Genomic DNA, 72,089 nt, shown 5'->3' with positions numbered 1-72,089 from the left:
AAGGGGGACTACATCGTGTACATGGCGACGTCTACAATGTGTGTTGAAGGGGGACAACATTATGTACATGACGTCGTCTACAATGTGTGTTGAAGGGGGACTACATCGTGTACATGGCGTCGTCTACAATGTGTGTTGAAGGGGGACTACATCGTGTACACGGCGTCGTCTACAATGTGTGTTGAAGGGGGACTACATCGTATACACGGCGTCGTCTACAATCTGTGTTGAAGGGGGACTACATCGTGTACATGGCGACGTCTACAATGTGTGTTGAAGGACGACTACATCGTGTACATGGCGTCGTCTACAATGTGTGTTGAAGGGGGACTACATCGTGTACATGACGTCGTCTACAATGTGTGTTGAAGGACGACTACATCGTGTACATGGCGACGTCTACAATGTGTGTTGAAGGACGACTACATCGTGTACATGGCGTCGTCTACAATGTGTGTTGAAGGACGAGTACATCGTGCACATGGCGTCGTCTACAATCTGTGTTGAAGGGGGACTACATCATGTACATGTCGTCTACAATGTGTGTTGAAGGGGGACTACATCCTGCACATGGCGTCGTCTACAATGTATGTTTAAGGGGGACTACATCGTGTACATGGCGTCGTCTACAATGTGTGTTTAAGGGGGACTACATCGTTCACATGGCGTCGTCTACAATGTGTGTTGAAGGGGGACTACATCGTGTACATGGCGTCGTCTACAATGTGTGTTTAAGGGGGACTACATCGTGCACATGGCGTCGTCTACAATGTGTGTTGAAGGACGACTACATCGTGTACATGGCGTCGTCTACAATGTGTGTTGAAGGGGGACTACATCGTGTACATGGCGACGTCTACAATGTGTGTTGAAGAACGACTACATCGTGCACATGGCGTCGTCTACAATGTGTGTTGAAGGGGGACTACATCGTGTACATGGCGTCGTCTACAATGTGTGTTGAAGGGGGACTACATCGTGTACATGGCGTCGTCTACAATGTGTGTTGAAGGGGGACTACATCGTGTACATGGCGACGTCTACAATGTGTGTTGAAGAACGACTACATCGTGTACATGGCGTCGTCTACAATGTGTGTTGAAGGGGGACTACATCGTGTACACGGCGTCGTCTACAATGTGTGTTGAAGGGGGACTACATCGTGTACATGGCGACGTCTACAATGTGTGTTGAAGGACGACTACATCGTGTACATGGCGTCGTCTACAATGTGTGTTGAAGGGGGACTACATCGTGTACATGACGTCGTCTACAATGTGTGTTGAAGGACGACTACATCGTGTACATGGCGACGTCTACAATGTGTGTTGAAGGACGACTACATCGTGTACATGGCGTCGTCTACAATGTGTGTTGAAGGACGAGTACATCGTGTACATGGCGTCGTCTACAATCTGTGTTGAAGGGGGACTACATCATGTACATGTCGTCTACAATGTGTGTTGAAGGGGGACTACATCGTGCACATGGCGTCGTCTACAATGTATGTTTAAGGGGGACTACATCGTGTACATGGCGTCGTCTACAATGTGTGTTTAAGGGGGACTACATCGTGCACAAGGCGTCGTCTACAATGTGTGTTGAAGGGGGACTAGATCGTGTACATGGCGTCGTCTACAATGTGTGTTTAAGGGGGACTACATCGTGCACATGGCGTCGTCTACAATGTGTGTTGAAGGACGACTACATCGTGTACATGGCGTCGTCTACAATGTGTGTTGAAGGGGGACTACATCGTGTACATGGCGACGTCTACAATGTGTGTTGAAGAACGACTACATCGTGCACATGGCGTCGTCTACAATGTGTGTTGAAGGGGGACTACATCGTGTACATGGCGTCGTCTACAATGTGTGTTGAAGGGGGACTACATCGTGTACATGGCGTCGTCTACAATGTGTGTTGAAGAACGACTACATCGTGTACATGGCGTCGTCTACAATGTGTGTTGAAGGGGGACTACATCGTGTACACGGCGTCGTCTACAATGTGTGTTGAAGGGGGACTACATCGTATACACGGCGTCGTCTACAATCTGTGTTGAAGGGGGACTACATCGTGTACATGGCGACGTCTACAATGTGTGTTGAAGGACGACTACATCGTGTACATGGCGTCGTCTACAATGTGTGTTGAAGGGGGACTACATCGTGTACATGACGTCGTCTACAATGTGTGTTGAAGGACGACTACATCGTGTACATGGCGACGTCTACAATGTGTGTTGAAGGACGACTACATCGTGTACATGGCGTCGTCTACAATGTGTGTTGAAGGACGAGTACATCGTGCACATGGCGTCGTCTACAATCTGTGTTGAAGGGGGACTACATCATGTACATGTCGTCTACAATGTGTGTTGAAGGGGGACTACATCGTGCACATGGCGTCGTCTACAATGTATGTTTAAGGGGGACTACATCGTGTACATGGCGTCGTCTACAATGTGTGTTTAAGGGGGACTACATCGTGCACATGGCGTCGTCTACAATATGTGTTGAAGGGGGACTACATCGTGTACATGGCGTCGTCTACAATGTGTGTTTAAGGGGGACTACATCGTGCACATGGCGTCGTCTACAATGTGTGTTGAAGGACGACTACATCGTGTACATGGCGTCGTCTACAATGTGTGTTGAAGGGGGACTACATCGTGTACATGGCGACGTCTACAATGTGTGTTGAAGAAGGACTACATCGTGTACATGGCGTCGTCTACAATGTGTGTTGAAGGGGGACTACATCGTGTACATGGCGACGTCTACAATGTGTGTTGAAGAACAACTACATCGTGTACATGGCGTCGTCTACAATGTGTGTTGAAGGGGGACTAGATCGTGTACATGGCGACGTCTACAATGTGTGTTGAAGAACGACTACATCGTGCACATGGCGTCGTCTACAATGTGTGTTGAAGGGGGACTACATCGTGTACATGGCGTCGTCTACAATGTGTGTTGAAGGGGGACTACATCGTGTACATGGCGTCGTCTACAATCTGTGTTGAAGGGGGACTACATCGTGTACATGGCGTCGTCTACAATGTGTGTTGAAGAACGACTACATCGTGCACATGGCGTCGTCTACAATGTGTGTTGAAGGGGGACTACATCGTGTACATGACGTCGTCTACAATGTGTGTTGAAGGGGGACTACATCGTGTACATGGCGTCGTCTACAATGTGTGTTGAAGAACGACTACATCGTGCACATGGCGTCGTCTACAATGTGTGTTGAAGGGGGACTACATCGTGTACATGACGTCGTCTACAATGTGTGTTGAAGGGGGACTACATCGTGTACATGGCGTCGACTACAATGTGTGTTTAAGGGGGACTACGTCGTGTACATGGCGTCGTCTACAATGTGTGTTGAAGGGGGACTACATCGTGTACATGACGTCGTCTACAATGTGTGTTGAAGAACGACTACATCGTGCACATGGCGTCGTCTACAATGTGTGTTGAAGGGGGACTACATCGTGTACATGGCGTCGTCTACAATGTGTGTTGAAGGACGACTACATCGTGCACATGGCGTCGTCTACAATGTGTGTTAAAGGGGGACTACATCGTGTACATGGCGTCGTCTACAATGTGTGTTTAAGGGGGACTACATCGTTTACATAGCGTCGTCTACAATGTGTGTTGAAGGGGGACTACATCGTGTACATGGCGTCGTCTACAATGTGTGTTGAAGGGGGACTACATCGTGTACATGACGTCGTCTACAATGTGTGTTGAAGGGGGACTACATCGTGTACATGGCGTCGTCTACAATGTGTGTTGAAGGGGGACTACATCGTGTACATGGCGTCGTCTACAATGTGTGTTGAAGGGGACTACATCGTGTACATGGCGACGACTACAATGTGTGTTGAAGGGGGACTACATCGTGTACATGGCGTCGTCTACAATGTGTGTTGAAGGGGGACTACATCGTGTACATGGCGACGTCTACAATTTGTGTTTAAGGGGGACTACATCGTGTACATGGCGTCGTCTACAATGTGTGTTGAAGGGGGACTACATCGTGTACACGGCGTCGTCTACAATGTGTGTTTAAGGGGGACTACATCGTGTACATGACGTCGTCTACAATGTGTGTTTAAGGGGGACTACATCGTGTACATGGCGTCGTCTACAATGTGTGTTGAAGGGGGACTACATCGTGTACATGGCGTCGTCTACAATGTGTGTTGAAGGGAGACTACGTCGTGTACATGGCGTCGTCTACAATGTGTGTTGAAGGGGGACTACATCGTGTACATGGCGTCGTCTACAATGTGTGTTGAAGGGGGATTACATCGTGTACATGGCGTCGTCTACAATCTGTGTTAAAGGGGGACTACATCGTGCACATGGCGTCGTCTACAATGTGTGTTTAAGGGGGACTACATTGTGTACATGGCGTCGTCTACAATGTGTGTTGAAGGGGGACTACATCGTGTACATGGCGACGTCTACAATGTGTGTTGAAGGGGGACTACATCGTGTACATGGCGACGTCTACAATGTGTGTTGAAGGGGGACTACATCGTGTACATGGTGTCGTCTACAATGTGTGTTTAAGGGGGACTACGTCGTGTACATGGCGTCGTCTACAATGTGTGTTTAAGGACGACTACATCGTGTACATTGCGTCGTCTACAATGTGTGTTGAAGGGGGACTACATCATGTACATGGTGTCGTCTACAATCTGTGTTAAAGGGGGATTACATCGTGTACATGACGTCGTCTACAATGTGTGTTGAAGGGGGACTACATCGTGTACATGCCGTCGTCTACAATGTGTGTTTAAGGGGGACTACATCGTGTACATGTCGTACGTCGTCTACAATGTGTGTTGAAGGACGACTACATCGTGTACATGGCGTCGTTTACAATGTGTGTTGAAGGGGGACTAGATCGTGTACATGGCGTCGTCTACAATGTGTGTTTAAGGGGGACTACATCGTGTACATGGCGTCGTCTACAATGTGTGTTGAAGGGGGACTACATCATGTACATGGTGTCGTCTACAATCTGTGTCGAAGGGGGACTACATCGTGTACATGGCGTCGTCTACAATGTGTGTTTAAGGGGGACTACATCGTGTACATGGTGTCGTCTACAATCTGTGTTGAAGGACGACTACATCGTGTACATGACGTCGTCTACAATGTGTGTTGAAGGGGGATTACATCGCGTACAATGCGACGTCTACAATGTGTGTTCAAGGGGGACTACATCGTGTACATGGCGTCGTCTACAATGTGTGTTGAAGGACGACTACATCGTGTACATGGCGTCGTCTACAATGTGTGTTGAAGGGGGACTACATCGTGTACATGGCGTCGCCTACAATGTGTGTTGAAGGGGGACTACATCATGTACATGGTGTCGTCTACAATGTGTGTTGAAGGGGGACTACATCGTGTACATGACGTCGTCTACAATGTGTGAAGAAGGACGACTACATCGTGTACATGGCGTCGTCTACAATGTGTGTTTAAGGGGGACTACATCGTGTACATGACGTCGTCTACAATGTGTGTTGAAGGGGGGACTACATCGTGTACATGGCGTCGTCTACAATGTGTGTTTAAGGGGGACTACATCGTGTACATGACGTCGTCTACAATGTGTGTTGAAGGGGGACTACATCGTGTACATGGCGTCGTCTACAATGTGTGTTGAAGGGGGACTACATCGTGTACATGGCGTCGTCTACAATGTGTGTTGAAGGGGGACTACATCGTGTACATGGCGTCGTCTACAATGTGTGATGAAGGGGGACTACATTGTGTACATGACGTCGTCTACAATGTGTGTTGAAGGGGGACTACATCGTGTACATGACGTCGTCTACAATGTGTGAAGAAGGACGACTACATCGTGTACATGGCGTCGTCTACAATGTGTGTTTAAGGGGGACTACATCGTGTACATGACGTCGTCTACAATGTGTGTTGAAGGGGGGACTACATCGTGTACATGGCGTCGTCTACAATGTGTGTTTAAGGGGGACTACATCGTGTACATGACGTCGTCTACAATGTGTGTTGAAGGGGGATTACATCGTGTACATGGCGTCGTCTACAATCTGTGTTAAAGGGGGACTACATCGTGCACATGGCGTCGTCTACAATGTGTGTTTAAGGGGGACTACATTGTGTACATGGCGTCGTCTACAATGTGTGTTGAAGGGGGACTACATCGTGTACATGGCGACGTCTACAATGTGTGTTGAAGGGGGACTACATCGTGTACATGGCGACGTCTACAATGTGTGTTGAAGGGGGACTACATCGTGTACATGGTGTCGTCTACAATGTGTGTTTAAGGGGGACTACGTCGTGTACATGGCGTCGTCTACAATGTGTGTTTAAGGACGACTACATCGTGTACATTGCGTCGTCTACAATGTGTGTTGAAGGGGGACTACATCATGTACATGGTGTCGTCTACAATCTGTGTTAAAGGGGGATTACATCGTGTACATGACGTCGTCTACAATGTGTGTTGAAGGGGGACTACATCGTGTACATGCCGTCGTCTACAATGTGTGTTTAAGGGGGACTACATCGTGTACATGTCGTACGTCGTCTACAATGTGTGTTGAAGGACGACTACATCGTGTACATGGCGTCGTTTACAATGTGTGTTGAAGGGGGACTAGATCGTGTACATGGCGTCGTCTACAATGTGTGTTTAAGGGGGACTACATCGTGTACATGGCGTCGTCTACAATGTGTGTTGAAGGGGGACTACATCATGTACATGGTGTCGTCTACAATCTGTGTCGAAGGGGGACTACATCGTGTACATGGCGTCGTCTACAATGTGTGTTTAAGGGGGACTACATCGTGTACATGGTGTCGTCTACAATCTGTGTTGAAGGACGACTACATCGTGTACATGACGTCGTCTACAATGTGTGTTGAAGGGGGATTACATCGCGTACAATGCGACGTCTACAATGTGTGTTCAAGGGGGACTACATCGTGTACATGGCGTCGTCTACAATGTGTGTTGAAGGACGACTACATCGTGTACATGGCGTCGTCTACAATGTGTGTTGAAGGGGGACTACATCGTGTACATGGCGTCGCCTACAATGTGTGTTGAAGGGGGACTACATCATGTACATGGTGTCGTCTACAATGTGTGTTGAAGGGGGACTACATCGTGTACATGACGTCGTCTACAATGTGTGAAGAAGGACGACTACATCGTGTACATGGCGTCGTCTACAATGTGTGTTTAAGGGGGACTACATCGTGTACATGACGTCGTCTACAATGTGTGTTGAAGGGGGGACTACATCGTGTACATGGCGTCGTCTACAATGTGTGTTTAAGGGGGACTACATCGTGTACATGACGTCGTCTACAATGTGTGTTGAAGGGGGACTACATCGTGTACATGGCGTCGTCTACAATGTGTGTTGAAGGGGGACTACATCGTGTACATGGCGTCGTCTACAATGTGTGTTGAAGGGGGACTACATCGTGTACATGGCGTCGTCTACAATGTGTGATGAAGGGGGACTACATTGTGTACATGGCGTCGTCTACAATGTGTGTTGAAGGGGGACTACATCGTGTACATGACGTCGTCTACAATGTGTGAAGAAGGACGACTACATCGTGTACATGGCGTCGTCTACAATGTGTGTTTAAGGGGGACTACATCGTGTACATGACGTCGTCTACAATGTGTGTTGAAGGGGGGACTACATCGTGTACATGGCGTCGTCTACAATGTGTGTTTAAGGGGGACTACATCGTGTACATGACGTCGTCTACAATGTGTGTTGAAGGGGGACTACATCGTGTACATGGCGTCGTCTACAATGTGTGTTGAAGGGGGACTACATCGTGTACATGGCGTCGTCTACAATGTGTGTTGAAGGGGGACTACATCGTGTACATGGCGTCGTCTACAATGTGTGATGAAGGGGGACTACATTGTGTACATGGCGTCGTCTACAATGTGTGTTGAAGGGGGACTACATTGTGTACATGGCGTCGTCTACAATGTGTGTTGAAGGGGGACTACATCGTGTACATGGCGTCGTCTACAATGTGTGTTGAAGGGGGACTACATCGTGTACATGGCGACATCTACAATGTGTGTTGAAGGGGGACTACATCGTGTACATGGTGACGTCTACAATCTGTGTTGAAGGGGGATTACATCGTGTACATGTCGTCTACAATGTGTGTTGAAGGGGGACTACATCGTGTACATGGCGTCGTCTACAATGTGTGTTGAAGGGGGATTACATCGTGTACATGTCGTCTACAATGTGTGTTGAAGGGGGACTACATCGTGTACATGGCGTCGTCTACAATGTGTGTTTAAGGGGGATTACATCGTGTACATGTCGTCTACAATGTGTGTTAAAGGGGGACAACATCGTGTACTTGGCGTCGTCTGCAATGTGTGTTAAAGGGGGACTACATCGTGTACATGGCGTCGTCTGTAATGTGTGTTGAAGAACGACTACATCGTGCACATGGCGCCGTCTACAATGTGTGTTAAAGGGGGACTACATCGTGTACATGGCGTCGTCTACAATGTGTGTTGAAGGGGGACTACATCGTGTACATGGCGTCGTCTACAATGTGTGTTGAAGGGGGACTACATCGTGTACATGGCGTCGTCTACAATCTGTGTTAAAGATGGACTACATCGTGCACATGGCGTCGTCTACAATGTGTGTTGAAGGGGGACTACATCGTGTACATGGCGTCGTCTACAATGTGTGTTGAAGGGGGACTACATCGTGTACATGGCGTCGTCTACAATCTGTGTTAAAGGGGGACTACATCGTGCACATGGCGTCGTCTACAATGTGTGTTGAACGGGGACTACATCGTGTACATGGCGTCGTCTACAATGTGTGTTTAAGGGGGACTACATCGTGTACATGGCGACGTCTACAATGTGTGTTGAAGGGGGACTACATCGTGTACATGGCGTCGTCTAAAATGTGTGTTGAAGGGGGACTACATCGTGTACATGGCGTCGTCTACAATGTGTGTTTAAGGGGGACTACGTCGTGTACATGGCGTCGTCTACAATGTGTGTTTAAGGACGACTACATCGTGTACATGGCGTCGTCTACAATGTGTGTTGAAGGGGGACTACATCATGTACATGGTGTCGTCTACAATCTGTGTTGAAGGGGGATTACATCGTGTACATAGCGTCGTCTACAATGTGTGTTGAAGGGGGACTACATCGTGTACATGACGTCGTCTACAATGTGTGTTTAAGGGGGACTACATCGTGTACATGTCGTACGTCGTCTACAATGTGTGTTGAAGGACGACTACATCGTGTACATGGCGTCGTCTACAATGTGTGTTGAAGGGGGACTACATCGTGTACATGGCGTCGTCTACAATGTGTGTTTAAGGGGGACTACATCGTGTACATGGCGTCGTCTACAATGTGTGATGAAGGACGACTACATCGTGTACATGGTGTCGTCTACAATGTGTGTTGAAGGGGGACTACATCGTGTACATGGCGTCGTCTACAATGTGTGATGAAGGACGACTACATCGTGTACATGGCGTCGTCTACAATGTGTGTTTAAGGGGGACTACATCGTGTACATGACGTCGTCTACAATGTGTGTTGAAGGGGGGACTACATCGTGTACATGGCGTCGTCTACAATGTGTGTTTAAGGGGGACTACATCGTGTACATGACGTCGTCTACAATGTGTGTTGAAGGGGGACTAGATCGTGTACATGACGTCGTCTACAATGTGTGTTTAAGGGGGACTACATCGTGTACATGTCGTACGTCGTCTACAATGTGTGTTGAAGGACGACTACATCGTGTACATGGCGTCGTCTACAATGTGTGTTGAAGGGGGACTAGATCGTGTACATGGCGTCGTCTACAATGTGTGTTTAAGGGGGACTACATCGTGTACATGGCGTCGTCTACAATGTGTGTTGAAGGGGGACTACATCATGTACATGGTGTCGTCTACAATCTGTGTTGAAGGGGGACTACATCGTGTACATGGCGTCGTCTACAATGTGTGTTTAAGGGGGACTACATCGTGTACATGGTGTCGTCTACAATCTGTGTTGAAGGGGGACTACATCGTGTACATGACGTCGTCTACAATGTGTGTTGAAGGGGGACTACATCGCGTACAATGCGACGTCTACAATGTGTGTTTAAGGGGGACTACATCGTGTACATGGCGTCGTCTACAATGTGTGTTGAAGGACGACTTCATCGTGTACATGGCGTCGTCTACAATGTGTGTTGAAAGGGGACTAGATCGTGTACATGGCGTCGTCTACAATGTGTGTTGAAGGGGGACTACATCAAGTACATGGTGTCGTCTACAATCTGTGTTGAAGGGGGACTACATCGTGTACATGACGTCGTCTACAATGTGTGTTGAAGGGGGACTACATCGCGTACAATGCGACGTCTACAATGTGTGTTTAAGGGGGACTACATCGTCTACATGGCGTCGTCTACAATGTGTGTTGAAGGGGGACTACATCGTGTACATGGCGTCGTCTACAATGTGTGATGAAGGACGACTACATCGTGTACATGGTGTCGTCTACAATGTGTGTTTAAGGGGGACTACGTCGTGTACATGGCGTCGTCTACAATGTGTGTTTAAGGACGACTACATCGTGTACATGGCGTCGTCTACAATGTGTGTTGAAGGGGGACTACATCATGTACATGGTGTCGTCTACAATGTGTGTTGAAGGGGGATTACATCGTGTACATAGCGTCGTCTACAATGTGTGTTGAAGGGGGACTACATCGTGTACATGACGTCGTCTACAATGTGTGTTGAAGGGGGACTAGATCGTGTACATGGCGTCGTCTACAATGTGTGTTTAAGGGGGACTACATCGTGTACATGGCGTCGTCTACAATGTGTGTTGAAGGGGGACTACATCATGTACATGGTGTCGTCTACAATCTGTGTTGAAGGGGGACTACATCGTGTACATGGCGTCGTCTACAATGTGTGTTTAAGGGGGACTACATCGTGTACATGGTGTCGTCTACAATCTGTGTTGAAGGGGGACTACATCGTGTACATGACGTCGTCTACAATGTGTGTTGAAGGGGGACTACATCGTGTACAATGCGACGTCTACAATGTGTGTTTAAGGGGGACTACATCGTGTACATGGCGTCGTCTACAATGTGTGTTGAAGGACGACTACATCGTGTACATGGCGTCGTCTACAATGTGTGTTGAAGGGGGACTAGATCGTGTACATGGCGTCGTCTACAATGTGTGTTGAAGGGGGACTACATCATGTACATGGTGTCGTCTACAATCTGTGTTGAAGGGGGACTACATCATGTACATGACGTCGTCTACAATGTGTGTTGAAGGGGGACTACATCGCGTACAATGCGACGTCTACAATGTGTGTTTAAGGGGGACTACATCGTCTACATGGCGTCGTCTACAATGTGTGTTGAAGGGGGACTACATCGTGTACATGGCGTCGTCTACAATGTGTGATGAAGGACGACTACATCGTGTACATGGTGTCGTCTACAATGTGTGTTGAAGGGGGACTACATCGTGTACATGGCGTCGTCTACAATGTGTGATGAAGGACGACTACATCGTGTACATGGCGTCGTCTACAATGTGTGTTTAAGGGGGACTAGATCGTGTACATGACGTCGTCTACAATGTGTGTTTAAGGGGGACTACATCGTGTACATGGCGTCGTCTACAATGTGTGTTGAAGGGGGACTACATCATGTACATGGTGTCGTCTACAATCTGTGTTGAAGGGGGACTACATCGTGTACATGGCGTCGTCTACAATGTGTGTTTAAGGGGGACTACATCGTGTACATGGTGTCGTCTACAATCTGTGTTGAAGGGGGACTACATCGTGTACATGACGTCGTCTACAATGTGTGTTGAAGGGGGACTACATCGTGTACAATGCGACGTCTACAATGTGTGTTTAAGGGGGACTACATCGTGTACATGGCGTCGTCTACAATGTGTGTTGAAGGACGACTACATCGTGTACATGGCGTCGTCTACAATGTGTGTTGAAGGGGGACTAGATCGTGTACATGGCGTCGTCTACAATGTGTGTTGAAGGGGGACTACATCATGTACATGGTGTCGTCTACAATCTGTGTTGAAGGGGGACTACATCATGTACATGGCGTCGTCTACAATGTGTGTTGAAGGGGGACTACATCGTGTACATGGCGTCGTCTACAATGTGTGATGAAGGACGACTACATCGTGTACATGGTGTCGTCTACAATGTGTGTTGAAGGGGGACTACATCGTGTACATGGCGTCGTCTACAATGTGTGATGAAGGACGACTACATCGTGTACATGGCGTCGTCTACAATGTGTGTTGAAGGGGGACTACATCGTGTACATGACGTCGTCTACAATGTGTGTTGAAGGGGGGACTACATCGTGTACATGGCGTCGTCTACAATGTGTGTTTAAGGGGGACTACATCGTGTACATGACGTCGTCTACAATGTGTGTTGAAGGGGGACTAGATCGTGTACATGACGTCGTCTACAATGTGTGTTTAAGGGGGACTACATCGTGTACATGTCGTACGTCGTCTACAATGTGTGTTGAAGGACGACTACATCGTGTACATGGCGTCGTCTACAATGTGTGTTGAAGGGGGACTAGATCGTGTACATGGCGTCGTCTACAATGTGTGTTGAAGGACGACTACATCGTGTACATGGCGTCGTCTACAATGTGTGTTGAAGGGGGACTACATCGTGTACAATGCGACGTCTACAATGTGTGTTGAAGGGGGACTACATCGTGTACATGGCGTCGTCTACAATGTGTGTTGAAGGACGACTACATCGTGTACATGGTGTCGTCTACAATGTGTGTTGAAGGGGGACTAGATCGTGTACATGGCGTCGTCTACAATGTGTGTTGAAGGGGGACTACATCATGTACATGGTGTCGTCTACAATCTGTGTTGAAGGGGGACTACATCGTGTACATGACGTCGTCTACAATGTATGTTGAAGGGGGACTACATCGCGTACAATGCGACGTCTACAATGTGTGTTTAAGGGGGACTACATCGTCTACATGGCGTCGTCTACAATGTGTGTTGAAGGGGGACTACATCGTGTACATGCCGTCGTCTACAATGTGTGATGAAGGACGACTACATCGTGTACATGGTGTCGTCTACAATGTGTGTTGAAGGGGGACTACATCGTGTACATGGCGTCGTCTACAATGTGTGATGAAGGACGACTACATCGTGTACATGGCGTCGTCTACAATGTGTGTTTAAGGGGGACTACATCGTGTACATGACGTCGTCTACAATGTGTGTTGAAGGGGGGACTACATCGTGTACATGGCGTCGTCTACAATGTGTGTTTAAGGGGGACTACATCGTGTACATGACGTCGTCTACAATGTGTGTTGAAGGGGGACTAGATCGTGTACATGACGTCGTCTACAATGTGTGTTTAAGGGGGACTACATCGTGTACATGTCGTACGTCGTCTACAATGTGTGTTGAAGGACGACTACATCGTGTACATGGCGTCGTCTACAATGTGTGTTGAAGGGGGACTAGATCGTGTACATGGCGTCGTCTACAATGTGTGTTTAAGGGGGACTACATCGTGTACATGGCGTCGTCTACAATGTGTGTTGAAGGGGGACTACATCATGTACATGGTGTCGTCTACAATCTGTGTTGAAGGGGGACTACATCGTGTACATGGCGTCGTCTACAATGTGTGTTTAAGGGGGACTACATCGTGTACATGGTGTCGTCTACAATCTGTGTTGAAGGGGGACTACATCGTGTACATGACGTCGTCTACAATGTGTGTTGAAGGGGGACTACATCGCGTACAATGCGACGTCTACAATGTGTGTTTAAGGGGGACTACATCGTGTACATGGCGTCGTCTACAATATGTGTTGAAGGACGACTACATCGTGTACATGGCGTCGTCTACAATGTGTGTTGAAGGGGGACTAGATCGTGTACATGGCGTCGTCTACAATGTGTGTTGAAGGGGGACTACATCATGTACATGGTGTCGTCTACAATCTGTGTTGAAGGGGGACTACATCGTGTACATGACGTCGTCTACAATGTGTGTTGAAGGGGGACTACATCGCGTACAATGCGACGTCTACAATGTGTGTTTAAGGGGGACTACATCATGTACATGGTGTCGTCTACAATCTGTGTTTAAGGGGGACTACATCGTCTACATGGCGTCGTCTACAATGTGTGTTGAAGGGGGACTACATCGTGTACATGGCGTCGTCTACAATGTGTGTTTAAGGGGGACTACATCGTGTACATGGCGTCGTCTACAATGTGTGTTGAAGGGGGACTACATCATGTACATGGTGTCGTCTACAATCTGTGTTGAAGGGGGACTACATCGTGTACATGGCGTCGTCTACAATGTGTGTTTAAGGGGGACTACATCGTGTACATGGTGTCGTCTACAATCTGTGTTGAAGGGGGACTACATCGTGTACATGACGTCGTCTACAATGTGTGTTGAAGGGGGACTACATCGCGTACAATGCGACGTCTACAATGTGTGTTTAAGGGGGACTACATCGTCTACATGGCGTCGTCTACAATGTGTGTTGAAGGGGGACTACATCGTGTACATGGCGTCGTCTACAATGTGTGATGAAGGATGACTACATCGTGTACATGGTGTCGTCTACAATGTGTGTTTAAGGGGGACTACATCGTCTATATGACGTCGTCTACAATGTGTGTTGAAGGGGGGACTACATCGTGTACATGGCGTCGTCTACAATGTGTGTTTAAGGGGGACTACATCGTGTACATGACGTCGTCTACAATGTGTGTTGAAGGGGGACTACATCGTGTACATGGCGTCGTCTACAATGTGTGTTGAAGGGGGACTACATCGTGTACATGGCGTCGTCTACAATGTGTGTTGAAGGGGGACTACATCGTGTACATGGTGTCGTCTACAATGTGTGTTTAAGGGGGACTACATCGTGTACATGGCGTCGTCTACAATGTGTGATGAAGGGGGACTACGTCGTGTACATGGCGTCGTCTACAATCTGTGGTGAAGGGGGACTACATCGTGTACATGGCGTCGTCTACAATGTGTGTTGAAGAACGACTACATCGTGTACATAGCGTCGTCTACAATGTGTGTTGAAGGGGGACTACATCGTGTACATGGCGTCGTCTACAATGTGTGATGAAGGGGGACTACATCGTGTACATGGCGTCGTCTACAATGTGTGATGAAGGGGGACTACATCGTGTACATGACGTCGTCTACAATGTGTGTTGAAGGGGGACTACATCGTGTACATGGCGTCGTCTACAATGTGTGTTGAAGGGGGACTACATCGTGTACATGGCGTCGTCTACAATGTGTGTTGAAGGGGGACTACATCGTGTACATGGCGTCGTCTACAATGTGTGTTGAAGGGGGACTTTATTAATTTACATGGCGTCGTCTACATTGTGTGTTGAAGGACGACTACATCGTGTACATGGTGTCGTCTACAATGTGTGTTGAAGGACGACTACATCGTGTACATGGTGTCGTCTACAATGTGTGTTGAAGGGGGACTTCATCATGTACATGGCGTCGTCTACATTGTGTGTTGAAGGGGGACTACATCGTGTACAATGCGACGTCTACAATGTGTGTTTAAGGGGGACTACATCGTGTACATGACGTCGTCTACAATGTGTGTTGAAGGGGGACTACATCGTGTACATGGCGTCGTCTACAATGTGTGATGAAGGACGACTACATCGTGTACATGGCGTCGTCTACAATGTGTGTTTAAGGGGGACTACATCGTGTACATGACGTCGTCTACAATGTGTGTTGAAGGGGGGACTACATCGTGTACATGGCGTCGTCTACAATGTGTGTTTAAGGGGGACTACATTGTGTACATGACGTCGTCTACAATGTGTGTTGAAGGGGGACTAGATCGTGTACATGGCGTCGTCTACAATGTGTGTTTAAGGGGGACTACATCGTGTACATGGCGTCGTCTACAATGTGTGTTGAAGGGGGACTACATCGTGTACATGGCGTCGTCTACAATGTGTGTTTAAGGGGGACTACATCGTGTACATGGCGTCGTCTACAATGTGTGTTGAAGGGGGACTACGTCGTGTACATGGCGTGGTCTACAATCTGTGTTGAAGGGGGACTACATCGTGTACATGGTGTCGTCTACAATGTGTGATGAAGGGGGACTACATCGTGTACATGACGTCGTCTACAATGTGTGTTGAAGGGGGACAACATCGTGTACATGGCGTTGTCTACAATGTGTGATGAAGGGGGACTACATCGTGTACATGACGTCGTCTACAATGTGTGTTTAAGGGGGACTACATCGTGTACATGACGTCGTCTACAATGTGTGTTGAAGGGGGACTACATCGTGTACATGGCGTCGTCTACAATGTGTGTTGAAGGGGGACTACATCGTGTACATGGCGTCGTCTACAATGTGTGTTTAAGGGGGACTACATCGTGTACATGGCGTCGTCTACAATGTGTGTTGAAGGGGGACTTCATCATGTACATGGCGTCGTCTACATTGTGTGTTGAAGGACCAATTCATCGTGTACATGGTGTCGTCTACAATGTGTGTTGAAGGACGACTCCATCGTGTACATGGTGTCGTCTACAATGTGTGTTGAAGGGGGACTTCATCATGTACATGGCGTCGTCTACATTGTGTGTTGAAGGGGGACTACATCGTGTACATGACGTCGTCTACAATCTGTGTTGAAGGGGGACTACATCGTGTACATGGCGTCGTCTACAATCTGTGTTTAAGGGGGACTACATCGTGTACATGGTGTCGTCTACAGTGTGTGTTGAAGGGGGACTACATCATGTACATGGCGTCGTCTACAAGGTGTGTTGAAGGGGGACTACATCATGTACATGGCGTCGTCTACAATGTATGAGGAAGGACGACTACATCGTGTACATGGCGTCGTCTACAAGGTGTGTTGAAGGGGGACTACATCGTGTACATGGCGTCGTCTACAAGGTGTGTTGAAGGGGGACTACATCGTGTACATGGCGTCGTCTACAAGTTGTGTTGAAGGGGGACTACATCATGTACATGGCGTCGTCTACAATGTATGAGGAAGGACGACTACATCGTGTACATGGCGCGTCTACAATGTGTGATGAGGGGTGTCATTAAAATGGGCATTCCAGTTGAGAATTGCTGCACAATTAAAGTGATGCTACGGCTGCTTTAGATCACCTTCTTCTGCATTAAGTAACGATAAGAATGTATGGATGAACAACCTCTTTATTACAATTCATCCATAAATTCTTATCCTTACTTAGTACTCCAACTTCTAATGCCTATCAAAGAAGTTCTTCCACATGGGTTAAAGCTCACTGTATTGTGTAATTATAACACGTTGCTGCATCCTGAATACATGGTAGACATGCTCCGAAGGCTGAGTGAAACTGCTGTATTTACACACATGTGTTGGCAACAGCACATTGACAAAATAAATAAGCCTCCAATATCTATACAATAAAGGTGTATAAAACACATTGACCAAACTAACTGCTCAACAGACATTCTTAGCAACACTCAATTAGTGCGTGAATGTTGTTGTACGCTAGATACAGCAATGTTCCATCTGTGTCACAGTGGCCTGTACATAATCGCATCTGGGCCAGAACAGCATGTGGCTGACAGCATGAGCAACGAATCACGCCGTCGGGTTACGACGACAGTCAGCCAGATGACCACCTGATCTTCATTTTGCTCTAAAGGCAATCATGGGATGAAGCGGAACCTGCTCTGCCCCGATTCCCGATGAGTTTGAATAAACTGTGATTACCTAACAACACATTCTACATGAAACGATCCTCCTGGATACACGAACTCATCACTTTTTCTGCCTTCATAGACAGCTGGGTATACCTAGTGTCCGGTGACTTCCCTTCAGCGGCATAGCAGCCATGGAACCATGTCCTGTGTTATTAATATACAGTGAAGACAATAAGTTGGGCATCATCAATATGTTGGAGAATTTTTATTTTTGCAGTGAATGCTGAGCTTCTTTAAATGTGTACGGTACATAAAAATATTTCAGAATCCTCACTTTATTGTTCAGTATATTTTGTCCAATCTACTCAAATCAGATTTGTCTTCAAATGCAAAGAATAGTACACGCACACATATAATCGTTAGGTTTCTGGGCAGGCTAAAGTCAACAGATAAAAATGATATATATCTGTTGCGGGGTCATATGCGGGGTCACATGCGCGATCAAGTAGGGACTACTTTCACTCTTTACAAACAAACATGGCGTCTCCCTTGCCATTCGGCGATCGAGTCAGAATTAACCATCCGGAATCTGGAGAAACTGCTGGGATAATTGCTTTCATTATCAAAAGAACAGTCTAATATACTGAAAATCAGTGTCTAACTGTGACGTAGCTAAAGCATTTTACCATTCGTGACCAACTCGTGTTAATCTTGTGTAGTAGCGGTAGTTGTCGGGGTGGTAAACACAACAAACGGCTGCAGGGTGTGAGCTGATGGCTGTTTATTCTCTTAGAAGAGACTGGTGAATAAATACGGCCTGCAACAATGTATAAATAATAATACATACTGCATACAAGACATAGAACATTGACATTGATATAATATACATAATGGCCTTACATCTAATGGACATTCAATTATATGCACTTAAAATAGCGAGAAACCTATGTTATTATGTAGGAAGTAACCTGCACAATGATATATATATTATATATGCTTATGACCCTATAATCAGTTTAAACTAAACATGAACCATGTCTACTGTCATTACACTAGACAAGTACAATACTACATTATAATTACAAAGATATTCGTCGTCAGCATATATATAGATACATACATTTATACATTCATGAATAACACATAAACAATACATACCAGACTGGTGAAACCTGTGCCGTGTCACCAAGGCTTCCAAGATAGTACCAGTTACATCTGCATTGACAAAGTATAAACTAATGCAGATACTATTTACACTATAATTATACACAACACATAAGTAAAATAGGTATTTAAAATAAGGATTGATCAAAGTACTTAAATAATGCACTTTCACACATACGCATACATACTTATACACAATTAACACAATTACCTTAATGTGATATGAGGTATAGAATTACTACAGTTTATTTAGGGTTTAGTTTTATTTAGTTATTGTTCAAGTTAAGATGATAATACCCTAGGATAAATTAGCTATTTATCAATTAAAGAAACTGCTTTATAATACTTTATCATATAAAATAATCATAACCAAAATACACTAAACTGTGGATTCAATACACAACCTGATTAGCAATAAACCAAGCAGAACTTATTTCTAACTTTAAGAATTAGAAATATACAATTACATATAAGGTATCACACAAGAAATATACTATGACTAACCTTCAAATCCATGAAATAATCACATCCATTAGCATGATTAGATCCATGAATACAAGATCCATTCAAAATATATACAAAATGACTATGAAGTACATATGTCAAGTGTAATCTGGCAACTGCCTCAGATCACAAGCAAACAAAGGTATACCTGTGGTCAGCTGTGAGTGACCACAGAGAACAATAGAGTACTCTATGCGCGGGGTGGGACACTAAGTGCTGTGGGTGAAAAGCATGCAGTGGTATGGTTAGTCAAGGCTGGATAAATAATAGACTGAATGAAACAGATAAGCTATGGTATTAATGTTTAAGTTGAAATACAATTATATGGCAGAAGTAAGACAGGTAAATAAACTATGTACTTAATTCAAATATGAAACAGAATGTGTATAAAACTATAGCTAAAATAGAATTAAAACCTAACTTGTATGTACAAAATATTACTCTGCCACATACTTCCTCCTCCACACAAATGACGTCCTCGTCATTTGCCGGGTTTATCCAGTAGGGATACAATCATTTGTGACATGGCTCCACCAAGTTGCTCGAAGACTCCAACCTCTGCCAGTTGCTCTAGGAGTTTGGCCTTTCGTCTCCAATCCTCTGCAGTAGCCTGGTTCATCACATAGTCCCCTGAGCGCTGCCATTCCGGTGGTCTTCTCTGTCAGGTAGAGGTTCTTGGTGGTGGTTTTGATTTTGGTCGGACATCAGGTGTCAAAGAGGTGGGAGCTCCTCTAGGTAAGTCTGGTTCCTGATCCTGTTCTGCAGTTCTAACATCTCCAGCATCAACTTCTGTACCGAGGGGATCTCTGTCCTGCAGTGTATGGCCGTCACCATCAGAAGATGCACTGTCTACCCCTCCAGTCGTCGGGTCCTCACCTTCAGACTGTGAGATAGCGCCATCTTCCATAGACTCTTCACTGATGATTGTGATGTCATCAGCCACTATGGGTACTCCAGCTGTCAAGCTCTCTGTACTAACCGACTTGATTTCCTCCTGGTCCGACACTTCTGTTGTCTCCTTGGCTGGCAATGTTTGTCCTTTCCTGCGACGTGGTCTCGGAGTTGGAATTGGTCTGCTTGGCTTGTCTGGCTCATCTGTCCTTGGCAAAGATCCTATGGGAAGGAGGTGATTCCTGTGCAGAGTACGTGTTCTGCCTTCTCCGTTTTCCTTCTGCACAACAAACACTGGAATGCCCATGTTTGGCTGAGAAGTAACGATGTAAGGGTCCTCCTCCCATTTGTCCGAAAGCTTATGCTTGCCTTCAAAGGCTAAAATCTTGACAAGGACTCTCTCTCCGGGTTGCACAATAGCACCTCTGATCTTCAAGTCATAGCCTGCTTTCTGTAGACCTTGGGCTGTTCTTGATGCTTTAGAAGCAATCTTGTAAGCCTGTTCTAGTCGCTGTCTAAGGGCTTCAGCATAAGATGTTAGAGTGTGCTTGTCCCTGTTCGTTTCGATTCCAAATGCAAGATCAATAGGTAGGCGAGGCTCTCTTCCATACATCAAGTAAAAAGGAGTGTAGCCAGTCGACTCGTGCCTGGTAGCATTGTAGGCATGAACTAAGGGTCTCACGTGTGATTTCCAATCCTTCTTCTGACTTGCCTGCAGAGTACATCAAACATCTGTTGCAATTCCTGATCCAGTCTTCTGTGTCAGTTTGCATCCCTGGCCAATAGAACCTGTCACATAGGAGTGATAGTGTTCGGTCACGTCCTGGATGTCCAATCTCGTTGTGCAAGCCTTGTAATGCATCAGAGATAAATCGTGATGGCAACACCAGCTGATACTTTGTCTCTCCTTCAGACTTGATCTGGTGATATAGAATCCCACGCTGGAGAGTGAGGTTGTCGAACCATCGATGTAATGATGTGTCAGCTGGGGTATGCGGATAGTCTTGTCTCCTGGGTTTCCTCTTGGCTCGTACTGCCTGGATCCATGGGAACAGTGTTGCGTCAGCAGCCTGTGTCATACGCCAATCCCGGTCTGTCATTCCTTGCAGATCCTTCCCTTCTTGGTGCAATTCCTCATCAACTGCAGCTGTAGAAAGGCACAAAGACTCTACGTAAGGCTTAATGTCTAGAACTCCACAAATGGCTTTCACAGATTCCATGGAAAGTTGTTCTGTGGGGGCGTTGCTACTAAGTTCCGGAAGCCTTGACAAGGTGTCCGCGTCTGTATTCTTCAATCCTGGCCGGTACTGAACATCAAAGTCATATGCTGCAAGGGCTGCGAACCACCTGTGACCTGTGGCATCCAACTTTGCACTGGTGAGCACGTATGTCAAGGGGTTGTTGTCTGTGAGAACTGTAAACTTTGCTCCATACAGGTAGTCATGGAATTTCTCACAAACCGCCCACTTGAGTGCAAGGAATTCCAAACGATGAGCTGAATAGTTTGCTTCTGACTTTGTGAGTGCTCTACTGGCATAGCTGATGACTCTCTTCACACCATCCTGTTCCTGATATAATACTGCACCAAGTCCTTGACCGCTGGCATCGGTGTGGAGCTCAAATGGTGTTCCATAGTTTGGATATCCAAGGATGGGTGGTGAAGCTAGCAGTGTCTTCAGTTTCTCAAAGGCGTGTTCCTGTTCAGCTCCCCAAGTCCAAGGCTGTTCCATTACCTTCTTCTTGGACTTTCCAGATTTACCATGGGGCATCAGTGATGACAGAGGCTTAGCAATCTTGGCAAAGTCCTTAACAAACTTGCGGTAATATCCGGCGAAATCGAGGAACTTTCTGACATCACTTGGGTTGGTTGGTTGAGACCAGTTCAATATCTTGTCCACTTTATCAGGATCAGTTGTAATTCCTTCTTCAGTCACCACATGGCCAAGGAACTTGATTTTCTTTTTGAAGAAGGAACACTTCTCTGGAGATAATTTAAGACCTGTATCTCTGATCCTCTGGAATACTTGACTGAGCCTGATGAGATATTCGTTGACTGACTGGGAGTAGACGATGATGTCGTCCAAGTAGATGACACATATCTTCAAGTGAAGACCTTTAAAACATTCATTCATAAGCCGTTGGTATGTCGCTGGGTTGTTACATAATCCGAAGGGCATACGGTTGTATTCGTAAAATCCAAAGGGTCCAAAGGTGAAGGCTGTTCTTTCCTTATGTGTTTCCTCTATCTCTACTTGGTGATAACCACTCTTCATGTCCAAGGTGCTGTAAAGTCTTGTTCCTGAGAGGGCTTCGAACATCTCTTCTATCCTCGGAATTGCGTAGTTGTCTCGGATCGTCTTCTGGTTCAGTTGACGAAAATCTACACATAGCCTTAATTTTCCTGACTTCTTGCGCACAAGCACAACATTGGATGACCATGGAGAGTGAGAACGTCTTATGACACCAGCAAGGAGTAGATGATGCAAGTGATCTTTAACTTCCTGATACATGGCTGGTGGGACTCGACGATGTCGCTGTTTAAATGGCGTGTCATCTACTAAGTCGATCCTATGTTGCACTGAAGAAGTGTGACCAACATCTGTGTCTCCTGTTGAAAAGATGTCGATGTAGTCAGAAATAACTTGTTTCCCTTGTTGAAGTTCCTTGTCTGTTACACTGGCTTCCTTAAAGTCCATAAGATTCATGATATCTGTGTCCTTACTTGGAGTAAAAGGATGAATCTCCGGTACATCTTCTGTGCTAACAACTTGTAGTTCGCATAAGAGAGCACGACTTGGAATGGAAACAGAACGAGTTTGGAGGTTTGATACATGTATGTCCACAAACATCTTCTGTCCTCTTCCATCATATGACACTAAAGTTGGTTCAATGTCAAGGTCGTCTGGGATGACTGATCCTCTTGTAGGCTGAATAATGGCGCAAGTGGATCTGTAAGGTAGGGGCTGTATCACATGTCCACGAATAACAATTTCAGAATTAGCTGGAATTATCTTGCGACCTGGCTCTGAACTTCTAATTCGTCCTATGGAGTAGTTGTTCTTGACAAGTTATCTCTCCTGAAGGGACATAGAACGAAGAGCCAAATACCAAGGAGTATGGAGGTCGGCTTTCTGAAGGAATCTTTCCCCGAACACCTCCTTGCACTGGAGCATGTAGACAGAGAGAACGTAGGTACCTAGAGTAATTGGAACTGCCTGGTTGTAACAACTGTCAGGAACTACAAGAAGTAAACATCGGACTTTGGATAGAGCACTTCCTGTTCCCTGAATGTCCACAACAATGTTCCCACTATACTGTAAAAACTCTCCATCTGCACACTCGATGTTAAGGAGTGTTTAAGTGGCTCAATAGGAATCTCACTGTAATTCTGTTGGTAGTAAGACTTGGAAATAGAAGAAATGGTCGCTCCTGTGTCAAGTAGAGCCCTGGAATTAACACCATTGACCATAATATTAGTCTCAGTAGGCTTACCAACTAACTCTGCAACCAACTGCTGTTGAGTGCTGACATGCTGTGTGTCTAAGCCAATGGTCCGCCTCTCCCCATAGGCCGATTGAAGTTTAAAGGACCATTGTCTATCCTGGCTCTACATCCTCTCCTAATGTGTCCAGGTTGTCCGCATCGGTAACAAACCGGAATATCAGAAAAGGTCTGTGGTCCTTGGAATCTATGTTGGCCACCACGTCCAAACTGCGGATTTTCTCTAGGCTGTTGTGGACGTATCCACTGTCGAGGTGGTATCTGCCATGATTGACCTTGACCTTGGTTATACCTTGCTGCTCCTGTGTTTGCCTGTGAAGAGTCTGATTCCTTGGCGTCCTTATTCTGTTTCTTGAGAGCAGCAATCTCTGTTGACATGGACTTCAGGATTCCCCGGATTTCTTTAAGCTCTGAATCCTGAGTGAATGTGGCCTTCCTTGTGGCATCAGGCTTCTTCTTAGACACTGGGTTCCTCTCCTTTAAGTCGGCTTCCACCTGCCTGAGGTAACGAAGAAAGTCTTCAAATGATCCACCTTGATCAAACTTGTGACTTGTGAGGTCCCTCAGTTGTGATCTAAGTCCAGTCCACAAGGTAGTCCTTAGTAAATCTTCGCTGTGTAGAACTGTGACATAATGTTGTGTTCCGTGTGAACATCACCAAACACGCTAGAAAGCTTGGAGATGATTGTCTTCAATGGGGCATCCTTGTCTACATGCATAGCCACTCTAGCAGCTCTACCACGTAACGAGCGCCGAACAGCTTCAGCAACGATCTTTGAAGAGTAACGAGTAGACATACAAGTATACTCGTGTCTCCATTGATCGAAATCGGCATCCCCCTTCCTGTCACCAGAAAAGTATGGAAGCTGTGGAGTGTGGGCCAGGGTGACAGTAGTAGGTACGAAAGAACCTTCTGAACCTGCTTGTGCTTGACCATGTTGACCATGTTCCTGCTTTACCTGACCGACTTTGGATATCCACTTCAACAAGTCTTCTGGTGTGTCAGCTTTAGGGTGAAGTTTTAGTTTTTGAAAAGAAGAAATTAGTTTCTGCACCTCTTCCTCAGAAAGTCCTCCTTCTGCCATAGTGACGTGTAGGCGAAATGCAAAGTGAAAAACAAAACAAAAACAAAAGGCTGAAAGAGACTTAAATAAACCAACCAAAACAATTGGGATGTGTGATCTTGGTGTGCAATGTAATCACACAGAAAAGAAAATACACAGTTAGCTAAATGAATGTGCTTAACTACACACACGTAAAATCAAAGTACAATGATGTCACGCAGTGTAGGAATTCTACGTTAATATACCCATTACATGTGTATTATAAGAAATAATTGGCAAGGTCAATGGAATTGCTATGTAATCTAAGTATGTTGATAAGTAGTGCACAGGTACCCCACAAGCTACTTACTAAAGTTTGTCTTCAGTACATGCTTATGATGACTTACCACATCACGTAATACTATCAAAGTATTAGAATGCAATGTGCATCAGTGCAGAGTGTACTATTGCGCGCGCAGATATTGGGTCAAGTATAAACAACTGATTCTACATGATTAAGCAAAGACAATGAACCTTAGTTGCACGATGTAGAACACTGAATGTAACCGAGTACAAAACTAAGTGAACACCAATTGCAAACCAACACCAAAGACAACACTAGAAAAGCAAGCAACAATTCCCTGAATGTAGCAATCTAACCAGACAACAACTGCTAATGAACTACATGTAGTGAGCTAACCTCAAAATGAACCTATCACTCTATTTACGAATTAAAGTAATAGCTATATGATTTATGTTAGTTAAGTAGTTGATTTTACTAACTACCTAGGCACAAACACACACAGACCAATCATACAGTGCTTAGGTGAGGTGAGGTGAAATTGGGTTTAACGTCGCGTCCAAGATTATTGCACTTATATAGCGACGTGCATGCACGTGTATGTGTGTGTGTGGCTGCTTGTACTAGTCCGGACTGTTGCCGATTTATAGTGCTAGTTCACTGAGATACCATGCCGCAGTTTAACATGAATACCCCACTCAGACACAGTATACTGACTCCGAGCCGACCAGTCCTTGTTTTAGCCCCTTAATGCCGAGCGCCAGACAGGGTAACAACAAGTACAATCTTTTAACGTCTTTTTGTATGACGCGGCCCGGGATCGAACCCTGGACCTTCCGCTCTCCGGGCGGACGCTCTACCACAAGACCACGGAGGCGGTCTACAGTGCTTAGATACTAAACAAAAATACATGAAGCATAAGACTCGCATGAATAATAGGTACGGTCGGAGCGCTCCTGAGAATGGCCATAGTATAATACATGTATATTGCAAACAACATATGTATAAACACACAGATTATAGGACAGATTTTAATCATACACATCCAACACAAATATTGCATGAATCATACATATAATTCATTGCATGGCAAAACATGTAAGTGAGAAGTCATTCCGGAAGAAAACATGTCAAATATGTCACATGACAAGTACAGCATAGCATTGCCATCACTATGGTATACAAAAGAATACAGAAATACGACATGCTATTCACAAGATACAAGTGAAGCAATATCCAGAAGTTGCCTTCTGTGATTACACAATTTCACACACTCGCAGTTGTCAGTTCAACTCGGCTGTGTGTAAAAAAATGTTTATGATGATAAATTTTCAATTACTTTCTCTGCTGGATCCAGGTTAATATACACACTAAGTGTCACAATTATCACAAGCGTGGAGTGTCATGATCATGATCAATTCAGAAATGCTCAACGTTGAGTAAGAGTATATATGATTACAACAGTAATAATGTTCAATGTCTCATCAATACTCAAGTCAAATGTAATCACATATCTACCGGTCTTGTGCCAACACACATCGCAGATCACATGATGTCATAATGGCGGATCGATCCTCAAGTGTGACGTCACATAACGACGTGGTTGGTCTCATGTGTACGTCAGTTTCCTCATGGTTCCATCAAATCCTCACTGGGGGCTCCAATGTAGTAGCGGTAGTTGTCGGGGTGGTAAACACAACAAACGGCTACAGGGTGTGAGCTGATGGCTGTTTATTCTCTTAGAAGAGACTGGTGAATAAATACGGCCTGCAACAATGTATAAATAATAATACATACTGCATACAAGACATAGAACATTGACATTGATAAAATATACATAATGGCCTTACATCTAATGGACATTCAATGCACTTAAAATAGCGAGAAATCTATGTTATTATGTAGGAAGTAACCTGCACAATGATATATATTATATATATGCTTATGACCCTATAATCAGTTTAAACTAAACATGAACCATGTCTACTGTCATAACACTAGACAAGTACAATACTACATGATAATTACAAAGATATTCGTCGTCAGCATATATATAGATACATACATTTATACATTCATGAATAACACATAAACAATACATACCAGACTGGTGAAACCTGTGCCGTGTCACCAAGGCTTCCAAGATTGTACCAGTTACATCTGCATTGACAAAGTATAAACTAATGCAGATACTATTTACACTATAATTATACACAACACATAAGTAAAATAGGTATTTAAAATAAGGATTGATCAAAGTACTTAAATAATGCACTTTCACACATACGCATACATACTTATACACAATTAACACAATTACCTTAATGTGATATGAGGTATAGAATTACTACAGTTTATTTAGGGTTTAGTTTTATTTAGTTATTGTTCAAGTTAAGATGATAATACCCTAGGATAAATTAGCTATTTATCAATTAAAGAAACTGCTTTATAATACTTTATCATATAAAATAATCATAACCAAAATACACTAAACTGTGGATTCAATACACAACCTGATTAGCAATAAACCAAGCAGAACTTATTTCTAACTTTAAGAATTAGAAATATACAATTACATATAAGGTATCACACAAGAAATATACTATGACTAACCTTCAAATCCATGAAATAATCACATCCATTAGCATAATTAGATCCATGAATACAAGATCCATTCAAAATATATACAAAATGACTATGAAGTACATATGTCAAGTGTAATCTGGCAACTGCCTCAGATCACAAGCAAACAAAGGTATACCTGTGGTCAGCTGTGAGTGACCACAGAGAACAATAGAGTACTCTATGCGCGGGGTGGGATACTAAGTGCTGTGGGTGAAAAGCATGCAGTGGTATGGTTAGTCAAGGCTGGATAAATAATAGACTGAATGAAACAGATAAGCTATGGTATTAATGTTTAAGTTGAAATACAATTATATGGCAGAAGTAAGACAGGTAAATAAACTATGTACTTAATTCAAATATGAAACAGAATGTGTATAGCACTATAGCTAAAATAGAATTAAAACCTAACTTGTATGTACAAAATATTACTCTGCCACACTGGGACAAGCCGAATATCGACTGGTGCCCCTCTCTGGCCATTTTTGCGACTGGGTTCCGTCTTAGCGCAAACGGGCATACCTAAAACAATTGTCAATTCGTTGCGTAATGGTTCACATATTTTTCCCCTTATGTTTTATATATTTCAGATGCAATTTAAAGCATATCGGGACGTGCGGAATTATACAGTATGATTGAACACATTTAACTGTGTCTTGGGTATATTTTTAGGTGCAAACATATGTAAAATCAAAAATTATTTCTGAGGGATTATTTGACAAAGAACTCGAACTCACACGCGCATTCTGATTGGTTTAGCACATTACATTCATCGATAAGGGGACGAGTCTTCTTGCAGATTACGGAATGGGGCGAGTGGTGACGAATGGCATTTTACAAGTTTGGGCAACTTTGGAGACATAAATTGTGAAACAATTTTGCAAGGGCACTAGCAGGGGATCTTGAGGGATCAGTAGCCATATCTGTGCTCGTATACGTCTGTGGCTTGGAACCTTTTCCAAAAATTAAAAGAGTTGGATTTGGCCGAAATATGTTTGAATTGTTACCTTGTTTCATTTTGTCGCAATGTGTACATCTGACTACACTTCGTAACGTTATGACATTACAGACCGTCAACAACGTCTGACCGTGGCCGTGATGTCTCATAGACTAGGGTGAGAGTAGCTTCCCTTATATATACTAAAGAGTGTAGAGTGTTAGCCTCAAACCCTGATACACTCTAATTTCAAAGGTTAAGTTTAAATACAGCACACACCAAGACCTGTTTACAATGCCTGTAATACGTAAAGAAGCGTGTCCTCGACACTTTAACATTGTTATTAAAGGCAGATTATTATCATAACGAAGCTGAGGTCGTGTTAAATCGGATGCTGAGGCAGTTGAGGTTCAAGATGGGCATGTTACACAGCATGCACTTCGTTCAAGTACCTCTTCACTCTGAGTTATCTGTGTAAGCGATAAGATTGCTTTCACTGTGTGTATCACTTTATTTTTTCGAAATGCCCTCACCTTCACATGAATGGGATGTTGAAATATGAACGATCCATGATTGTCGAAGCGAAATATGTTCAGATATATCTCGACTCATACAGATCTGTTTTTTAATTGTCTATTGAAGTCAGAATCATGACCATTCCGAAACTGAACACAATGGTCGAGTGCAGAGAAGATTACACAATGAAACAACCGGGTGTACTATCTCACCGTGACGTAACTTATCCCTCACAACAGTTCATCGTTATAAATAGAACGAAAAGTAGGTATCGGATAATCGTGATCACATGACGTGCCGCACCCTTACCTCGAGACTCATTCCTTCATCGTTCTGCGGAGTGAGGATAGCTGTTACATATACAACTACATCGGCCCGTGCGTCAGCCTTACAGGTGAGCGTTACTAATACTCGATAAGTTGTTACTAGCTGTATCTACTGTATTTTGAGGGGCAGTGGGAGATCAATGTTTTTTTGTTTTCAAAAACCTGTGTATGGTTTCCCACATGTGAAGAATGCATGCGTGAAGCCCTTTATCAACGTCCCCAGATACATACTAATATTCATATATGCCTGATTTTTAAATTGCATATCCGTATAGAAAACACACTGACATCAAGAGTGTGATTGGTTATCGTAGACTGGGGACCTGTCTACCAAAATATAGTACCCTGGCTTGTTTATCAATTCGACACACCCAGTTGAGCTGGTAATTGCGTTGTGTATGCAACTGTTGTAGTTCGATATCGAGGCCAAAAATAAACTAAATAAATAAAATATAAATAATTGAATGCTAGCCTTTATCTACTAGCGCACCTACAATGTGTGACTGTTTCTTTAAGAACTAACATGTTATTGTTCAAGAACATACATACAATTATTTTCAATTTTATTTAGGGGCGGTAGGGTAGCCTAGTGGTTAATGCGTTCGCTCGTCACGCCGAAGACCCGGGTTCGATTCCCGACGTGTACAATGTGTGAAGCCCATTTCTGGTGTTCCCCGACGTGATATTGCTGGAATATTGCTAAAAGCGGCGTAAAACCATACTCACTCACTCACTCACTCACTTTTATTAATTTTTGCCTTAGGTATGAGCAATACAGTGTTTTACCACTACACGGATGAGGATGGGAAAAACGCTATAGAGCAGAGTTTGTGTATCAAGAGAAGTGGCTCTACACCCAAGAGTGGCGATGCCCGCTTCGGCGAAGGTAAGTTAGTAAGCAATGATTTGAAGGAGTGTTTTCTATCAATAAATCATGTTCTTGAAGAAAGGGGACACATTTCACCAGTGTTGAGACTGACAGTTATGTTACAAGTTATCGTAAATTCACAGACACCTCCATAGATATGCGATTACAATCACAGTTTCTCTCTACTTGACTCAAGCAAAAGGTGAAATATGTTTACTAAAGGTCAGCTCATTAACTACACGAGACCCTTGAAGATCCGGGTTAGAATTAGTCTTCAGCATGCCATGCTTGTCGTTAGAGGCGACTAACGGGATCGGGTGGTCAGGCTCGCCGTCTTGGTTGATGCATGTCATCGTATCCCAATTGCGTGAATCGGTGCTCAATCATGATGTCAATCACTAGATTATCAGGTCCAGACTAGTATGATTTGGAGACCGTCGTAATACAGCTGGAATATTGGTGAATGTGGTGTAAGACAACAAATAAACAAAGCTTTATACCAACGCTGTATATATTGCATTGTAGGAGTGTATGGGACGACCATGGACCCAGACTTCTTCTCGAAATACGAGGTGGCCAAGAACAACTACGACACCCGTCCCGGATACTGGGAGAACCTGATGGATATCGGGAGGGTAGATTATGCCATCAAGGTCCTCCTCCCAACATCGAGTTTGAGGCTTGTGAAACACGAAACACGTGACATACTCATCCATAAAGGGGACATCGATCTTCGCAAGTACAGATTTACGGTTATTAAAGTAGAGGACGAGGACAGCGAGGACAGCGACTGACTCCCGTAATAACGCTTCCATTCGCCGTCGAAGAATGTCATAAATCTGTTGGCTGAATCTTTAACATTTGATCAGTAGGTTTCAATTTGTAAGAAAGGGATCTCTTTTGTTGTTTTCAAATATAAGGCTGTATAGTAAATAAAGTGACTAAACCAATTCTGTATTAGAATTTGTATTTAGTGTTTAAAATATATTTTGTTTTACTTAAAGAATCTATTTATCACAAACACAACGAAAAGCAAACAGAACGTGTTATCAATGTCTTCATAATCATGTAGGATTTTAAAACCGCTGTCTCATCTGAGTAAAAATGATAGAATGAGTGAAAGGTTTGAAGTGAGTGAGTGAATGCCGTTTTCCGCCGCACTCTAACAATATTCATGTTACCACATGACGACACGTACATAGCCTGGGACAGACACACTAATGGTTGACAGCATGACCACGCCATCGGGGCACGATGACCCTAAATAAACAAGGTCACCATTCTTCTTCAGTCGACTGTCACAAGGGACCCTGCTACAGGCTTCAGGGGTGGATGTCCATCCTACTACTATTATACAACTATAAAAATATTCATTTGCAGTTTTAGCATCATGAACCGTCACGTCTCAATGAGATAATAAAAATAGTGTCTGGTCGATCGTTGGTATATATTGAGTCACTGCATATCCGAGATCCACGTATACACGACGATGCTGACGGAATTCTAAATTGAATGTTTGCAAGTGTTACGTGTCGACTTCCAAATTGAAACATTATGTTAACCCAGAAATCTGTACGTAAAATAACTTAGTGTGAAACCAAAAAACAACCAATAAATGGTACACAATTAACAGAATTACTGCACAACAATTACAATGGCAGTAGAACACAATAGAGTGGTAGTACAATATTCAATGGCAATACATACTATCATGGCAGTGGTCAGTATCAAATACAAAAATACAGTGGTGATAGCAAAAGTCAGTGATAATAGTATAGTTACGAAGCAGCGATGTGCTCAAGCATTTGAGATGGTCCCGACAGGGAATACGGGGTGATCTTCACACGAAAGCTGGTCTTGGTTTATTTAGGAGATAAACCTACTGTGTTTCTACCATGACGGCAACAAGGCTTGAAAACGGCGCTCTCTTGCAACGCGTAATAACACAGGTGCACAGGTCCGCGATCTTAGAACATTCCAAAAAGTGGTTACAGGTAGTTATATATGTAACAAATATTACTAAAGTTCAAGATTAAAAAACACCAAAGTCGTGAGTAGTTCATAATAAGTGTCCAAAACATATAGTTTTTCAAACGAAGGTGACAAATAACACTCCTAATTTAATCCAAAGAGAGATGTTTTAATTTCTATCAAACTGTTGCACACTGTTGAACACTGTGGACTGGCTGTCGTTTCTCGGAAATTTGTGAGAGAGGTAATTTCTTGGAAATCAAACATGCCATGATTTCTATTGTAGGGGTGACCGGTAATACAAAAAGGTTTTAAAATGCTAAATGAATATATTTCTACAGCAAACTTTATGAATTAACATTCTAATATACACTTTACATGTCTAAGAGTTATGAGTTAGATAGCAATTACCCCCAGTAAACAACAATAACATCAAAGTAAATGCCTCTCCACCCCGAACTTGGATGTGGCAGAACTTGACCTAAATCACGGTTACTCACACCTCACAGCTGTCAATGGCTGACAATCATGTGTTTACATTAACTAGATCTAGTTAAAAGAAGCAAGATGACAACCCCGATCTATGATGTGGTTCAACATTTACCTGTAGATTTACTGGGATTGATCGAGCCTGCGGGTACATCCATATGATTACCAATGGAACCGAGTATGACTGAACAGCCGATGTTTAGGCTGCAGACGAGCCGGATATTTTGAAACGAGGAATCTGCATGGTGTGACCTGTCAATTTTAAGATTTCACGGATCCAAATAGTGACAGAACTTAGACATTTCTGGTCCAGAAATAGTAGGTCGTGTATAATTTTCATAATTGTGCGTGTTCTGAAATGAATTTCATCAAGTTTGATAAGCTGTCACTTCAGTTTGGACATTGTTTTTGTGGACTTTCGAAAGGGAGTGTTCTCTGATGCACTTTCAAATCCCCTTCTGCCAAATTCTAACGGTGGTGGTTGAAGGAGATGGTAATGGATATCGATCAGAAAAAGGTTTGTCAACACCATGTTGTCATAAATAAAATGTCTTCAAACACACTTTGTTATGTTATATTTCACTTTCATTGTCGGTTGTTTCAATATGAAAAAACCTGTTCGTGGGTTTCAGAAAAGGTTCCCAAAAAATTGAACAATTCTTATTTTCTCAACAAAATTTATGAGTTATCACTCTTTCACTTATTTTGAATGTGTGAATCTTTGAATTATACCTCCCCACCCTGAATTGAGAACCGTCCTAACGTGTCCCGGTTGTCACTGTATCTGCACTGCACTCTCAGTTATGGCTGCCAAAGAAATTGTTAACAGTAACAGTGCTGTTAAAGAATTACAGGAAACCAGAAGAAAACCCAGTACTGATGCAGTGTGATGCTGTTCAACATTAACACGTTGACTAACTGTCCCTGCTGATGTGATGTTGTTTTTTCAAACAATTTTTATAATGTTATATTTTACTTTCATCGTCGGTTGTTTCAATGAGGAAATAGCTTAAATATTTCCAATTCTGGTCACCATAGAACACTTCTCTAACAGTTTCATAAACATTTCATTTGTATGCAAAAGATATGCCTTTGTTAAATATTTTAATGTCATCATCGAAGCAGTCAGGGTTGCGGGCTAGAACGCCCCAAACATCCGATATCAAACTACCGTATTTCCTCTATTTGACACTATACGCCGTCTATTAATTTCGCGAGAGCCCTTGACTCGGCGTGTATTAGAGACCTGGCTGGTATTATAGACCCAGCGTGTATTAGAGGAAATATAGATATGTTTTACAGTTCATATGGGGGTGATCGATCGGCAGCCATTTTCTGTGAATCGATATGGAGGCTATCTGTGTATTCATACGCACGTTTTTTTGTGAAAAGGCTTAATATATTTGAAAGGGGTTTCCGTAGCAAAAAGGAAACCTCTTTTTTACCAATCAGCATCAAGCTTTCATCAATGTCATGGTAGAATCCCAGTCCGACAGGTAGTACTACAGATACATAACGGACTAGTCATTACTACAAAGAAAGTGAGTCAGTTGGTACTATAGACAAATAATGGACTAGAAAGATCTACAGAGATAGTGAGTCAGTTGGAACTATAGACATATAATGGACTAGACAGTACTACATAGGCAGTGAGTCAGATAGTTCCGCATACAAATTATGGACTAGACAGCACTACATAGACAGTGAGTCAGGTAGTACTGCAGACATACAATGGACAAGACAGTAATACATAGACAGTGAGCCAGATAGTACTGCAGACAAATACTGGACTAGACAGCACTACATAGACAGTGAGTGAGATAGTTCCGCATACAAATTATGGACTAGACAGTACTACATAGACAGTGAGTTAGGAAGTACTACATGTGCAGACTAGACATTGCTGCTAGACATATATACTTGGTATATACTAAATACTTATACTAACTTGCAATTTTTAAATGTTTATCAACATATATCCAGTTTTCATGCTTCGATAAAATTCCTCTGTTTCTAAAAACAATAACATTGGTTTCCTCAAGGTTTACTTCTAAACCCCACTTAATACAAAATGACTGCAATACATTAGGCTGTTCAGACACTACTAATGTTTGATGCTTGTTTGTTAACAAGATTAACCGATCACAAGGTATACAACCAGACAAGACTAGATGTGACCACACTTGTGCACTAAAACTAGACTAGCAACAAAGGTAGAATAATGGTACCAGTAACACGGCAGAATTCCGCTCACGTTGTATTCAACTAAGATTTCGCGGAAGACAGTGTCATTGTACAGATGCTGTGTGGAGGCATGGAGAGATCTGGGATCTCCTGTACATACCATGAGAGGGATGGGAGAGCCGGTAGGCCGGAGATCGGGGACAAAGGCAGCATGATGGAGAAAGGCTGTCTGGGTGATCATAGTCTACCTTCAGATGCCGGTCGGAGACCATGATGCGAAATATTATCAGAGCTCTCATATCATGTAATATGATATTCTTTACCATTTGTTACTGCACCCTGTGTCAGCTCCGATACAAACAAGCTGGCGTAAGTTTAAGAGCAACTCTCATAATCACAGCTGTTCATTTCGTCAGCCAGTATGGGCTTTTCAAATGTTTCATCGAATACCTTCCGTATGACATTGGATTCTCCTGCCAACGAAAACTAGGAACGCTAGCTAAACAAATATGGCTTGTGATATACGCACTCATTTGGTTTATTCCGATTTTTGATTTTTTTATGAGAAAAGGGTGATCATCCGCCTTGATGTCAAAATATAACAAACTCAACCTCACCAAACTGAAATGCGGTTTGAAGTTCAAATCCAACTCATTGCCTCTAGAATACACATATACTGTAAAACTAACACGAGGATTGTGTTTTTCGGCATGGTTGCAAGAATATGTTGGATTATTGGATAGACGAGGTGTTAAAGTGAGATTGCTGATTCAAGATTGACTTCCTCCATGTTTGTTTGTTTGTTGTTTAATGCCGCACTCAGCAATATTCCAGTTATATGATGGCGGTCTATAAATCATCGAGTCTGGACCAGACACTACAGTGATTGACACCATGATTATCAACCCAGGCAATTGGGATACGTTGACATGCTTCAACCATGTCATCGATCCTGACCACCCGATCACGATGCGACAAGCACAGTCGCCTTTTTCGACAAGTGTCGGTTGCTGAAGACCTATTCTACCCCGGATATTCACGGGTAGACTACCCCCATGGATTGAACTGCCAATTGTATTCACCATCTGTTCCTGTTACAGTTGTGTTCTTTTCGTTTAACTCTCCGTCTTTTGTTACTTTGATACCCCTTTGGGTATTTGGTGTGAGTGTTCGTCTTCAGGGGCTGTTTTGGCTGTAAGAGGCGTCTTCCTGATGTTGGGTGACCAGGCTCCGTGACATGGACGTCATTGTGAAATAATTACGAGGACGCTCGGCTAGCCCATCGCACCATATCATGACGACCATTCAATCCTTGATAGTGGGTCATGTATAATGAATATTTACAACTCAAATAATAGTATAACAATAGTATATAGTAGCTTTTTTCAATTACATCGTGGATACTAGCAGAGTGTTGCATGTAATATCTGTGAACTTTCATACACAGTTGCAGGTGAATTAGGAGATAAACCTACTGTGTTTTGAAATTTGATGTAGCCCCACTGTAGAATAGATACCTCTTAATTATAATTTGGAATCGAGCGCTTTAGGTTTATCTCCATTCTACCATGACGGCAACAAGGCTCTGAAAACGGCGCTCTTTTGCAACGCGTAATAACATAGGTGCACAGGTACGCAGTCTTAGAACATTCCGAAAAGTAGTCAGAGGTAGTTATATATGTAACAATTATTACTTAAGTTCACGATTTAAAAACACCATAGTCATGAGTAGTTCATAAGAAGTGTTAAAAACACATAGTTTTTCAAAAGAAGTTGACAAATAACACTCCTTACTTAATCCAAAGAGAGATGTTTTAATTTCTATCAAACTGTTGCACACTGTTGTACACTGTCGACTGGCTGTCGTTTCTCGGAAATTTGTGAGAGAGATCATTTCTTGGAAATCAAACATGCCATCATTTCTATTGTAGGGGTGACAGGTAATAGAAAAAAGGTTTTAAAATGCTAAACGAATATATTTCTACAGCAAACTTTATGAATTAACATTCTAATAAAAATTTAGCATGTCTAAGAGTTATTAGTTAGATAGCAATTACCCCAGTAAACAATACTAACATCAAAGTAAATGCCTCTCCACCCCGAACTTGAATCTGGCAGAACTGTCAATTTCAAGATTTCACGGATCCAGAAATTAGACATTTGTGTCCCAGAAATTATAGGTCGTGTATGAATTTCATAATTGATCGTGTTCTGAAATGAATTTCATCAAGTTTGATAAGCTGTCACTTCAGTTGGGACATTGTTTTCATGGACTTTCTTATGCACTTTCAAATCCCCTCCTGCGAAATTCTAACGGTGGTGGTTGACGGAGATTGCAACGGATGTCGATCAGAAAAAGGTTTGTAAACATGTTGTCATGAATAAAATGTCTTCAACCACATTTTATTATGTTATATTTCACTTTCATTGTCGGTTGTTTCAATAATGAAATAACCTGTTCGTGGGTTTCAGAAAAAGTTTTAAAAAAATGAACAATTATTATTTTCTCAACAAACTTTATTGAACGTGTCCCGGTTGTCACTAGATCTGCACTGCACTCTCAGTTATTGCTGCCAAAGAAATTGTTTACAGTAACAGTGCTGTTAAAGAATTGCAGGAAACCAGAAGACAACCCAGTACTGTGCGTGTGATTCTGTTGACTAACTATCCCTGCTGGTGTGATGTTCCTACCACCCTGGAGAATGGCTGAATACCGCCTTTTTGAGCCGAAGAAATATCACAATTTCTGTGCCCTGTCAATTCCATTATTTCGCGGCATTCCACCCCAGCATGAGAAAGTAGTGTGACAGTTGTGGCAGTGACACACTGGTTAGTGTATATTTTGCTCATCTTTACCTCTTCTGAAATTGATTTCATCATTTGAGACAAACCGTTTTGGCCAAGTGCCTGTGCGGTGTACCAGTGAATGTCAGGAGACGTGTTTGTGTGTTTTCGTGGTCTTTGGAAGAGAGCAGTGTTTTCTGGATGCAATTTGGAACATACTGTTTGAATGAAGCAACGGGACAGGAAGGGGTACCAGTGGCATATATGCGTGGTTTTGGTTCGTTCGAATCACGAAGATCGCCACGGTGGTTTTTTTGTCAACTCATTGTGTGTGCTAGTGATAAACTCGCACCCTACGTCGTCGACCTCGACACGGAAAGAATTGCGAGTGAGCTCACGTTGATTTTCAACCCCCTGCCTGCAAAATCCTACTGTCAGATCAAACCAAACCATCTTTTGAAGGCCAACTGGATTGTCTACTAATTGATTTGATCTGATTTTCACCAAATCCCCCTCTGAAATAGGCTCATAGTGAGTAGATACATCCAACCCAAGTTTCTTAATTTTTCGAAGCATCCCCATAAAGACAATGTTCGCACTGACAAACTTTTGATCCTGCAGCATGTTCAATGAACGCTCATACGGTGGTTGAGGGAGATGGCTATGAATCGCAGATCTAATGCCGACAAAGGAAGACTTCGAATAATACTGTCCATTGGAATTTCGGACCTCAGCGTAGAAAACTTTCAATGTGTTGTTTAATTCTTGAGGTGAAAGGGTCTCAAAACTTGGCGATTTGTCTCTGGAAATAGAAATTCATATTCTGTTACCGGAGGACTTGTAAAGTAGGTAAGTAACTCCAATGGTTACATTATCAATTTATTTGTATTTCTGAAATTGTAAATATCAAGAAATATTGTGCATATTCAATTCAATGTCAACTCGTCACATTTCCATATTTTCTTTGTTTTTTCATAAGTAGGACATCTAAATATAATTATTTAATATAATTATTCCTTACGTTTGAATATCTTAATCGCCCAACTAGTGTATTTATTGGTGCTTTGTGCCTAAGAGTTCATTACTATGGACTCGATCTCATCAGCCTCGAGAGTGACGAAGTGGCGAGAGTCACTAGTAGCGGCAGACGTCATTCCCTCGCTAGTCAGTGTAGGCTCTGTCACTTCTGTCGGAGCACTGCCGGGCCCTAATTGACAGTAAATACATATTTCTCAAACCTCTCCATCGGGGACCATATAGAGCAACACTCAAACATCCAGATCCAGTGGACCAGCATCACCGTTTCGGCCTTCTAGCTTAAGAACCTCCTCATCATGAAACAAACTATTAAAATGGCATCAACATTCAAACTACGCATCAACAGACATCATGGTTACTTCATCCCTGTCACCATCCTTTAACTACAATGGCATTTGGAATACACATTGTCATCAGGCATCCCTACAGATTACAACCCAGCTTCTGTTGGGAAGTGACACTGTTGATGTCGAAGACGTCATCTATTGCTACATGTGCCATTCGTTATCCTCTTTGTTGATTTGGTTACACCCTGTAAGATGTGTGTTGCTGGACCGCTGCTCAAGTGCTTATCACTTAGGTGTGTACCCAAATGTCAACAAGAGGCATTTACTTCTTGTTTGTTACCCTTGCTTCTGAATTCCGCTTCCAGATATGTACAGCCTTTATTTAAGATTTCTTCTATCTGAGCGGGAACACACATTGTGACGGGATGATACATATTGCTTGATATGTGTAAAGTTATGTGATCAGCATTATTCTCACGTAATAAATTCAAATATTTGACATAAAAATGCCAAAAGGTACCAGTGAATCCACAAGTAAATGTGGTACAAGGCAGATTTTACAATGTTTTAATTTTTCAAAATATCGGCGCCTTAGCTGGCAACTTTAGTAACAAGTTAATTTTGATTTCTAGTCAGTCTTTGCAAAAAAAACAGCTCCTAATTGTATGTAAATAAGAAAATCAGCCTCCATCTGCTTGAACAAAAATAACTCAGCCTCAATAAAAAATCTCGCCCGCAATATGGCCATCAACATCAGTACAGAGTATTTCACGGGCAAAGCCATAATCTTTGACAGAGAGACATCACAATGAGAGACAAATTGTATGTAACCCTTATCTATTAAAATCATTTCACATCTTCCATTTCAAAAGGCCACTATGCAAGTCACAGTTTTGCATACTTGAACAAGATTATTGACACCGCTTGTCCCACTGTGATATGACTGAAACTGCTGTTTACTATGAAGTGAAGTGACCATTAAGCATTATTTATCCTTACTTGCAAAAAATAAATACAACATAAACATATATAAAAAAATAGTTTTTTGCAATAACCTAAACTGACATTGCCTACCACAATTCTTTGTTCATAAAAACAGAACAGGGCCAATGTCAAGGAAGATACTTGTATTTTCAAAAGACATGAATTAACAACATCATTACAAGTTATGCCATGAGAATCAAGGTGGCTAAAAATGTACCCTATTGCAGTTTGAGATGCATCAGTTTTGAGAATGAAAGGTTTGTAATAGAGGCTTAGTAACTGCAGTGATGCACCTGTAATCTACGGCAAAGCGATTAGCACTATCCCGTTTTTTAACCATGCCATTGGGAGAGTGTCATTCCGAAGAACTGACTAATTTATGGTGCTTCATAAACACATGCTCGTGATATATTCATATTCGCACCATCTACTCTAATCTGTTGTTACCTTCATTTCCTTTATGTAGCGGGACGCAGTAGTGTTTTGTAACATAATAACAAGTCACCGTGTATTTGCTTTGAAGATTGCAATATCTCCCTGTCGATTTGTTACAAACAGTGATGCTACCAGGTGTTCGCACAAAGGTGAGCATCAGTCCCAAACACATGCAATAGTGACAGGAAAAAATTGTTCAGCTGAAAACAACACACAAGAATATTTCGTACACAGATGTATCAGTTAAAATAAGTAATTGCTTTGACATTTTTGACATTGATGCATCAAATTTGAAATGTCCTCCAGATGTCTACCCTAAACGTTTTTGAAAGCTTTACTTAAGCCTTGAATGTTGTAAACCTTGTTAAACAACTTTTGAGCAAGGCTCGTAAACCCATTCTTTTATGCAACGAGACTTTCATATTAACATCTATTCACCTAGTAACGAGTGAGACCTAAGAAAGTAGTTGTAATGTGCGCTGACCCATTAAGTGGGTCATAAATACCTGCATCTTTTGCACACCTCCATGGCGTGGAGTCTTTCGACTCAAAGGCCGTCTTTGTTGTTGCCCTAGATCTGTCACAAAGACAATTTGATGAGTTAGGAGAAATTGCATGTTTTCTGAGCAACAATGCTGGTTAGATCAAGGTAACATTGTAGAGACCATGTCTAACTGAATAGCTATGAATCGCGTTGCAGCTGAGCAGAGAGTATGTTGATTGCCACGAAGGAGCATGTCAAAACGTCATCAGTCTCTCTGCAGACATACACCCTTGTGCGTTTATGCAGAGTGTTTCTTGATTGCCGTACCCAGGATATGTGCACTGACGGGTTACTGTATCAAACTAAATTAGGTCGTAAATGCATCAAAGATTCAAAGTTGTGTTCATTGAACGTGTATTGATAACAACTACGTTGGCGTGAAATGTTGCACATCATGATTATATATGGCCACACTTTACTTGCTGTAAGACTTTGCATAGAATTTGTCAATATAAAGTAAAGAAATCATATTGGTCAACCTGATGCTGTCTGTTTGGTGTCTGTTTGATGTCTTATTTAAATTATACAAATATGCCAAAACCACGTAACATGTGCAGACAACTTCTGAAAAAATCAATTGACATACATAAAGGAAATTAAGCAAAGTACAGAACATGAACATATATATTCTGTTATATTTTCAGGTCAACGAAAATCAGTATTTCGTAGAATCCTACTCATGATTCATCATGGATCAAGAAACCTCAACAACTCAGAAGTATGTCATCTATGATCAGACACACTCTCAGAGGTTATTATCATTATGAAAATAATCCGTATCAAAATCATATTATGAAAAATATCAGTATCAAAATCATATTATTTAAGAAGAAAGAAATTCAAATATGTAAATAATGAAATATAATTGTGTGTGTGTGAAAGATTTAGTAGTGTTACTTCGGTCAAGGATATGTATGTATGTTATGTCAATTTTCCGTATATTATTGCTGTATATATGTTGTATATATGCTTATAACGAACAACTTTTACAACGAACTAAAATTAGTGGTCACTTTGAGTTCGTTATACCCTAAGTTTACTAAATGTATGTATGCTTGTATGTATGTATGTATGTATGCTTGTATGTATGTATGTATGTATGTATGTATGTATGTATGTATGTATGTATGTATGTATGTATGCTTGTATGTATGTATGTATGTATGTGTGTGCGCGCATGCGTGTGTGTGTGTGTGTGTGTCTGTATGTATTATGTACTTATGTATGTGTGTGCATGCGTGCGTGCGTGAGTAAGTGTGTGCGTGTGATTGTGTGTGTGTGTGTCCGTCCCCACGTACGTACGTACGCACGTATGAATGTATGCACAGTCGAATCATAGTGACAATTCAAATGACAGAACTATGAAAAGCTATTTATCACAGACAGCAGAGACAGCGCGTTATAACCTCTATTTAGACGTATATGGTATATACGTTATTGGGACCGCATGCCCAATTTGTGATCTTTACGAATTGTAAATAGTATTTTGTTCTTATGATGTCAACTTCACTATGTCATATGTTAGGACAAGTCAACATATTGTAAAGCAGAAATGTTGTCAGCAGGTGTTTCTTGACTACAGCCATACCTCATTAACCGTTCTGTGACATGTGAGTACTGAACGTGTGTTCATTGTGGCTTCTGTGGAAAGTGTAGAATTGTGTGTTAGTTTGGAACAAGCCACACCATAACATTTAAGAATTAGTCTCAGGTGATATACAAAGTGGAAAATGACAAAATTCCTAAGAAATAAGCTGCTACCTTTCCAGCCTTTAAGAGAGGAAACGTGGATTTAATGAGATTTTTACTGAACCAAACCAATGCATTTAGTGAGATTGATACTGGATCGAACTAAAACATTTAGTAAGAATGTTACTAGTCTCCATTAATGCATTTAGTGGGATTGATACTGGCCGAAACTATATATATATAAATCCCACTAAATGCATTAATATATATAAGCCTCTCTTGCTAGTCAGTCATTCGACACTGGTTCGCGGTTGGGAGTAGATGTAACAATGCCACTAAATGTATTAGTTTAATCAAGTTTAATCTTACTTAATGCCTTACTTCGGCCCAGTATATATTCTACTCCCAACCACGAACTAGTGTCGAATTACTCACTAGCGAGAGAGGCTGGTCGACATTTAAATATTGCGTAATAGATACAGCCGGTGATTCAACAAGAGGCTTTTGTACATCGTATACGACGATAGGTCGTGGGATCTGCCTGCAATTGTTCACCGTGGGCTACATTCCACCAGCCAAACCTGACTGTACTTAACACTTCTATCTACCATTGTTGTCGACACACACTTCCTTGTTGATGCAATACAATTGCAGTGATTTTTCTATTTCATCATGTCATAGTTTTTATAAAATTCATGGCGTCGGCTACAATTTGTATTAAAGGGAGACTACATTGTGTACATGTCGTCGTCTACAAGGTGTGTTGAAGGGGGACTGCATCGTGTACATGGCATCGTCTACAAGGTGTGTTGAAGGGGGACTACACCATGCACATGTCGTTGTCTACAATGTGTGTTTAAGGGGGACTACGTCGTGCACATGTCGTCGTCTACAATGTGTGTTGAAGGACGACAACATCGTGTACATGGCGTCGTCTACAAGGTGTGATAAAAGGGGGACTACATCATGTACATGTCGTCGTCTACAATGTGTGTTGAAGGGGGACTACATCGAGCACATGGCGGGTATTCCAGTTGAGAATTGCTGCACAATTAAAGTGATGCTACGGCTGCTGTAGATCACCTTCTTCTGCATTAAGTAACGATAAGAATTTATGGATGAACAACTTCTTTATTACAAATCATCCATAAATTCTTATCCTTACTTAGTACTCCAACTTCTAATGCCTATCAAAGAAGTTCTTCCACATGGGTTAAATTATGTTTGCCTGCTAGCTGACATAGTGCTCAGTTTATTGTGTAATTATAACACGTTGCTTGACATCCTGCATCCTGAACACATGGTAGACATGCTCCAAAGGCTGAGTGAAATTGCTGTATTTACACACATGTGTTGGCAACAGCACAGTGACAAAATAAATAAGCCTCCACTATCCATACAATAAAGGTGTATAAAACACATTGACCAAACTGACTGCTCAACAGACATTCTTAGCAACACTCAATCAGTGAGTGAATGTTGTTGTACGCTAGAGACAGCAATGTTCCATGTGTGTCACGATGGCCTGTACATAATCGCATCTGGGCCAGAACAGCATGTGGCTGTTAGCATGAGCAACGAATCACGCCGTCGGGTTACGACGACAGTCAGCCAGATGACCACCCGATCATCATTTTGCTCTAAGGGCAATTATGGGATGAAGCAGAACCTGCTCTTCCCCGATTCCCGATGGGTTTGAAATAAACTGTGATTACCTTACAACACATTCTACATGAAACGATCCTCCGGGATACACGAACTCATCACTTATTCTGCCTTCATAGACAGCTGGGTGTACCTAGTGTCCGGTGACTTCCCTTCAGCGGCATAGCAGCCATGGAACCATGTCCTGTGTAATGTATACACAGTGAAGACATAAAATTGGGCATCATCAATATTTTGGAGATTTTTTTTATTTTTGCAGTGAAGACTGGGTTTCTTTAAATGTGTACGGTACAAAAAAACTTTTTAAGGATCCTCACTTTATTGTTCATTATAATTTGTCCTATCACTCAAACCAGGTTTCTCTTGAAATACAAGGAAAAGTATATGCTGGCGTCATATGAGGATAGAGATGCAAATATCGAAAGGTCAAGTAGGGACTACTTTCACTGTTTGCAAACAAACATGTCGTCACCCTTTTCATTCGGCGATCGAGTCAGAATTAACCATTGGGAATCTGGAGAAATTACTTGGATAATTGCTTTCATTATCAAAAGAACGGTCTAATATATTGAAAATCAGTGTCTAACTGTGTTGTAGCTAAGGCATTTTACAAGTTTGTCAACTTTGGCGACATTAATTGCGAAACTAGTTTGCGAGGGCACTAGCAGGGAGTCTAGCGGGATCAGTAGCCATATCTGTGCTCGTAGACCTCTGTGGCTTGGTGCCTTTTCCACCAATGAAATGAGTTGGATTTGGCCGAAATATGTTTGAATTACATAAAGAAGCGTGTCCTCGACACTTTATCATAGTTATTAAAAAGAAGGAGTGTATCAACTCCTATAGAGTGTAAGCCTCAAACCCCGATACACTCTTATTTCAAAGTTTAAGTTTAAATGCAGCACACACCAAGAGCTGTTTACAATACCTGTAATACGTAAAGAACATTGTTATTAAAGGCAGATTATTATCATAACGAAGCTGAGGTCGTGTTAATGGGATGCTGAGGCAGTTGAGGTTCAAGATGGGCAAATAGTTACCAAGCATGCACTTTGTTTTAAACCCCTACAGTCCGAGTTGTCTGTGTAAGCGATGAGGTTTGTTTTCACTGTGTGTGTCACTATATATTTTAGAAATGCCCCCAGCTTTACATGAATGGGATTTTGAAATATCAACGATCCATGTTTGTCCAAGCGAAATATGTTCAGAAATCTCTCGACTTGTACAGATCTGTTTTTTAATTGTCTATTGAAGTTAGAAACACAACCCATGCGAAACTGAACACACAGGTCGAGTGGAGATCATATTACACTATGAAACAACCGGGTGCATCATGTCACCGTGACATCACTTATCCCTCGCAGCTCACAGTTCATCATTCTCGGAGAATGCTTGCTTCGTGGACTTGTAAATAGAACGAAAAGTAGGTATCGGATAACCTTGATCACATGACGTGACGCACCCCTTTCCTCACGATTCATTTCTTCATCGTTCTGCGAAGTTAGGAGGGCTGTTGCGTATACAGCTAAAATGTACCAAAACCTGTGCGTCAGTCTTTCAGGTAAGCGTTACTTATACTCGATAAGTAGTTACAAGTTGTATTTTGAGGGGCAGCGGGAGATCAATGTTGTGATTGGTTATCGTAGACTGGGTACCTGTCTACCAACATATGGTAGCCTGGCTTGTTTCTCAATTCGACACGCCTAGTTGAGCTGGCAATTGCGTTGTGTACACTGGACAAAATATCATCCATTCCAAAAAATCCAAAACTTGGAAATACCACCATTCCAATTGGAAATATGACCATTCCAATATTTGGCAAGGTCATATTTCCAAGCTTGGATTTGTTGGATTTGTTTGGAAATGTTTGGATACAACATATCATAATAATATCTGTTAAACGTTGTACAACTTTTGACCTTATGTGAGATTAGTAATGACATGAAAGTAAATAATTAAGAGTATTTTGGCACTATGTACCACGAAAAGACTAAATCATGAGCAAATTTAACTGAAATAATTTCTGTCATTTAAAGTGGCTACTCTTTATATTTAATTTCTTATCTTCCTTGTCTATAATCATATGACATTGACTATGAACTTTGAACAAATAAACAAATATTTTGTTTTCCATACCGACTTACAGTTGTCGTAGAACAAAGACCGTTTCGAGAATATAGAGGGCCTCATTATTATAATTTGAACTAATATACATATGTACATAATAGTACTAGGTATAAATGAATTTTGATAAGTGTTTGTACAAGAATATGAACTTCGAATTATCTCGGAATTATGCGCAACACATAGGGCTGGAAATTTTATCATTGTTCTGGAACTATCTGACGGTAATTCAAAACAGGGAACAAGATTTCGTCAAATGAATCATTGAGCCAGGAATGCAACGATTTAAATGCTGACAAAATGAATAAACATATCTGGAACAGAGTAGACTGTTCATGCGGACAATTATATGCTACGTCTATTGCCAATGAAGTTTATCACCCCATGTTATAGCATTTGTTTCATATAAAAGATAGAAACCAAATAAATGGGACAGTTAGTTGTTATGAATTAGCTTTACCTCTGTGACATTTACGCAACTAAAGGTGAATATGTTTATCAAATAATCAATTACAGTAATTAACCTAGTGTCCTTATTTATACACAATTTAATTACGTATTGGGGTACAATATATAATACACATATACACAGAATGATTTCTTATTTTGTCAATTTAATCATAACCGAAATCATACAAATCAAAATGTGAAAGTAGTGACTAACTTTATGATCAAGGGTATAAATACTCAATTGTATTTATTAATCCTAATAGTATAACAATCAACCCTGTGTATATACTGAGCATATTTAGATACATCCGGATCTACGACCGCAGCCATATAATCAATCAAGGAAAGTATATTAGATTGAATTACAAATGTGCTATCACTGAATCAAAATTTTCCGTTATCCACGTAAGCATAAACCTGGGGGGGGGCGGTCGGGTAGCCTAGTGGTTAAAGCGTTCGCTCGTCACGCCGAAGACCCGGGTTCGATTCCCGACATGGGTACAATGTGTGAAGCCTATTTCTGGTGTCCCCCGCCGTGATATTGCTGGAATATTGCTAAAAGCGGCGTAAAACCATACTCACTCACTCATAAACCTGGGAGAAATAAAGTTCTGTTCTGTTCTGAAGACGCCGTCATGATTAGTTGGCGCCAGTCTAGACTGTCTAATCAACGTGAATATACAAACCGTGATGTTACTTGACCAGTTGATGACTCCTGTCAACTCAAAGTGCCCCTGGTCCTCCACCCACCATGTGTAATACTTTAGCGTACTTGATTGTTTAATTTGCAGTTATATCACTGTTAGGCTGAGTGATGAGAGAAAACGTTTTGTTGTTTTTGTTAACGATCGTTTCCATTTTCAACGTGGTAACCTTATAAGTGACTAACTTTTTTATTATGATGAAAAAACATATGAAAATAATCAGAGGGACTGACGATCGCATTTTTCGCATAAATGTCATGCTCGCATTAATTTCATGATTTACTGAAGATAGATTTGAACATTTCTGAGCAACGATCATGTTTGGGTAAGGGAAGTAATCTTGTCTCCGCTTGCATTTGGATTAAGTTCCGAGATCGCAGCTTGACTGTTCGGTACGGCCGAAAGGCGGCATCCATGTTGTTCACGCTCCGCTGATCACGGGGCCTCATTTGTCTGTATTCTGCTTATGAGCCGGGATGCGCATGAAACACGGGTGTCAAAACGAATATATTTACCAATTATACGTACGGTCAATTAGCCAGTCCAAGAGACAATAGCCTGGTTCTACCACCTTTAGGTGTAATTACGTCGCATGCCCCTGGTTCACGGTTAGTCTGATCTCCCGTAAAAAAACCACGATGTTTATTTACCTGGAGCCTCCGACAGCGCCGACTTCCGATGTACATGTAATAATTATTGACACGGTGATGTAATTAAAATTTGTCACTATTCACAACTCCTATTTATATTTTTCTATTGTTCAGCTGTATTTTCGACCAGTTTCATATGTATAAATATCTTCTCTTGTATTTATAAACCAAACCTAAAAACATTATATAAGAACAATTGTGTTTTTAAACCGCAAGGTTTCTATTAAAACAACCATGCAAGTAAGATTTCAGTCGTAATATTACTTTAGTCACTCCACAGATTACACATCTTATACGCTGCAAACGCAGCGAATGTAATGCTACTACGTCACAGCTGCCTCGGTAATTAAGGGCTGGACTGTTTTTGTGAAGGCAGTTAGAGCAGACGAATTTCCCCCCTCGCTGTATAATGACGGTCGCTAACCATATATGTGTATTTTTCGTGTTTTTGGCTTGATTTGATTGTCCTTTGGTGAAAGCAAATGTTCAATTGTGAAAGCAAACCCTTTTCCCCTGAACGTTAAAAGACAGCTGACTTTGTTTTTGTCTGAAATATCAACGTTGGAGTCGTTTATATATTCGGAAATCCATATTATGGTTAATAATATAATATGGACAATGGTAAAATTCATTATCACAGTTTAAGTGCTATTCACAAATGTATGTAAATCTACTTCGTGATGAATGAAGCATGGCAATAAATGTATGCATCTGATTCTTCATTTGTTCTGTATTCTTTGACGAGAATGAGTTTCGTTAATGATGATCACTCGCACAGATTTTTTGATAAGAGGATAGGACTTTAACTGGAGAATAGTTATGCAAAATATATATATAAGTATAGGCGGTTTGTGCACATGTAGTGAAACTGATACCTCATTGATTTGCTAATCGGGACTTGGAAATCATAGTCTGTCATTAAATTGATTTTAAAATATATGGTTTTGACTGTAGTACGTCCTGACATCATAATATTATGTTGTAAACAACTTTTCTTATCTTATGTTAAGTAAAACAATTATTGATAACTGTTCCAATTGTTCAATGAACAGAATTATTCACAGCTCTGGCGTGAGACAACAATAAATTAGATGTTACCAAAGATTGTCCATTTTATGATCTTAGGCACATGTCGGCGCACTTACATGTGAGCCGTCTAGACGACTGTCTGTTTTGTAATTAAATGGCAGCTGCCATCCAGCCGAATACTTAATCTTGAGACCTATTAGTTGTCTCAGCACTACACAATCAGCAATCTAAAAAACAACAAAAAATCCTTATCCTAACCGACTCCCTCAGTGGACTACAAGCCCTCAAAAATAAAAACACTAAAAACCACCCCAAACTAATAAATCAAATACTCAATAGCTCAAACAACTTAACTAGGGCAGGTAAACAAATAGAGTTCATTTGGACCCCCGCCCACGTAGGAATCTTTGGAAATGAAAAGGCAGATAAAGCAGCAAAATTATCCCTTAAACTCCCAGAAATAAGCTTTAACTTACCCAGCTCAAAATCAGAAATCAAAAGTCTCACTAAACAAAAAATCAACAAAAAATGGCCAAATATATACCAAAACTTAAATAGCCAAATCAGGAAAGTACTCAAAAAAAGCCTAAATAAACCAAAAATACTACCCCCATCCAAAAAAATCGACAGAATAATTACTAAACTACAAACAATCCACACCAAACTAAATAATCACCGTAAAATAGCTAATCTACACACAACAGGAAACTGCCCACATTGCAAACAATGAGAAACACCAGAACACGTACTCATTCACTGCACACACTACCAAACACACCGAACAACACTACAGACCACCCTAAATCTTAAAACCGGACTTACACTAGAATCAATCCTAAATCCACAAAATAAATTAGAAAAATTCAAAGCCTTACGTTTATACCTAATTAAAACAGGACTAATTAGTCGCATTTAAACCCAAAATAAAATAATAAAACCAAAACTACCTTATCTAACAACCACCCAACAGCTCCCTTAGTTCGTCACCCACCCACTCTTGGCATTCTTTCCAAATCTCAAAATTTCAAAATTACTATATAAGCAACCCCTAAAGCCCCCCCCCCCCCCCTCCTGGGTTGCACAAACTCACTTGTCCCCTTTTTGGAAACACATTAAATGGCCTAGCCGGGCCCGTGTGCGACATACGCTTGCAGTCGGAAAGCGCACGTTAAATCTCCAATATAAGTAAGTAAGTAAGTAAGTGTCTTTTTGAGTCAAGTGCGGGTCTCTCTCTCACGTTAGGGAGAATGCGACTGTAAAAGCCCCTCGCTAGACAGACAAGTAGTGAATGTTTGAGATAAATTTATTATTTATTATATATAGTTTAAACTCAATAAATAATTCATAGTCTTTTTATTGTTCAAATTACTGATAAAACGTATTTTAACTTGTTCCTTCTAACCATATTTCCAAACAATTCCAAACAATTCCAAACCATTCCAAGTCATTCCAAACATTTCCTGTGTTGGAAATATGTTTGGAAATGTTGCCATTCCAGTTTTTGATTTTCTGGAAAGATCGATCCTTCCAAGCTTTGGAAAGTTTGGAATAAGCTATCTTTCCAAAGCATTCCAACGTTCATTGTAAATTGGAATGGACGCTATTTGGTCTTGTGGTATGCAACTGGTGTAGTTCGATATCGAGGCCAAAACTAAACGAATAAATAATATATAAATCATTGAATTAAAGGTTAATGTTAACCTTGTCATTATTAGCGTACCTACAATGTGTGACTGTTTCGGTAAGAATTATCATGTTATTGTTCAATATCAAATATGCAACTATTTTCACTTTTATTTATTTTTGTCTTAGGTATGAACTATACAGTGTTTTTCCACTACACGGATGAGTATGGGAAAAACGCTATTGTGCAAAGTATGTGTATCAAGGAAAGTCGCCGTAAGCCCATGGGTAGCGATGTCTTTTTCGGTGAAGGTAAGTTAGTAAGCAATGTTTTGAAGGAATGTTTTCTATGAATATATACTACTCAAAAGAAGTGAAGGCTCACCCGATTCTTTCATGTTGGTAATGTTAATCTGTCATTGCATGAGAGATTAACTATTCTAATATGAAAGAATCAGGTGATCCTTAACTTCTTTTGAGTAGTATATCATGTTCTTGATGAATGGCGACACATTTGTTGAGACTGACAGTTATATTACAAGTTATCGTATATCACAGACATCTCCATAGATATGTGATTGCAATCACGGTTTCTCTCAACTTGACTCAAGCAAATGGTGACATATGCTTACTTAAGGTCAGCTGATTAACTACACCAGACCCACATGAAGATCCGGGTTAGAATTAGTCTTCAGCATGCCAGGCTTGTCGTTAGAGGCGACTATCGGGAAAGGGTGGTCAGGCTCGCTGACTTGGTTGATGTATGTCATCGTATCCCAATTGCGTAGATTGGTGCTCATGATGTCCATCACTAGATTATCAGGTCCAGGCTAGAATGATTTACATCCGCCGACGTACAGCTTGAATATTGATGAATGTTGTGTTAAACAACAAGTAAACAAACAGTATCTATTTCTCTCTACCAAAGCTGTATATATTGCATTGTAGGAGTGTATGGAACGACCATGGACCCAGACCTCTTCGCGAAACACGAGGTGGCCAAGAACAACTACGACTCCCGTCCTGAATTCTGGGAGGACCTGATGGATATCGGGAGGGTAGATTATGCCATCAAGATCCTCCTCCCAACATCGAGTTTGAAGCTTGTGAAACACAAGACACGTAACATACTCATCCATAAAGGGGATATCGATCTTCGCAAGTACAGATTTACGGTTATTAAAGTAGAGGACGAGGACAGCGAGGACAGCGACTGACTCCCGTAATAACGCTTCCATTCGCCATCGAAGAATGTCATAAATCTGTTGGCTGAATCTTTAACATTTGATAAGTAGGTTTCAATTTGTAAGAAAGGGATCTCTTTTGTTGTTTTCAAATATAAGGCTGTATAGTAAATAAAGTGACTAAACCCATTCTGTATTAGAATTTGTATTTAGTGTTTAAAATATATTTTGTTTTACTTAAAGAAACTATTTATCACAAACAAGACAAAAAGCAAACAGAACGTGTTATCGATGTCTTCGTAATCGTGTAGGATTTTAAAGCCATCTGAGTAAAAATGATGGAATGAGTGAAAGGTTTGAAGTGAGTGAGTGAATGCCGTTTTGCGCCGCACTCAAACAATATTCATGTTACCACATGACGGCACGTACATAGCCTGGGACAGACATACTAGTGGTTGACAGCATGACCACGCCATCGGGGCACGATGACCCTAAATAAACAAGGTCACCATTGTAACTATCCATTCTTCTTCAGTCGACTGTCACAAGGGACCCTGCTAGAGGCTTCAGGGGTGGATGTACATCCTACTATTATCATACAACTACAAATATATTCATTTGCAGTTTTAGCATTATGAACCGTCACGTCTCAATGAGATAATAAAAATAGTGTCTGGTCGATCGTTGGTATATATTGAGGCACTGCATATCCGAGATCCACGTATACACGACAATGCTGACGGAATTCTAAATTGAATGTTTGCAAGTGTTACATGTCGACTTCCAAATTGAAACATTATGTTAACCCAGAAATCTGTACGAAAATTAATTTAGTGTGAAACCAACAAACAACCAATAAATGGTATACAATTAACAGAATTGATTAGTTTCACAAATCAACACAAATTACTGCACAGCAATTACAATGGCAGTAGAACACAATAGAGTGGTAGTACAATATCCAATGGCAATGCATACTATCATGGCAGTGCTCAGTATCAAATACAAAAATACAGTGGTGATAGCAAAAGTCAGTGATAATAGTATAGTCACGAAGCAGCGATGTGGTCAAGCATTTGAGATGGTCCCGACAGTGAATACGGGGTGATCTTCACACGAAAGCTGGTCTTGGTTTATTTAGGAGATAAACCTACTGTGTTTTGAAATTTTATGTAGTCCCACTGTAGAATAGATACCTCTTTATTATAATTTTGAACTCAGCGCTTTTTTGGTCTTGGTTTATTCCCAGTCCGACAGATAGTACTACAGACAAATAATGGACCAGAAAGAACTACATAGATAGTGAGTCAGTTGGTACTATAGACACATAATGGACTAGACAGTACTACATGGGCAGTGAGTCAGATAGTTCCGCATACAAATTATGGACTAGACAGCACTACATAGACAGTGAGTCAGATAGTACAACAGACACATAATGGACTAGACAGTACTACATAGACAGTGAGTCAGATAGTACAACAGACAAATAATGGACTAGACAGTACTACATAGACAGTGAATCAGATAGTACAACAGACACATAATGGACTAGACAGTACTACATAGACAGTGAATCAGATAGTACAACAGACAAATAATGGACTAGACAGTACTATATAGACAGTGAATCAGATAGTACAACAGACACATAATGGACTAGACAGTACTACATAGACAGTGAATCAGATAGTACAACAGACAAATAATGGACTAGACAGTTCTACATAGACAGTGAGTTAGGAAGTACTACATATGCATAACAGACTAGACATTACTGCTAGACATATATACTTGGAATATACTAAATACTTATACTAACTTGAAATTTTTAAATGTTTATCAACATATATCCAATTTTCATGCTTCCATACAATTCCTGTTTCTAAAAACAATAACATTGGTTTCCTCAAGGTTTACTTCTAAACCCAACTTAATACTAAACGACTGCAATACATTAGGCTGTTCAGACACTACTAATGTTTGATGCTTGTTTGTTAACAAGGTTAACCGAATGATCACAGGGTATACAACCAGACAAGACTAGATGTGACCACACTGGTGCACTAAAACTAGACTAGCAACAAAGGTACAATAATGGTACCAGTAACATGGTAGAACTCAGGTCAAGTTGTATTCAGTGTAGAATCCGCGGAAGACCGTGTCATTGTACAGACGCTGTGTGGAGGCATGGAGAGATCTGGGATCTCCTGTACATACTATGAGAGGGATGGGAGAGCCGGTAGGCCGGAGGTCGGGGACAGAGGCAGCATGATGGAGAAAGCTGTCTGGGTGATCATAGTCTACCTTCATATTCCAGTCGGAGACCATGATGCGATGTTTGCCTTTGAGGAGAATATGGCTCTCTTTTGGGCAATAACGCATGATGTCCTGGGAGGTGATGTTGAAGCTATCGTGTCAAAAGGGTTTCCCTTTTTTCAGTATGAAGAAGGATAAGTCTTGGCTTGGGCGTTTAACAGGTTTAGTGGAGACTACACCTACTAAGATTACATCAAACCTGTTTTTTTACAGATTCTACTACCAACTAGTGAAACAAAAAGGTTCCTATTTCCCAGTAACTCGAGAATCATTATCTGTTTGGGCAAGTATATTGTCTCACACTAGCCTGTTTTTTTACAGATTCTACTACCAACTAGTGCAACAAAACGGTTTCTTTTGCACCGTAACTCGAGAATCGTTATCTGTTTGGGCAAGTATATTGTCTTACACAAGCCTCAGTCTGAATTGGACACTACAACAATCCAGTGGGTCACAGGTTTATAATGTGACCTTTAAAGATGGGTCTTTGGTAACAACACGATCAGAGATCCAGAACAATGACGAATCCAATGGTCTGGCAACAGAGACGTCGTTTTCTGATAACCCAAATGACATTATTTGCGATGGTGATAATGCAGATTCCAGTGACAAAGCATCAGAAGACGCACCTTTTCTGATTGAAAGAAATACCACACGCAACATAAATTGGACTGATGTGACAAATATTGAACCATCGTCGATACCAAATTATAGCGTATGTTCGGCTGTGGGTATAATACTAACACATTTTTTTCTGATGATGTTCTTGTGCATGCTAGGTTTGATGGTTGGTTATTGTATTATTCCTATGCCTATTGGTCTCCACCTGTCACCACCTTACTTGTCAGAAGTACAACTAGCTAGCGTGGTCATATGCTTCCTTCTGTCTGTTCTCAATGTGTTCCTACATTGTAAGTATCCTGTGGATGTCGACTGAACTGTCCTACATAACATGCTACCAGTTGCTGGTTGCTCTTGTGTCTGTTATCCTACAAGGGCTGTTCACTGCAGGCCTTCTTCCCTTCCCTGTGAGAGTGACACCTCAAATAGGAGGTCTTGCCATCTTCAGTTTCTTAAACTTGATGCTCGTAAGTGATTTCATCGCATCCAATAGTCAGGGGCATACATGTATTATTATTCTCAGAGTTCTTGCATCCGATGATGTGGGACGTAAATGTGGAACTATTTTCAGAGCTGTAAAATCAGGTATTGTGATATCATTCACCGTTGCTTACTGCATCCTGTGTCCGCTCCGATACAAACAAGCTGGCGTAAGTTTTAGAGAAACTCTCATAATCACAGCTGTTCATTTCGCCAGCCAATATGGGCTTTTGAAATGTGTCATCAAATACCTTCGGTATATCATTGGATTCTCCTGCCAACGAAAACTAGGGACGCTAGCTGAACAAATATTGCTTGTTTGATTGATTCCGATTTTTCTTTTTTTTATGAGACTAGGGCTGATCATTCGTGTCTAATTTCACCCGCTTTCCTTCCAAACAAAACAAACATAACCTCACCAAACTGAAATAGGGTTTGAAGTTCAAATCCCAATCATTGACTCTAGAATACGCATAGACTGTAAAACTAACACGAGGATTGTGTTTTTCGTCATGGTTCCTAGAATATGTCGGGTTATTGGATATCAGAGATGTTAAATTGAGATTGCTGATTCAAGATTGACTTCCTCCATGTTTCTTTGTATGTTTGTTGTTTAACGCTGCACTCATCAATATTCCAGTTATATGATGGCGGTCTATAAACCTTGTCTGGACCAGACAATACAGTGATTGACACCATGAGCATCAACCCACGCAACTGGGATACGTTGACATGCTTCAAACTAAGTCAGCGAGCCTGACCAGACGATCCCGTTAATCGCCTTTTGCGACAAGCAAAGTCGCCTTTTCGGCGGATCTTCACGGGCAGACTTCCCCATTAGCATTCACCATCTGTTTCTGCGAAATATTTTCATAACGCTATAAATGTGTGGACCAGACAAAGACTTCTTTATTACCCCGAGTTTATCACCTAACGGTGCAGATATTTCTGATTCTTGTACAGTGTGCGCATATCACCTTCCACACTGGGCATTTCATTGGCTTATCATGGACCTTGACCTTTGTGGCACTATTTTCTCGTCATTCATTGGGTCGTAATTCGATCACATTTTGTTAACGTTGGTAATGCAATCAAACGTGTCAGAGGAAAATAAAATAAAGCAATATTCCTTTTGGTGTCCTGACCTTATGGACACTTTGAGTGCATTCATTGGTCAAAACTGATTTCGCTCATTGGGGATATATTTTCATAACGCTATAAATTAGTTGTATTTAGTTAAAAATGAGTAGAATTATTTGTCATGATATTTGTGGATACACTTTATATGAATTTGCAAAACAAAACAAAAAAATATTTTCGCCCATTAGCGGGACATTTTAATAACGCTATAAAATAGTTAAATTCAGTTAAATGATTTGAATATGTGTCATGTTACTTGATATATGTATTTGGAAAACATAAACATGAGTTTTGAGCAAAGGAAAATTTTCTTGCGAATCGTATGTTGAATTTTGTAAACACATTTTGTCCCAGACTGGCCACAAAAAGTAGTCCTATGTCTTAAAACTCATCATGTGACGTATATAAGAACATGCACACATGACGTGTATCGTCATGTGGCACCTAGGAGGTGTATTAGAACATGCACACATCAGGGTGTATCATCATGTGGCACACAGGAGGTGTATTGGAACATACACACATCAGGGTGTATCGTCATATTGCACACAGGAAGTGTATCAGAACATGCACACATCAGGGTGTATCGTCATGTGGTACACAGGAGGTGTATCAGAACATGCACACATCAGGGTGTATCATCATGTGGCAGACAGGAGGTGTATCAGAACATGCACACATCAGGGCGTATCGTCATATGGCATATAGGAAGTGTATTAGAACATGCACACATCAGGGTGTATCGTCATGTGGCACACAGGTGGTGTATCAGAACATGCACACATCAGGGTGTATCGTCATGTGGCACCCAGGATGTTTATTTAAACATACACACATCAGGGTGTATCGTCATGTGGCACCTAGGAGTTGTATTAAAACATGCACACATCAGGGTGTATCATTATGTGACACACAGGAGGTGTATCAGAACATGCACACATCAGAGTGATTTGTCATGTGGTACACAGGAGGTGTATCAGAACATGCATACATCAGGGTGTATCATCATGTGGCACACAGGAGGTGTATCAGAACATGCACACATCAGGGCGTATCGTCATATGGCACATAGGAAGTGTATTAGAACATGCACACATCAGGGTGTATCGTCATGTGGTACACAGGAGGTGTAACAGAACATGCACACATCAGAGTGATTGGTCATGTGGTACACAGGAGGTGTATCAGAACATGCACACATTAGGTTGTATCATCATGTGGCACACAGGAGGTGTATCAGAACATGCACACATCAGGGCGTATCGTCTTATGGCACATAGGAAGTGTATTAGAACATGCACACATCAGGGTGTATCGTCATGTGGTACACAGGAGGTGTATTCAAACATGCACACATAAGGGTGTATCATCATGTGGCACACAGGAGACGTATCAGAACATGCACACATCAGGGTGTATCGTCATGTGGCATACAGGAGGTGTATCAGAACATGCACACATCAGGGTGTATCATCATGTGGCACACAGGAGGTGTATCAGAACATGCATGCATCAGGGTGTTTCGTCATGTGGCACACAGGAGGTGTATCAGAACATGCACACATCAGGGCGTATCGTCATATCGCACTTAGGAAGTGTATTAGAACATGCACACATCAGGGTGTATCGTCATGTGGTACACAGGAGGTGTATCAGAACATGCACACATCAGGGTGTATAATCATGTGGCACACAGGAGGTGTATTAGAACATGCACACATCAGGGTGTATCGTCATGTGGCACACAGGATTTGTATTAAAACATGCACACATCAGGGTGTATCGTCATGTGGCACCTGGGAGTTGTATTAAAACATGCACACATCAGGGTGTATCGTCATGTGGCACACAGGAAGTGTATTAGAACATGCACACATCAGGGTGTATCGTCATGTGACATCCCATCGGTGTATTAGAACATGCACACATCAGGGTGTATCGTCATGTGACATCCCAGAGGTGTATTAGAACACATACACATCAGGGTGTATCGTCATGTGGCATCCAGGAGGTGTATCAGAACATGCACACATCAGGGCGTATCATCATATGGCACATAGGAAGTGTATTAGAACATGCACACATCAGGGTGTATCGTCATGTGGTACACAGGAGGTGTATTAGAACATGCACACATCAGTGGGTATCGTCATGAGGCAAACAGGAGATGTATTACAAAATGCACACAGCAGGGTGTATCGTCATGTGGCACACAGGAAGTGTATTAGAACATGCACACATCAGGGTGTATCGTCATGTGACATCCCAGAGGTGTATTAGAACAAGCACACATCAGGATGTATCGTCATGTGACATCCCAGCGGTGTATTGGAAAATACACACATCAGGGTGTACCGTCATGTGGCACACAGGAGGTGTATTAGAACATGCACACATCAGGGTGTATAGTCATGTTGCACCCAGGAGGTGTATTAGAACATGCACACATCAGGGTGTATCGTCATGTGGCACCTACGAGGTGCATTAGAACATGCACACATCAGGGTGTATCGTCATGTGATATCCCAGCGGTGTATTAGAACACACACACATCAGGGTGTATCGTCATGTGGCACCCAGGAAGTATATTAGAACATGCACACATCAGGATGTATCGTCATGTGGTACACAGGAGGTGTATCAGAACATGCACACATCAGGGTGTATCATCATGTAGCACACAGGAGGTGTATCAGAACATGCACACATCAGGGTGTATCATCATGTGGTACACAGGAGACGTATCCGAACATGCACTCATCAGTGTGTATCGTCATGTGGCACACAGGAGGTGTATCAGAACATGCACACATCAGGGTGTATCATCATGTGGCAAACAGGAGGTGTATTAGAACATGCACACATCAGGGTGTATCGTCATGTGGCACACAGGAAGTGTATTAGAACATGCACACATCAGGGTGTATTTTCATGTGACATCCCAGCCGTGTATTAGAACATGCACACATCAGGGTGTATCGTCATATGACATCCCAGCGGTGTATTAGAACACACACACATCAGGGTGTATCGTCATGTGACATCCAGGAGGTGTATCAGAACATACACACATCAGGGTGTATCGTCATGTGACATCCGGGAGGTGTATTGGAACATACACACATCAGGGTGTATCGTCATGTGGCACACAGGAAGTGTATTAGAACATGCACACATCAGGGTGTATCGTCATGTGGCACACAGGATGTGTATTAGAACATGCACACATCAGGATGTATCGTCTTGTGACATCCCAGCGGTGTATTAGAACATGCACACATCAGGGTGTATTGTCATGTGGCACACAGGAGGTGTATTAAAACATGCACACATCAGGGTGTATCGTCATGTGGCACACATGATTTGTATTGGAACGTGTACCTATGAGGATGTATCATGTTGTTGCAACACAGGAAGTGTATGAGAACATGCACATATCAAAATGCGCTGTAATTAATATATGAATCCATAACGTTCCGTTGCTTGCCTCATCCATGTACGGAACAAGTCAGTGGTCATTCAGGAATGGCCGAATTCCCTTACAGACACTTCAAACGACTGTGTCAATCTTCACCATTGGACAAACCTTTACAATACATTGAATATGAACATTGTGCAGTTATGAGTTTAACTCTGCATTTGAAATCACAATGGAAGACACCAGAAATTAGCTCCAGTCGTGGCAGGATTTGAACTCGGACTTTAAGCGTGTCGGTCCACAACTCTAACCATAAGTCCAACAACAATACCTAATAATAGCATCTGCACAAAACAACTTATAATTGTGATAGCATATCTTATGGATTTAGAGAAGAGTTTAACCTTAAACAGTTACTATACTGGTTTGCATTAAAGGGAAATAACTGTAAATTCTCAGAAGGAATGAGCGCGAGGTGTACACGTGAGAGCACTACGTTTATTATTGTGGTGTCATAATAGTGTCAGGAAATATCTATCGACTAGTCGATACTATGAATAACCCAACTGCGCAGTTTAAAGTTTCAAGGGACACAACTCTTGGAAATTTAAAGCGCATGAAATATATCAATATATTTTACCACTTTGGTGAAACCCACGAGCACGGGTATGGTGCTGACAAACCTAGAAACATAATCAGGGCGAAGCGGGATTCGAACCCACAATCCTAGGTTTCTGGCGTGCCCAAGGGACGCAACTCTGCACAGCGAATCGCGGCGCCTTAGACGACTGGGCCACCCGTGTCCCGGGGTTAATCATTTACTCAGGAAGAACAGGCGCATGCGTGAGTTTGAACAGGGTGGACGTGTTTTTCTTAGCTCCCACCATGGGGATCTCTCTTTCCCAATATAGAGCTAAAATAGGACTGTTTGTACAACCAAACAAAGCGAGAAGAAGCATGAAAGGTATCAAAATTAGCAAAAAGTGTTTCTCGATGTGCCTACGGGTTTTGATCTGTCTGAGTTTGCTACTTGTAGCAGATGGTTGTGTCGAGACGAACCCAGGCCCACCTAAGTCCGGCCCCGCACACAATACCCGAAATCAGTCAACTTTGTCCGTCTCTGAAACAGGATCGATACAGATATCGGCAACGGAAAATGAAAACAGCGACTTGATGGCGATTTTAAAGGACATTAAATCTAACACCACGGACATAAACAATAAATTTGAGAGACTCGATGACAAGGTCACAAAAATGGCGTCTGATTTCCACGAGCAGCTAGCCTCGTTTCAACATGAAAATACACAACTGAGACTTTCTCTGTCTAGTTTGGAAGAAAAACTCGAGGATCAAGAGTGTCGTGAGCGGCGAAACAACTTAATATTCCATGGAATATCTGGAGAGAGGGGCGAAACATGGGATCAGTCCGAGTCAAACGTGAGAGAGTTTCTGCGCGACGAGTTACACATGGAGAAGGCAAATGATATTGTTATTATTCGTGCTCACCGCCTCAACCCTGGCAAAAGGGATTCTCCTATCATAGCTAAATTCCTACTGACAAAAGACAAGAGTGATATTTTCAAGAGAGGACGGGAACAACAAGATAGAAATCACCGATCACGTGTAACAGAGGATTTCCCACAGAAAATACGAGAGGATAGACGCGCACTGTCTACCTACTTTCAAGAAGCCAGAGACAGCGGGAAACGACCTAAGATACGTGTTAACAAGCTTATTGTGGAAGGGCAGGTATATATGTACGACCGACAAGACAAGTGTGTGAAGAAGGTGTCTACAGGTGGGGGTACGCATCGTGATGCAAGGCCCTCTTTTCGCGATCGTTCATGGAGTGATTTGTTTGGACCCGGAAGCAACACAAACCAAGACACACCTCCTTCAGGGGAGGTAACTCCCAATGTTGACATTTTTGGTAAGTGATGTGACGGCCACGGCCAAACATTTGATATTCTCTCGTGGAATATAGAAGGACTGCGAAAATATGAAAACTCGACATCTCAGGTAAAAAGTCTTTGTGAACATTTTGACTTGATCGCGTTTTGTGAGTCATTTGTGAGACGGTCCGATGAATTCTCGGACTTCTTGTCCGGTTTTCGTGCGCTAAACTGTGTCCGTCCCAAGACACACACGTTCGGGCGATATAGTGGTGGTATCACTGTTTTGATACGCTCTCATTTGCTAGATAGTGGACTGTTATGTAGGCTTTATGATAATTTTGAAAATACTGTTGTACTTTTATTCAAAACATCAAGTTTATCATGGGACTCTGACTGTGTTTTGATATTTACTTATATCTCACCCGAAAATTCACCAGTTAATGAGAATATAGATAGTGATGGATTTACTCATCTTGAAAACTACTTGAACATTATTGTTGGTAAATTCACATGTTTCACTCATAATGGATCAAGTGCTGTGGATTACATGATTGCCTCCTCTTCTCTCTTTCCATATATCTCTAACTTTGGGGTTGGTACACAGGATCACTCCAATCACTTCCCCTTATATTATTGCTCACTCAATATTCAGGGTACCTCATCTGGTAAATATAGTCAACCCCCAGACCCAGGTAATACAAGGAGTAACTCCAACTGTAATCTGGAAAAGGAAGGTGGAGACAGTTGGGAGAAATATGTGTGGAATGAAGGTGCTAAAGAAACCTTCTTGCACAAGCCTGAGGGTATATTAGCAGAGCATTATGATTATATCTTACAACTAGCTAATAATAATTGTAATACAGCAGTATATTGTTTAGTCAGTTATTATCAAGAAGCTGCAGAACACACCAAAAAAGTATATGGTTTAAATTCTAACTTCAGGAGAAATCAGCAGCCTCCCTGGTGGGATGATGAACTTGAATTAATTAAACATGACAAGTACAAAGCCCTGAGAGCTCACAGAGATCCCTGGTGGGATGATGAACTTGAATTAATTAAACATGACAAGTACAAAGCCCTGAGAGCTCACAGAGATCATGGGGAAGATTTTTCACTTTTTAGACACTTAAGATCAATGTTTAAAAATGCTTTTAGTAGAAAGAAAAGCTCATTTCTTGAAGCACAGAGAGAAAAACTGATAGCTGCAAGAGACAACCCAAAGTTGATCTGGAAACTGCTCAAGGATAGCAAACCATTTAATGCAGTCACTCAATCAATTAATACTGAGCAATGGACTAACCATTTTATGTCTCTTCTTTTTAGGCAGGATCTTGCACCTGATAGCAGTATGTACCATATCCCTGACAATAATGATCTAACAATTAACATTCCTATTCTAGCACAAGAAATATCAAGTCAAATAAAACAGCTTGGGAATAATAAATCCCCTGGGCCTGATGGTATTGCTGCTGAATTTTTAAAGTCTTCAGAGAAACAAATTACACCAATTTTAGTTATTACATTTAACAAAATCTTTGAGAGTGGTAACTTTCCAGATGTGTGGGGGAAAAGTATCATCTGTCCTCTGTTCAAGTCTGGTGATATGAATGATGCCAACAATTATAGAGGTATATCACTCATTGATACCATATGCAAAGTATTTACATCTATTCTTAATGCTAGACTACAGAGGTGGTGTGATGATAACAATATCATTGACGAATCTCAAGCTGGATTTAGACCCAACTATTCCACGACAGATCATATATTTTCACTACAGGCCATTATCCAAAAGTATGCATGTAAAAAGAAAGGAAGGTATACTGCTTATTTGTAGATTTCTCAAAAGCTTTTGATAATGTTGATCACAATATGTTGTTACAGAGTTTGGCTGATTTTGGTGTCTGCGGAAAGTTTTTGTCTATTATTACATCAATGTACAATAAACTGTGTGCCTGTGTTAGAACACCTACTGGGTTATCCAAATACTTTAAGTGTAATATAGGTACCCGTCAAGGATGCATCCTCAGCCCTCAGATGTTTTTAATATTCATAAATAAACTTGTAAATTTTATGGAAAATTATGGAGGACAAACTGTCGTTATAACTAAAGACTGCCCAGCAATATATGCACTTATGTTTGCTGATGACGTGTCATCTATTGCTGATACACCTTTAAATTTACAAAAGAAGATCAATGCCCTAGAACATTTTTGCAATACCACAGGCATGAAGGTAAACTTGAAGAAAACCAAAGTTATGGTATTCAGAAATGGCGGACCCCTTAGACATTATGAAAAAAGGAAATGTAATAGTGTATATATTGAAACCGTGTCGTTTTATAGATATTTGGGTATTGTGTTCACGCCCAAACTTGTTTGGACTAAGGCACTAAATACTCTTGCTGCACAGAGTAACAAGGCCATTATGACATTATATAGATATCAAAAGAAAGTTGGTAATATACCCTGTCAAGATTTATTTAAGATATTTGATGCTATGATTGTGCCTATTGTCTGTTACGGCGCAGAAATATGGGGCATCTCATATTGTAAAATTATTGAAGATGTACAGAACAAAATGTGTAAATGGTTTCTAAATACAGGTAAAACAACAAACAATGCAATGGTTTTAGGAGAGCGCGGAAGAGCCCCTCTCCAACTTGTGTATACCACAAGGAGCATCAAGTATTGGTGCAGGCTACTGCGTTTGGACGAGCGCAGACTGCCTCGCCAATGTTATTTAATGCTCAAATCACTGGACCATTCTGGTCGCACCACATGGGCTACTCACATTTAGAATATTTTGTTTAAATTAGGTTTTGGATATGTATGGTTAAGACAAGATGTTGGCAATGTGAAGGTATTTATTCATCTTTTTAAGCAAAGATTATTTGATAACCTTCAACAATCATGGTGTAGTTCTATCAATAGTATATCTGATACCTTTATTATAAACATTTTAAATCCCTGTTGAATGTAGAAAAATATCTTACACTCCCCATACCAGTATATCTAAGAATATGTATGACTCGTTTCAGATGTAGCAAGTTTAACCTTGCAATTGACTTGGGGAGATACACAAATGTCCCATACACTGAACGATTATGTAAATATTGTATAGAAAATGGTATATCTTTTATTGAAGATGAATTTCATGTTTTACTTGTATGTGAGCGTTATTCAGCCCTAAGAAATATGTATCTTAAACAGTTTATCAAGTTTCAAACTGTAACATCTTTTACTGAAATTATTTCATCAGAAAACTTTGATGTTGTATATAACACCTGTTTATATCTATATAAAGTCCAACGGCTAAGAGAAACTTAAATCGACTACTTCCTTGGCATAAGTAGTTCATGCAATCAACCATTGTCTGTATTATGGGCCTATGGCCTTCTTACTGAATAAACTGTCTGTCTGTCTGTCAGGAAGAACATATGTACCTTTCTCTGATTCCTTCTAAAATATACAAACAGAAAGAAATAACTATGCTTTATATAAGTGAGTGAGTGAGTGAGTATAGTTTTACGTCGCTTTTAGTAATATTCCAGCAATATCACGGCGGGGGACACCAGAAATGGGCTTCACACATGGTACCCATGTCGGGAATCGAACCCGGGTCTTCGGCGTGACGAGCGAACGCTTTAACCACTTGGCTACCCGACCGCCCCTGCTTCATATAAAGTGGTGTAAGTGTTATGTCATTGGAAATAACATTATAATATCTGGTCATATGTCTGATAAATGTTTTATCATTACAAATCCATCGACAAAACCCATACCTCGTAACACATCCTAAAGAAGGGGTAATCTAACAACTCATTTAACAATGTCAATATCGGGTGTGACCACCAAAGACGGGCCCAACTCAGCTAGTGTTACCGGCTGGTTCTGGACCTGTCGTAGGCATCGTTTCATCCCATCCAGGACATGTTCTATGGGGGAAAGTCTGGAGAAACAGCCATCAATGGAAGTAAAGTAATGTCATATTGCCTCAAAAAGTCTGTTGCAGCATGTGCAACAAGCGAGCGGGCATTATACTGCTTCAACGTTACATTACGTGGATAGAACATGACCTCGAACGATGTCAAGCGGTTGAGTTCTGTTATGCCGTTAATTGGTCTCAACCCAACTATTGTTTTAGATGACAATGTGTCAGTGTCGTATCTATTTCGTAGTTGTACCAACCGAATATGGTTGTATCTTTGAAGTGACGTCATACTTAGACTATTGGCCCGTGACAAGTCGTGAGTGTTGCCCTGTTGCTCTCCAATGAGATAACATTGGGTTTCAATGATGTCTTGCAACCTCGTGTTGCACTATTCCTGTTTGCAGCATACCCATAGTAGAATTTCAACAAGCCGTGACATTGCGTTAGCCTTATTTACGGTGAAACAAACACATTTTTTATTAGTTATGATAGTGGAACAATCACTGTGTGCTATTCACATTTACCAGACACGTGTGTGAGTATCATGTTTCCAACAAACACCCAAACTTCCAATTTGTGCATGAACGTGCACGTGCAAATTGAAAATCACAACCCTGAAGTCGGGAATAGGTCTTCATGAATATGTAATCAAAGAAGCTGAATTTAATTTCAGAATAAAGACTTAAACTTAGACATGTATACAGTTCCGTTTGTTCCCGCTGTGCAACGTCTGATGATTTCTCGGTATATTCCGTCGATAGTGCGTTGTTTTATAACACTGGACGACGCAACAGTGGTCAGGGTAAACACATGCAGTCTGCAGCATGATCTGAATAAGAATTTTAAGTTTTGTTTTGAATTACAAATTGAGTGTAAACGCCAACTGAATTATTCGGGCAATATAATATTGAATACTCATATTATGAATTATAATATTGTATATAATCATATATGAGGTGAGGTGAGGTGAAATGGGGTTTAATGTCGCGTAAAAGGTTATTGCACTTATATAGCGACGTGCATGCACGTGTATGTGTGTGTGTGTGGCTGCTTGTACTAGTGCGGACTGATGTCGATTTATAGTGCTAGCTCATTGAGATACCATGTCGCAGTTTAACATGAATACCCCACTCAGACACAGTATACTGACTCCGAGCCAACCAGTCCTTTTTTAGGCCCTTAATGCCGAGCGGGCCAGACAGGGCAACAGCAAGTACCATCTTTAAACATATTTTGGTATGACGCGGGAGGGGATCGAACCCCGGCCCTTCCGCTCTCCGGGCGGACGCTCTGCCATTAGACCACGGAGGCGGTCCTTATCATATTTATTCTAAGGCCTCTTTCAAATGACACGACCAATTAATGAAACCCTGATAATTAAAACATAACATGACGATTGTTGTGTAACTTCATTGTTATGATTATAAATGGCGAAACGGTTCCGAAAACAGAAAAGGGGGAATAATTCTACACACACTGCACAGGGAGGGGAGGTGTGCATGTGCGAGACAGGCATTTAAGATTGCGGCGTTGTCATAACAGTGCCATGTAATATCGATGATATCTTGATGCCCGGAACAACCCAACTGCGCAGTTACGACTTAAAAGGGAGACAACTCTTCGACTCCCGAGTGTCATGAGATAGAAATTCATGTCTGCAAAGAACCGGTTTATTGAATGTGTATGACACCTGAAGTACGTGGGCAGATGTTCCTTTGTAAATGAGTTCAATGTAAATACCAAGTAAAGAAATCTGTTATACAATTGCAATGACACGTCTTTATGCATTTGGAAAATTGATAATATCCATTATGATGATCAATAATTTGTCATAGTACATACTGATATATAGGTCTTTGTGCAAGGGCTGATATGTTATTGCACTAAATCATTGTTGTGTCTATCTGGACAACAAGCTCGCAATATCAATCACAAACAACCTTAGGTATTGTGATTATATTCTAAAAATATATCTGACTCTGAATATATTTGTCCTGTTTTATCAATATCTTACCAATTTTGTTTTCCTTTAAGGAAAACTACGCACAGGTGTTTATTGATGTTATGTATCTGTATTCATATATTTATCTTTGAGAGCCAGTGTGTGAAATGATTTGCTACACACACAAGTCATACTTGTATTCATAACTGAGTTAAGGTTGATCACCAAATGGTTTTAACCTTTATGAGATTAACAAATACACATGTCATTTTATTGACATTGCACAGATACGAGCTCCGTAACATGACGCTGTGCCCCAAACGTTCGTGACTCTAACTGCAATCCACTTCACAAACACGCACCATTAATGCCCTATTTGGAGATTGTCCTGTACGACAAGGAAGTAAAATATTGATTTAGCTAAGCAACTGTTTCACAGCTACGAATTACGTCCATTTCATTCGCCGTTCAACTAAGGACCAAACAACCGTGTTTACAGTACCATGGCTACCTTCCTGGTTGAAACACAAAGACGTCCAACAATAACACATCAGGTCTTTAGAATTGTGACATTCTTTGAATTGAAAGCTCGTCCTTTTTGCGTCATAATTTAATTCACGCCAAACCGTCCACCAAACCCGAACAGTGTCAGTGTGACCGTTGCCAAAGCGATGGTATGAATACAAAGGGCTAGTGAATAATGCTTTTTCACTGAGCTTCGATCAGGTGCGAATCACGATTACACAGGTGTGAAGTCAGCTTTTTTGGAGATCAGCTACAAAAATCAGTGGCGTTTATCTGTTTCATCACTTGTGATTTCAATTTTCAAAAAGGTGTAGATCATCTGAAAAATTTGAAAATAATTGAAAAAAAAATATAATAAATTATCTCGAAATTGAAGGAATATGATAATGAACTTAAATAGATGACATTTAGAGTGTTATTTGAAACGTTGACATATTCCCGTTCATAGTGTTGATGTCTGAAGTTACCTGTATTGGTTTCAGTTGTGATCTTTACGTTTGATGTTTTGATATCTTCTTAGACTTGAGGTCCCCTCACTTGAAGACCTTCGTACTCCGCATTACTTACAAAAACGATTACTGTGATTATAAAGATGTTTTAAAACATGTGTGATGATTGACATCATGTCACGTGTTAACATAATGTCAGTGCCACCATGACAAACGTCAAGTCATATTTCAAACTAGTGGTATTATGTAATAAATGTTAGATAACGTTAAATTGCCTATCAGCTGAATGCAAATGTACTGTTAAGACTTATTAGTATAAATAAATAGATAGATAGATAGATAGATGGATAGATAGATAGATAGATAGATAGATAGATAGATAGATAGATAGATAGATAAATTAAGACGTCTCTTTCCTAAAGCCTATCTTCAGTTCCAGAGAAAATATATATTCTTTACATTGGTTAGAGTCAGTCTCCTTCTAGAAAATTTCATATGGGTGACTGAATTTTACAGTTATAAGAGTACACTATGGTGGCCGAGAGGGGACATCGCTTTCTCGCTTTCTTGCTTTCTCGCTCTATTGCTTTATTGCTTTCTCGCTCTATCGCTTTAACGCTTTCTCGCTATATCGCTTTCTCGCAGTATAGCAATATTCCCTCGATATGGGTCACATGCGTCATGTGTTTCTATACTATAAAAAGTATATACGTAAAACAACATTAATGAATTGTCCTCAGTGTGTGTGTGTATATATATTATATAATTTAACAGTACAGACATATGTGCTCTTATAACAATTCACGTATTTCTGCATAAAAAAAGAATTTGATAGATTTATGGCCCTATTTAGCTATTGGACCCCCGCCCCCGGGCCAAGTTATCAAAACAAATAGCAAATAACACCGCTCACTAGCCTGAGTAGTACGTACTTCCTAAAAAACAATAGTGTTTTCCTAAAAACAACGCTTATATCAATGCTTATTCTGTTTACGGAGTAGATGTCATCAAAGTGGAAGTCCCCACCCAAGCAATGGTAATACTACCGGATGTCCATTATGTTATTTCTAGTTTTTGGATGACATATTGTTCTCAGTAACCGTAATGTCGAAATAGATAGTTGATTGGTTTTCTATTCAAGTTGGTATTTTCGCTATTCAAAGTGTTCAGTGAGGCCGTCTTATCAACAGCCATTTCTGAGACATAAATGCAAAGTATAATCACCGTATTCGACGTAATAAGCGCCCCGCTCTAATAAACGCCCACGGCAATATTTGCTAATATATTGGCTAGTGAAGAATTCCAATTAGCACCCCTGCCGATTGATTAATGTACACAAAACTTATTTATTCGCGAAAATCAGCACTCGTTATATGCACACTTAATTATGGGCAATTAAATTCGGGAAAAATATATGTCGTACATAAACATTTCAGGCTGTCAGCATAAACCACGCAATTCATCTTTCAACTTAACTTTTTTTTCACCAAAATAATATTCTAATTTTGAGAGCGCACTGGGCGCTTATTACGTCGAATGCGGTAATTAAGCATTAGCTATCTTTTTGAATTTATGATTAACTCTAACGTTAATTTCAAGATTTACAGTACATAGTGTTCAAAAGAAGTTAAAGAACACCCGATTCCTTCATATGTCTAAGGTTAGTCATTAGAAGAAGCAATAGAGCGAGAAAGCGAGAAAGCGATAGAGCGAGAAAGCGATAGAGCGAGAAAGCGATAGAGCGAGAAAGCGATAAAGCAAGAAAGTGATAGAGCGAGAAAGCAATAGAGCGAGAAAGCGATATTTCCCATAATGCCGTACACTAAAACGGTTTTTAGCTGAGATTTAGTGATCCATTCCTGTAATTCTCACCGCTATTTTCCCTCTTATTATTAGATTTTTTAAACATCTTGTAGTAGATAAATATGTTACAAAATACACACTTAGTTTTTTCTTGTTTAGCTTGTATATTTTCTTGTAGTGTAATAAATAAGCAAGATTCACAGAATACAGATAGTCACTGTTCATATTTTCATTTTGTTCATAGTATCCTTCCCTCATTCCTCCATCAATCTTAAAACTGATAAAAAGGAGATCATATATTGACAAATACTTGTCAGTTTTATTAGCCAGTTTGTATTGTTTGCAACGTCCAAAGAATTATTTTTTTCGGTCATTAGATTTGAAATTGAAGCCGAATATGTGCTCGTCCGATTTCGGGATCACAATTATGTTCATTAAGTTGCATGCACATTATGCAAACCAAAAATGTACATGTACACAGTTATGTTTCTCTTACAAAATACAGATGAATTAGATATATGTCTCTACCTTAAGTCACATATACGACTTTCGAAAGCGTCATTAACCCGTAACCCCATTCCTTGGACAACAGAAATGAAATGCGTTGTAAATATATATTTTTTTAAACAACTAGATATCCAATTATAGTGTAGGCTCAGGCAGGAATATACATATTTATCATCAGCGGACAGACCGATGGATTGCCGCGAAAGGCAATAAAAAACAGTTGTTGTTTTGCGTATATGTTGCTTCGCCACTGTATTAGAAACAGATTTCAGTTGGAACTATATTGGCTACTGTCACTGTCCGACTGACACATCACTTACCCTGTGACGTAATAAATATTAATGCGCGCATTCCAGGAAAACTCGCAATGTTTCGGCAATGTTTATGAGAGAGGGAAAGCGATTTGGAAACACAGAATTAAAGAAGGCTTTAAGGCCAAGGCTCGCTAAATACCATGTTTATTTCGAATGCAGGATATTTACCATCCCCAAACACACTCGCGTGATAACCTCTATTTATGTAACAATTCTCTATCCATTTAAACTGTATAGTTAACAATTGTGCGTTCTGATGTGAGTTATGTAGTTATCTACTACCTTTTTACACAGACAATGAGTCGGACACACACACAAACACACACACATACAAACACACACACACACTCACACACACACACACATACATAAC

At 41.4% G+C, this 72,089-nt stretch overlaps 1 protein-coding gene across 1 annotated transcript; it reads left to right on the top strand.

The window, feature by feature from the left end:
• Positions 1-29,598: 29,598 nt before the first annotated feature.
• LOC124119548 lies at positions 29,599-52,559 on the top strand. Its single transcript, XM_048385109.1, has 4 exons — positions 29,599-29,739; positions 30,435-30,557; positions 31,065-31,329; positions 52,382-52,559. Exons 2-4 carry the CDS (start codon positions 30,437-30,439, stop codon positions 52,401-52,403), a joined length of 408 nt encoding a protein of 135 aa, XP_048241066.1. The 5' UTR covers positions 29,599-29,739; positions 30,435-30,436; the 3' UTR covers positions 52,404-52,559.
• Positions 52,560-72,089: the final 19,530 nt, after the last annotated feature.

The sequence above is a fragment of the Haliotis rufescens genome, unplaced genomic scaffold (assembly GCF_023055435.1).
Source record: "Haliotis rufescens isolate VD_foot unplaced genomic scaffold, xgHalRufe1.0.p SCAF_53, whole genome shotgun sequence".
Taxonomy (NCBI): domain Eukaryota; kingdom Metazoa; phylum Mollusca; class Gastropoda; order Lepetellida; family Haliotidae; genus Haliotis; species Haliotis rufescens.
Note: the sequence above shows the minus strand (reverse complement) of the source record. Positions and strands in the feature narration are given on the sequence as shown.

Bases quoted from the DNA above. Each gene is read 5' to 3' on its own strand.
- LOC124119548 (XM_048385109.1), top strand. From the start codon at position 30,437: ATGAGCAATACAGTGTTTTACCACTACACGGATGAGGATGGGAAAAAC. The intron at 30,558-31,064 runs GTAAGTTAGTAA...ATTGCATTGTAG, and splicing joins CGATGCCCGCTTCGGCGAAG to GAGTGTATGGGACGACCATG. The intron at 31,330-52,381 runs CTGACTCCCGTA...AGTAGAGGACGA, and splicing joins GAGGACAGCGAGGACAGCGA to GGACAGCGAGGACAGCGACT.